This window comes from Rhinichthys klamathensis, unplaced genomic scaffold, assembly GCF_029890125.1.
Source record: "Rhinichthys klamathensis goyatoka isolate OS25496 unplaced genomic scaffold, OSU_Roscu_1.1 h1tg000019l_1, whole genome shotgun sequence".
NCBI lineage: Eukaryota > Metazoa > Chordata > Actinopteri > Cypriniformes > Leuciscidae > Rhinichthys > Rhinichthys klamathensis.
The window spans coordinates 6,028,699-6,099,542 of NW_026606570.1; the positions used below are offsets into that span (position 1 = coordinate 6,028,699).

Consider the following 70,844-nt stretch of genomic DNA (forward strand, 5'->3'; position numbering starts at 1 on the left):
ATCTTTGTGTGTAGTGTCACTCACTTTGCATTGATTTTGATCCAAAAGTCACCAGAATTATGATCTGTTATGGTATTTTACCTTTTCGTTTGTTAATAAATGTGAGATTTGTTAATATTAACAGTTGTTTTGTGACAATTTAATAAGCTCTTATGATGTCATAAATGAACATATTTAACTGCACATGCTTATTGCTGGCCAGCAGGTGGCAACAGCTTATGTGCAGGAAAAAAGGGTCTATACTTTGGTAAATTAAAAACATTAAATGAGACAAAGTGTGTGTCTGTTTGTGTATGATGGCAATTTTTGCAGATAAATCATAATGAAAATTACTGCTGTTTGACTTTGACTCTCTAAAACTGCTGAAATTTTTTGTAATTTTGATCAACTTATATAAGAAGTAATTTACACAGGGGTAATGTTAACTAAAAATCATTACTTGAAATAAAATAAACATCACCCAAATAATATATATATTATTACATTTTTCCATTTAGTTTAAGCTGAAGTACTAAAATAACCAAAACTAAGTAAACTAAAACTAAAAACTAAAATGTAACACAACTATATAAATGTATATAAATGACAAAACAGAAATATAAAAAATATATATAATTCAAAGTATAAACAAAAACTATAATGATACTGAAATAGCACTCATTAATGTAAATTATTTAACAAAAACAAAAACCCACAGCATTTTCTTTGGAGTATAATATTTATTATTTAATATTCTGAGAGGTACACAACTGTTTTTCTATAAGAAAATCAAATGACTTACATTTGATTGTCTTTTGTACTTGAGGTAAGGCAGTATACAATATATGAGGTTTATTGTGTCTTAATGAAACAATATATGAATCAGATACATGTTCAACTATAGTACGTTCAAGTGTCAGGACTCACTCAATGACAAGGGTAAAATGACTTGGGTATGTCAAGTTCTGCTAAATCCATTGTCAATTCAAATCGAATGATACAAAATGAATTATTCGGACACAAACATATCAGAGAACCCAATAAAGCTACTGCTGTAACCAATAAATTAACATAAGCCTAGGTCTAGCAATAGTTAAACTGGATAAAAGTAAACAGTAGAGTGTTGGAGCCAGCAGTGGCTTGAGGGTAAGCACGTTTGGATATACAGTACTAAAATCAGCCATCTTCAGCTGCCAGATAATAAATGTCCAATAAAACCTGACGAATAATAAATACTTTTATGACATGCAATATAATCCTCTGAGCAATAATCAAATAATTTAATGTTTCCTTACGGTATCCCACAAACACAGGACATTGTCATGAAGTAGGTATCATTTTGTAATACTGGCAGTAATGCAGTTTTTGTGGAGCTAGTTTAATATATAACCAAATACTGATTCAAACTCCCCTTGCTGCAATCCTCAAACAAGCACAAGGCAGATGACATGAACAGATGAAAACCTGAGCATTGGAGTCTAGCTAGGAAGCTCGAAGATTACGGCAAGAATGGCAACAGGCCTTGCTGTAATACCAGTGACTGCACAAATTCACCTTCAGAGCCAGCGAGCAGTTGGTGGTGGGACGATCCTGGCAGTTTTCATCTGAGGAAGCATTGAAGCAGTTACAATTCATGTTATTTATGATTTCTTTAAACCTGTAGGATTTTTTTTTTTCATTAGAATATGTAATATTACAGTCATAAGGCAATGTTTCAAAGTGCATATTTTTTTATTAAAGTGCATATTTAAGGACTTAAGGACATTTATCACCTCCATGTCATTCCAAACCTGCATAACATTATAAATATAATGAATTGCAATAATATGGAACAAAAACGGCACATTGATGCCATATAATAGCTATATATATATATGTGTGTGTGTGTGTGTGTATAGTTATATATAACTATATATTATATATATTTCATATATATTAAAATGTTATATATTAATATTCTATTTTATTATATTTCAAAATGTAATTTATTCCTGTAATGTCAAAGCTGTTTTTTCAGCATCATTACTGAATCATTACTCAATGTCTTCAGTGATCCTTCAGAAATCATTCTAATATTCTGATTTGGTGCCTGGTGCTTTGATATTATTATTATCAAAGTTGAAATTGCTGCTTAATATTTTTGTGGAAACTGTGATGCATTTATATATATATATATATATATATATATATATATATTACAGTATATACTGTATATATTTAACTGGAAAAAATAGCAGCATAAAGATTTAGAACAATGTGAGGGTGAGTGAATGTTGAGATTTAGCATGAACTGTTTCTTTAAGGCACACCTGGAGGTTCGGTGGGGCAGGGCTGGAGTGCACAGGTCTGTTTGTTAACAGGTTTGGTCAAAGAGTCACATCCACGAACAAGCTCTCTTCCCTGGTAACACTTCACATCTCTCATTCGCACACCAACACCACAAGTCTTGGTGCACTGAGAAACAGTTGAGTACAAGCAAGAGAAAAGAACAGTGAATTACACTTGAACTTGGGAGCCTTCACTGTAGAAGAGAGACTTGAAGAGAAAATCTGTATTTTAAAACCTAGTAAACGTCTTGGTTAGTACTGTAACCCTGGTTCCCTGAAAAGGGATGCTGCATCAGAATGTTGATGACGCTATGGGACCACTTCAGCATGATTGCTTCTGAAGCACGTGTGGAATCACTCCAATCTCATTGGCGAAACATCATCCCATGACGCATGACGGCGTACCGCGGAAGCTATAACGGATACCCAGACCAAACATCATTAGCTTTTGTTGAGCTGAAGTGAGTCGCTCACAGCCATGCCGGAAGTATGGTAAGGTGACACAGTGTCTCATTCCCTTCTCAGGGAACCAGAGTTACAGTTGTAACTGAGACATTCCCTTTTGAGGGAAATCAATGCTACATCAGAATGTTGACGCTATGGGAACGTTCATACCCACTATACCATAGTGACAAATGCCTGTCCCAGAGGGAATCTTGGTGAGCACAAGCTTAGGGCATAAGCATCTGAGATCCTGGCGTGGAATCCAAATCCAGGCTGTAGAATCTGATAAATGGACCAGCCCAACTGAAAAAATGCTGCGCTGCCGAAGCGATCTGAAGTGCCTACAGCTAGCCGTTTTCAGCAGAGCGCCTTCTTTCGCCGCGTTCTTAACTAGCTAAAAAGTATTTGGTGGACACACGGCCTTAGAGGCAGCCATACGTCTTGTTGAATGGGCTGAGGGGGGGACTTGAGAAATGACATTCTGCTTCTGTTGCTGCCTGAGAGAGGCCTGGGGTTCTGTACTGGCCTGGGGCTGCTCCATAGCAGCACCCTCTAGGACCTGGTTTCGGCGAGAGATAAACCTTTGAAATGTTTCTTTGCCTGTTTCTTTGCCTCTTGAAACCGACAGTGTTTACTGCGTCGTCGAAGAGGCCAGGAGGGGAAAGTGGGGCATCCAACAGGAAGGTCCTTTTCTATATACCAGACAACCACAAATGTCTCTCCGTAGCCACTATAGCTGTCATATGTCGATATGTCGATGGCATGGGCAATTTCCCTGGTGGCCCGGAGAAACAAATCTGTGGCCCAGTGTAACTCTTTCACACCCTCACCTTCATCCAGATCCCTAAGCAGGTCAGCCTGGTATGCAGTATCGCCATTGTGTGCAGACATGCTCCAGCCTTGCAGCCACGTAAGCTTCGCCCAGCAAAGATAATGTCTTTCTACAGGGCTTGGTGGACAATGCCGGGGCCTTAAGGGCATTTTCACACATGGCTAGTTTTGTTTGAAACCGTCTGTTTCGGAACCTAGTGCATTTTCTCCCTTACTTCAGTTCGTTTTGGCATGTATGAACATGGCAATCGTACTCAGATCCGCACCAAAACGATCGCTCTGAGATAGCCTGAACGAGGTGGTCTAGGCCCGATTGAAAACGAACTCTGAATCAGTTGGAGCAACAGACTAACGAACCAAGCGACACCATAATTCATAAAGGGAAATGTGTTATATAAAAAGCAGCAGTGTCTGATTCTGTGATTCATCTTAAATAAAATGTAATATAATTTATGTATATAAATTATGTATATAAATGATCAGTCAGAGAGGGAATCAAGGCTACATTCGTCTAAGTTTTTGTGGGTGTCACGACAACTACAGATAAAGCCACAATAAGCTTGCGGAGCGAACTTGTCGATCCATCTTGATGGATGATGCAGAGGAACAGGGGAACTCTGGCCAATAAGAGGACAATTTTACTCACATGTGACTTGCATAAACACATTTTGGTACGCTTTGAAATGTTGACGTGAAAACAAACCGAACCAAGAAGAAAATGCAACATTGTAACAAATGAATTCCCTGTTGCAGAACAAAGCAAACGATCTACATGTAGGAAAACACCCTAAGAGACGATACAGACTCAGGGAAGAGATAGCTTACAAGTGTTTCTTTAGATAGACAGAGACATACTGACACAGAGAGTTTACTGAAGCACAGAAGCTGTCAACGTTTCACAAATGAGATTGGAGTGATTCCACAGGTGCTTCAGACACTATCACGCACAAGCGCTCCCATAGCCCCAATATTCTAACGCAGCACTGAGTTCTCTCGAAAGGTAACTCACTTAGCTTACTGCAAATACCTACATGGCCAGCTGTTCTACTTTCTAGCAATCAGATACTAGTTGTATTTTTTAGTATTTCAATCTACCATCATAAATTAAATACATTTTTTAATGTTCACCTCAGACCATGGTGTTGTGTACCACTTGAAGCATGGCCTTTCAAAGCAGGTGTCCTCATCTACTGGTTGCTTACTGCTGTCACATTCCTCATCACCATGGATCTGGACCTTTCCACCCATGATGCCGACACACAGCACCGTCCTTCTCTTCACACCGCGTCCGCATGTTGTGTTGCACTGGAAGGCAGAAGACAATGATTACTGAAGAAATATTAACAAATCGTTATTTTCCACAACATATGCATAATCCTCACCCTCTCCCAGTCTTGAGCCAGCCAATGTGGAGGGCATTCATTGTCTCCACAGGGGTAAATGGCCAGAGGTTTGTTTTCAGGTGAGCACTGAGACTCAGGTACCACTCGTCCCTCTGGTGTTTTGCAGTACACATGACGCACAGTTTTTCCATGCCCACAGATGCCTGAACACTAAGTAGAAATGGAAAATGAAAATTTTTTAAATTAGAAAAATTACATGTCTTGCAATCACACCTAATCAAATCACATTTAAAGGGATAGTTCACCCAAAAATGACATTTCTGTCATCATTTACTCACCCTTATTTCATTACAGTCAATTTTATTATTTGGAGAAAAATATCGTATATTATATATAAAAAATATATGTTTTCTTCTTTTTTTGCCATTACAATGGAAGTACAATTGGCTCCAATGTTGTTTGCTTTCCAGCATTCTTCAAATTATCTTCCTTTGGAGTTCCGCATGGGGGGGAAATGGGTTTGGAATGACATGAGGGTGACTAAATGATGACAGAATTTTCATTTTTGGGTGAACTATCCTATTAAGTTATATGGAGCAGGATTTTGGACCAATAAGATTCTACTGTATAATGATGCAGATGGTGTCAGCTTCATTCGCATCACTCTTCATTTGCATAACTAACAAAACATAGTTGGGTAAAATTCTATAGCAGTGAAAGTCAAGGTTACTGATGTAACCCCCGATCCCTGGAGGAAGGAATGTTGGACTGACGTAATGGGTCTCGCCTGGGAGTCAATCAGGCAATCCCAATCACCTCCAAGTGGTAACTAAACGAGCCAATGGACATTGGCCAGTGTGATTTGCATGCCGATTCACACCCACCTGGACATACGTGTGTAAACATGACTGGCATTACTTACATCATTCATTTTTTGCTGAGGAGCCGAGACAGGATCAGGGCCATTCAGCGGTGGTTCAGGGCTGTGGCAGGGATGAAGTAACTTCTCCGTTCCCTCCTTCTGGGAACGGGGGTTACATCAGTAACCTAGACGTTCCCATTCAGTCAGTCACGTTCAACGTTACATCGGACTGACATCATAGAAAGCGCCACAGCCACTGAACTGTGTTACGAGTGTTGGAGACGCAGATGCTTGCAAGCTGCCCCGTGCCCTTTTAGCAACTGCCCTCACAATGTCATAACCTACCTAGCGCCCCAAGTAATCCCGAGGAGTAGTCCTCCATACCAAACGGACAATAGACATATGAATTTACCTAAGGGGAATCACAGCATATGGGCATCTAGCCCAGAACAAGGGCTGACCGGCCGGGCACACAAGTACTGGGCCTGGCGTCAGAAGCCTCCGCCATGTCTGACTGCCGAAGGATGCTGGAGGAACTCGATATAGGGATTGCCGAGTGGGGAATTCACCTGAAGAACAAGTAGGCACTCGTATCCCCCTGTTAGAGGGGAATGGCGCTGTAAGCGAACCAGCCTTCCCACACACTACCAGCTTGTACCCAACACACTGAAAGAAAGCAGCTCCACTCTGAGATTATAAAAACTGGCAAATGTGTTAGGTGTTGCCCAGCTCGCAGCTCTGCAGTAGTCTGCCAGAGAGGCGGCGTGCACCAACGCCCAAGAGGAGGCAACACCCCAAGTGGAGTGAGGGCTCACTCCGAAAGGGCACAGCTCACCTTGGGACTGATACGCCAAGGTGATGGCATCCACTATCCAGTGGGCCAACCTCTGTTTGGAGACATCCTTTCACTTTTTTTGGCCTTCAAACAGACAAAGAGCTGCTCTGAGCTTCTGAAGCTCTGTGTGTGGTCCACGTAAACACGCAATATCCGAACAGGACACAGCAACACGAGGGCTGGGTCTGCCTCCTCTGGGGTGCCAGTGTAGTCAAGGTCCATCCCGTTGCACACGGTGCCCCAACCCGTTCTGGAGGCATCTTTTGTAACAACAACATGCCTGGACACTTGTTGTAGGGGCACTCCGTTTGGCGACAGCTCAGCCACACGGAGTGTGCCGTGACACCATGCCCCTGTTCACTTCAAGGGTTTAGCTGTCTGGATGGGCTGCATCGCCTTCCTGCAGGAGGCTCCGGGTGGACGGAATGCCTCCAGTCTTCCCGGAGCCGGTGCAGCAGCAAGGGGATGCCCTCGGCGATGAGCAGGCTGGGGGCCAGCCCGCGGTGGCTTGGTGGCAGTGTCATGCCGGGGCAGGATGTGCTTTATGGCCTCAGTCTGCTTCTAGACTGCCGAGAACTGCTGGGCAAAGTCCTTGACAGTGTCGCCGAAGGGGCCGGCCTGGGAGATGGGGGCGTCAAGAAAGCAAACTTTATTGGCCAGGTCCAACCAGAGATGGCATTCCTAGACCATCAGAGTGGACATCGTCTGGTTGAGGTGCGTCACTTTCGGCGCCCGGAGGGCGAGGTCAGTCGCCGTACGCAGTTCCTGCAACAACCCCAGCCCAGGGCTGCTGTCGTCTTACATGCCTTGGACGGGAGGCGAGGACGATTCCACCAGGTTTAACTAGGTTCCGCCAGGTTCCGCTATTTAACCCTTGGCGAGAATGGAGGAGGCAGAAGAGCAGCTTTGCGCAGTAAAAGGTGCAGTCAAAATTCTGAACCCCCTCATGCACCTCCGGGAAGAAAGGCACTGGAGTGGCCGCGGCGGTTCGGGGAAAGCATGGCCGTCAACTCCTCATCCTCTCCAGAGAACAAAAGCCCACTCCCAGATGCAGCGATCGACATTCGATTCTCATCCAGAGCGCCGAATGAGACACAAGGTGCCTCACGCCAACATTTGGGAACTCGAAGCACATGGTATGCTAGAGGAGTGGGAGGTTTGTGGGGGCTGGCCGGACGGAAAAGCTCCCACTGTTCTCCCAAAGTGCTAACCAGACCCGCAGCTCTACTATGAGAAGCGGCGGGGGGCTGGGTAGCAGCAGAGGGGACTCGTGCCTCCCTATTGAAGGAGAGTCGCGACCGCAATGCCAACATAGACATGCTCTTGCAATGAGATCATGCACCATCCATGAACACTCTCTTTCATGCCTGGGCAAACAGCATGCTGAGTCAGTGATTGTGGCCGTCAGATGAAGTCAGTAAACGACCACATCCAGAAACACATGGACAGAAAGACATCTTGAAAAAGATGCTGACCGCCCGGGCTTGCTTTGCACTTCGCTGGACTTCTCTCTCGTACACAGCAAGCTGGATACTAGACACCGCTAGATGTTCCTTCACACCGGCAGAGAGATCCCACAAAGAAAATAAATTAAAATGGCTGTTTCCTGAGGTAAGATCTCCTATTAGCAATTAGAATTGCTGATTGCTCTTTTTCTGTTTTCAGAAATATACTCTTTTTCTTGAAGTTAGACTGGAATGAGCGATCGCTGTACAACCGCTCGGCTCCAAAGCAAAATATGAATGAAGTGAGTAATGCCAGTCATGTTTATACTCGTATGTCCGGTTGGTTGTGACTCTGCATGCAAATCTCACTGGCCAATGTTCAATGGCTTGTTTAGTTACCACTTGAAGGTGATTGGGCTCCCAGGTGAGACGCCATGACGTCAGTCCGATGTAACGTCGAAAGTGACTGACTGAAAGAGAACAGCAACTACAACAAATCATTTTTTTTCGTTCTCATTTACCCCCCAATAGCTAAAGAAAAAGAACACAATAGCTATGACTTTCCAAAAGAGTAAAAAAAGTATATTGAGAGATGGTCAGAAGAGAGAAAGATTTGTTGTCCCTCCCTTGGCCGATGTATTAGAAACACTCCCGCAGCAGTGTTAATCAGTTTTTTGTTATTTGATGCCAAGGTAATAAAACACAAAGTAGCCTATAGTGTTATAAATGTACCTACATTTTTTAAATGAAAATTTTAAAATGTTCACTAGATTTATAATGTTAAAGTGTTAGTTCACCCAAAAATGAAAATTCTGTCAGTAATTACTCACCCTCATGTTGTTCCAACCCCGTAAGACCTTCGTTCATCTTCGGAACACGAATTAAGATATTTTTGATGAAATCTGAGAGCTGGATCACTCCTCCATACTAGTCCATAGGCTTCTTCATGGATTGAACTTGCCGGCCTCGAAAAGTTATTAAAGACATCGTTAAAATAGTCCAAGTGACTACAGTGGCTCAATCTTAAGTTTATCAAGCGACGAGAATACTTTTTGTGCGCACAAAAACCCTAAAATAACGACTTTATTTCAACTATTCATTTCCTTCTCTGTGGGCCTCGAGTCAGTTCACTAGTGTAATAGCGTAAGCTTCTGTTGTTGTACGTCACACGCATCACGCACATGACCAGCGTCGCCCAATAGTGAGCCTACGTGTGACGTAGCTCTACGGAATCACACTACGTTAACTGACTAGAGGCCCAAAGAGAAGGAAATGAATAGTTGAAATAAAGTCGTTATTTTTGTTTGTTTTTGCGCACAAAAAGTATTCTCGTCGCTTGATTGAGCCACTGTAGTCACTTGGACTATTTTAACGATGTCTTTAATAACTTTTCGAAGCCGGCAAGTTCAATCCCTGAAGAAGCCTATGGACTAGTATGGAGGAGTGATCCAGCTCTCAGATTTCATCAAAAATATCTTAATTCGTGTTCCGAAGATGAACGAAGGTCTTACGGGGTTGGAACAACATGAGGGTGAGTAAATACTGACAGAATTTTCATTTTTGGGTGAACTAACCCTTTAATAACTGTGGAGACGTCTCATCACAATCTGATTCATCATTGTTCTTTATTAAAACTGTCTCGAGTATGTTCAGTTAGTTTAATTTTCATGGACTTTTAGTTTGTCTTCAGTCACATTTTCTTCACACACAGTTTTGTTCTAGTTTCCCACTAGTCATTTGTCACCATGGACATTCACTGACGATCACACCTGTCTGTAATGAGTTCATCACCATGTCTATTTAAGTTCCACCTCAATTATCAGTCTTTGTCCGGTATTGTTCGTGAGTTACAGTACAAGCTGTTTCGTTTGTGTTCGCTCCCTTCTGGATTATCTGTGTGCTGTGTTTAATAGACCTCATTGTTTTTTAGAATTACCTTCATCTTCATGGACTAAACGTTACAAAAACACAGTGTTAAATATTTTTGAACAGTCAAGCATAATGTGTGTGCATTTTAAAATCTTCACAGTGTCTCACCGGTCCCCACTCAGACACTGTCCACTGGCGCTCACATGGAGGGCCGGTGCAGTTTTTGGTAGATGCTGGGAGAGTTGTCTCATCACATGCGTGAATCTCATCTGAGCATCTGACCTCTCGAGTAACCAGACTCTTGCGACCACATTTAGCTGGGCACTGCACAACAAACAAAACAAGGTTCTCTTTGGTATGCTACTTTGATAACATTGACATTGTCCAACCATTTCAGTTTTAAGTTTGCTTTTCATATAAATTGATATTGTTTAAATTATTTTTTTAGTAATTTTTTACTGGCCAAGACAAAAATACTGATTTAGAATATATTTATTTACTTACTTACAGTGTATGGCAGTTATAATGGAGGATTAAGTAAAAGAGCTCTTAACCTACCTCAGACCACTCAGCTACTTCCCACTGAGGGCCACAAGTAGGGCTTTTACAGGCCCGGCGCTCTGGGGGGCGCTCTAGCTGTGCCTCTGTACAGAGGTCACTGTACACTGAGCTGTCTAGGCCGGGAGCTAGCATCTTCCAGCAACGCACAAGGCGAAACTGGAAACCTTCTCCACAGGTCCGAGAACACTCACTCCAGCTGCTTGCCTCCCATCTAGACATGAAGTGCACAGCAAGAGTTTTGTGTCAAGAAACACTTTTCATGTGACATAATCAAATTGGAATTGGAATTGGAATGACATAAGGGTGAGTAAATTATAGAATTTTCATTTTTGGAAATTTTTCATTTTTTGTTTTGTTTTCATTCCTATTCTTGTCTTTGCTACAGAGCCGCGCACATGACATGCGAGGGAAAACACAAGATATTGTGACCACAAATTAAAAATTTGTTCTTCCCTCTTTTTAGGTAAATGGGTGTCACTTTGTACTAATTTGTTCCCTCATTTTAGTTAAATTATGGCCACGATTTACTAAATTAAACACTAAATTAAGGACAAATTAATACATTTGTAGTAAAGATTTACCTAAAAACGAATTAATCAAATATGGCCACAATTTAACTAAAACAAGGGAACAAATTAATGAAACGTGGCCATGGATTAACAAATTCTTAGAGGGCTTTTCCACCCAAAAATTTAAATTCTGTCATCATTCACACACCCTCATGTTGTTCCAAACCCATAAGACTTTGGTTGATCTTTGAAATACAAATTAAGATATTTTTAATGAAACCTGAGAGGTTTCTGTCCCTTCTTTGAAAGTCCAGGTCACCAAAACTTACCAGATTACATATAAAGGCATCATAAAATGAATCAAAACATATAATCCATTACACATAAAAACACATACATAGAGACCATCACATATGGCAAACATGGGTGCATCACTCTGGAACAAATCTAATTGATTCTTGGGCATCACACATGCAAGTTTGAGCTTCCGTGTTTACCATATGTGATGCACTCTAATATGTATGTGTCGATCATTGCTTAGATGTAAACTAAAGCCTAAATTAAATCTGTTCATCAAATAAAGCGATTGAATCTCTTCACAAAACTTGAATTAAACAGCTTGATTCATATGGATTCATTTTACGACGCCTTTATTTACTGTACCTTCAATGGACAGAAACCTCTCAGGTTTCATTAAATCTTAATTTGTATTTCGTAGATTAACCAAAGGCTTATGGGTTTGGAATGCCACAAGGGTTAGTGAATGATGACAGAATTTTGAGTAATTTTGAAGGGATAGTTTAACTATCCCTTTCATCTGTGGCCAAAATATATATCCAATGTTTTTTATGCATGTCATGTGTGGTGCTCCGTACTTTTCCCCTGCATTTCTGTGACAATTGCAGCACGCGCACCTGGGCTGGCATTCTCTGCCAATGCAGAAATCATGAACTGGCTCTGGTCGAGTCAAAGCATCACAATAAACATCATCCACCTCAATGCCATCATACCGCACACACATGGCAAGTGATTTCGACACACCTATTCGAGATAGGACATTGCATAAAACAAACCTCCCAACATTAACAAACATGGTTATCAACAAAACTTATATGTGGATGTTTGTGGCCACCGAGACTAAGTTATAATGCCTTAATTACCTATCGAGCATGTCATACTGCAGGGCTCCTGTGAGGACAACTTCCACCGGTACATGTCAGCAGCGCTCATTTTGTTCTTCTGAAGGAGCCTTTGGTTATTTCTGCGGTAAAGAAAACAGCATCTCAGACTAGGCCACGGTTCAGACACCTGCACTGTATATTAGGCAGAGCACTCACGTTTGTTGATGCCGAGACACTCGGCACTCTAGTCATAAAACCACTAACATTTTTACCATTCCTGGTCACACTCATTACCTTAATGTCGAGGATGGAAAACAGCGCATTCTCTCAACTAGACAGGAGCCAATAAAATTTGTTCCTCGTGATAAATTCCTGGTAAATTTATCTGATGCGACAAGCGTAGTCTGTACCCGAGTGATCTATGGCAATTTTTTCCACAAATAACAAAACATCTTGAATTATGTTCCTCAGAAAGTCTATCATCCTTACATTCGGCCTTCTTTTCTTCTCTCCACCTGGAATCTTTCTCTTCTCCTTCGGATACGAATAAGGGCATTTCATGAGATGTTCTTTATGATCTCTGGCAGAGGCGCTGGTAAAGCAGTGTTTGGACACGGCGGAGGGAACCCAGCATGAATTATAAATATGATTGAATGCAATCCCGCCAGCCTCTGCTTGGCCGTCTCCCCTCGGCACTCTTTGAATGTCTCCAAGAACGTTAACAAAAAAACCAAGCCAGAGCTTGAGTCTGCCGCACATTCCATTCTCCCTTGAGGAGGGCTGTCCCACACATGCGCGTCCAGCACAGCTTTGGCATGCCACTGTGGAGGGCTAGGACTTTACATTTAAAAAGCCCAAAAGAGGCAACTGATAAAGATACCTGCTTCTTCATTGTATGGAAGACCTTGACATGATCTTGAGATTGCTAAAATCATGCTCGACCAGCGACTAATGAGCTGATTAAAGATTGTGATTTAGCTTTTGTCAGCTTTGCACAATGTAGAGTTTGAACAGTAAATTTGAACAGTAGCAGGTTGGCTTTTCTGACTTTAAACCTCATGAAGTCAGAATTGGAGTTTTGATGACTCATCCTGCACTACACAGACTTTTGTCAAATGCCAATCAAATGCCTTGTAGAATGAGAATGTCCCATCCCATTAACACAACTGACTAGCAAGTATCAAATCATCCTTCATGTCTGTAATGTAACGAAACTATTGGCTATTAAAATAAATAAATATTAGAATAATTATTAGAATTATTAAAATATTATTTAAAAAAAAATATGATAAAAGTATACTACTTTTCAAATGTTATTATAAATGTAATTATTTGAAAGAAATGTATACCAAATAATTCATATCAAAGTAAAGACATTTATAATGAACAAAAGATTTCTATGTCAAATAAATGCTTTTTCTAAACTTTATATTATGAAAAAATACACCACGGTTTTCAGAAAATATTAAGCAAAACAACTGTTTTCAGCTTTGATAATAATAAATGTTTCTTGAGTACCAAATCAGCATATTAGAATGATTCCTGAAGGATCATGTGACACGGAAGACTGAAGTAATGGCTGCTGAAAATTCATCTTTGCCATTACAGGAATACATTACATTTTAAATTGTAAAATATTTCACAAAATTACTGTGTTTACTGTATTATTGACCAAATAAATGCAACCTTGATGACCATAAGGCACTTTCAAAAACATGAAAAAAATCTTATCAACCATAGTGTACATTATTATATTTACCTGGTGCGATTGCTGCGATTGCGTAAAATGGTAGTAAGAGTTCTGTTTGGGAGTAGGAAGTCCCCCGTGTCATTTCGCCGGTGCCCAAGGGTGAACTCAAGCAGTGAGCCATTAAGACCCGCTTGCTCAAGACTGCTGTAGTCTAACTCCAGTGGGCCTGCTTCAGAGGACAAGCCATCTCTGTGAGTAAGAAGCTGATTGGTTGAGATATTTGCAAGAACACCATCTGAGCCAACTCGTTCTCCCAGCAGCACTCTCCAGATGAGGTTTTCAGAGTTTGCCATGTCCTCAGCAGGTCTGCTGACTGGTGCAACACCAGGGGGTCCTACTCCACTGGGCCAGCTGCAGTTACCCTCTTTTAAAACAAGAAGAACGATAGATTCATTATGGAATAGATGGATTCGTTTGAAAAAAAGCTAAATTAATTATGCTTTTGGGCACAACCTGTTATGGTACTGTACGACTAAAAAAAAATGATCCAAAAAACTTGGTCAGTACCAACCCAAAACACAAGTCTGGGTTTTAAATGTATCACTGCATATCAATGCGTTCAAAAACAACTCATTTGAGAGGATCATTGCCAATTTCAACAGATTTAGTTTAGGTTTTATAGTTGTGAATGCTCTATATAAAAATGAAATTCAAAGAGTAGTGTGGTATCAAAGACTATAATGCAAGACAGGGGCACAACCTTCATCAGGACACCCCACCTCATTTAAAATGATCAATGTCAGACCAACAGCAAACACAAATGTCTGTAATTCTCATTTTAGCCAAGGAAAATGTCAGGCCTCTGAATTTTTCATCCTCTCTTGCTAATCTTTGTTGCGGGTTATGCATTATAAAGTACTCCATAGGGCCGGCAGAAAGAGGGCTTTTAACTCACTGATGATTGCCTAGTGAACCATGTACTTTCTCTGTCTAGTCTATCCTCCACTTACTTCAGATATAGTGAAAGCATCACTCCTATGTATAAATCTCAGAGGTGAGGCTGATGGGTCATTTTAAAGATCACAGTAGTCTTTATTTGGGGTCCATTATTTAATTTGTGTTACAGGTAGATTATGACGGGGGAAGATGCCCCCTCAGGAAACAGGTTACGTTAGTCTAGCTCGCATCAGCTGACTCTCAGCTGATCCACATCTACCTATAGGAATATGACACCTATCACTGTGTAAATATATAAGCTCCTTCAGTATTATCAGTAGCAATCGCGTTTCTCAGGAGCTAATTACCGTCCTCCACCCCCAGCTCCTCCTCTCGCCCAGTCAGGATTTGGCATTCTGATTCCCCTTGAATCAGAAAAAATTCTCGAATTACTTTAAAATCTTGAATTAATGATATCTGCTTACATTCATGTTGGTTCTGTTCTGTTTACCCTAAGGGGGGTTATTGCTGCTCTCCCTGCTCTTATCCATCCTAGGCTGCATGTATGCACAGGGAGTTCTCGCCCAGAACGGAACCATACCGCCAATCCAAACTGTATGCTAATTGTCAATCGTATTTGACGATAGTGGTCCTGACAGAAATGCACTTACTGCTAAGTTGTGCTTATTTAGAGTATTTAGTGAATTTAGACATGAGCTCAGGATGATGATACATAACGTTTCAGGTTACAACTGTAACCTGAAACATTATAGATTGTGCAATAGATTGTGCAACATTGGTTGGAACCTTAGGCACGTAGGGTGCAGAAAGGCTTTAACCACACCGGGAGCAAACTCTAAACTCTAAGTTTCTAAGCTGCCAGATAGTCTACTAACTAAGAGAACTAGCCTCTCGAGACTGGTCTCTGGTAAATTTCGAGTAGTCAGCTCAGCGCCCTGAAGCAGAGGACTGGCAGGGAACAACCGGCTTCTCTAGCAGAGAGGGAGCGGGTCTCTCAATGGCGCAACGTCTCCGAGCGGACACTGAGAAGTGAACTCGCTGGAAACCGCTGCACCCCGAAGCACCTGAGGTACTTCCTGAAGCACATGATGGGCGGGAGCAGTCCCAGTTCAACATTAAGGGCAGATAATGGCTTCCTCCACGATCTTGACACCTCAGTGTCAAAAATCGCAGGCCCCGATGTGGAGGTTGCACTTTGCTAAGCAGAAAGTGCTAATCAAGTTTGCTTGTAGGATGAGCGTCCTGCCTCTCTGCCAGCCAGTTGATGTTTAACTTGGCCACAGCAGGAGTGACAACCTCCAGCAGCTCCTCATATGCAGAAGAGTGAGGTGGTGAGTCCTCAAACTCTCCTGCCTCAATGATAACACTTTTTCTAAGCATTTTTTCTAATTCATTAAAATCATCGAAAGTGACAGTAAAACATTTATAATGTTAAAAAAGATTTCTGTTTCAAATAAATGCTGTTTTTTAAACTTTCTATTCATCAAAACATCCATACAAAAATGTATCATGGTTTCAACAAAAATATTAAGCAGCGCAACATTTTTCAACATCAATAATAATAATAAACATATTAGCAATAGACTAAGAATTTAGATTGGATGATTCTATTCAATTAGCTAATAGGTCATGATGCATAATGAAGATAATACAATTATAAAATATTCTTAAATATAGAAATATATAAAATATAATTATAAAATAAAAACACCATATAACAGTAACAACATGTCACTTTAACTTTTCACTTCAAAATGAAAGTTGTTGTCTTTTTCTAAATAAATTAAAATGTCTACAAATCCCTCATTAACTAACAGACATAAAAACATTTAATACAATCTCAAATTCGATTCCTCATTAAGGTACTCTTTGCCAGAAATGTATAGACAGCGTAAATTAATATATTTACCTGTATACTGGATTGGTGTGTTAGGATCCTGCTCACAGTCAATGTTAGCTGTCTTGTACACTTCATTGGTTTCCTGGCCAGGCTTTTGTCCTTCCACAGCCCTGGGCCCAGTGGTCTGTACCTGGTTCCCCTCCATCTCAGGAACTGCCTTATCATACATGCTTTCATTGTGATGTAAAACACTCCCAATTTCTACAGAAACCAGACTGGATCCTCCTTGTGGGCCTCTGTAAATGGGGGGCTGGGAGACAGAAGCCATAGAGTCCCTCATCACTGTGTACTCATAGGTAATGTAAGGATTTTGGCCATTTTGGTTCCAGACCTTTAAGTGAACAGACAGAGACATGTCCAACAAATAAGAGACCATTAAGACAAATATGTTATAATATCCCATTTTAAACTTGCAGGAAACAATATATAAATATGGACTAAAGGCTGTTCTGTTGCACAGAATCATGCTTTGTTTGGCAAGTAAAGGGCACTGGGGTTGAAAATGTCCATAATTGTCCAAAGACATTTCAGAATTTCCCTTTTTGCAATACTGCATCATCCCACATTCATCCCATGAACCCAGATTAAAGTGAAATTGTCATTCCTCCAGGGACAATGTATCAGAATATTACCATTTATGCAGAGTGAACCATTAGACCTTTGGCCTGCACAAAGTCGAAGCCATTGTTAGCCAGCCAGTGAGATTACCCATGAGCCCTTGGCGGCGAAGGGAGGACCACGGCTACAGTACCAGAACATTGATGGGCTGATCGATGGGCCCTTTAACCACGATGTACTCGATCCCCGTCTCATACACATCTGTAGGCCGCCGGTATTTGAAAATGGTCCCTGCTGCATGGAAGTTCTGTGGGGTGTCCACTTTATATGCACCATTGAAGAAAAAGTTCCCTGCTTGGTCAGTCACAGCTGGAAAATAACAAGGGTGAACTATAGTGATGGGAGGATTGGATAATTTAATTGACCTTCTCATTAAATCATGTTCAGCAAAATGAATGAATCTTTCTTCAAGTATTTTTTTTTTCAGTTGAGTGGAGTTAAAATGTTATATATTCAATAGGCAAATTAGAACACATAGGCCTACACCTATGCCATCTTAAAGTATTCTGAATTAAGAAATCATTATAATGCAGCCAAAGATAAATAATGGAAAAGTAAAATGATTTGTTTACCTCCAGAGTCTTTCATTTATATGCATTTGTTTATGTATTAACTTGTATGCATATAAAATCTATCCAGCGCTGCAAAAAAAGTTTAATAACTGTGGAAGCACGATGGGCATGTTTTGCTTGATGCTAATTCAACACCACAAACGCAAAAAAATTCATATATATATATATATATATATATATATATATATATATATATATATATATATATATATATATATATATATATATATATATATATATATATATATATCTCCTTAAACTTGTATTTCCTTGTAAGTTCAGAAAGGGCGATTCTGAATGAATTACTAGGGCAATTAGATTTGTGCCTATATGCCATCATGGAAAAACCCGGGCTTTCACTTGATATTGTAGATGAAGTATGAAGTACTTGTCATACTTTGAAAGTTTAGTGCACAGTTGAGCACTCAAGCCATTCAAAGGGCCTGTCCCAAGACCAAACGTATTTCCAGTATTTGGCCAAAGTGTTCCAGTGGGTGTGAAGACCGCAAGTGTGTGTAGAACTTTTGATTACCCCATGGGACACACTTACAGTGCTTAGCTTAAGTGAATACACCCATGCTAAAGTTTACTAAAAAGAGGGATAAAAAATCATCTTTTGGAAATTGATCTTAATGCCTTACTGTAATAAAAAAAAAAAGAGGAATAATCCAACCTTTAAGGACACCAATTTTCTTTGTGAATGAATAATGTATTGTAAAAAAAAAAATGTTCTTCTTTAAAATACAGGGGGCATAAGTCAGGACACCCCTATGTTAAATTCCCATAGAGGCAGGCAGATTTTTATTTTTAAAGGCCAGTTATTTCATGGATCCAGGATACTATGCATCCTCATAAGTTCCCTTGACCTTTGGAATTAAAATAGCCCCACATCATCACATACCCTTCACCATACCTAGGTATGGTGATTCCTATCACACCGAGATTGGCATGGTTTCCAATCACACCGAGATTGGCATGGTTTTATTTCAGTTAGCCTAATAGCTGGTTTGATTTGAGAGATGATCTTATGGAAAGCAACCCATGCCAATCTCTAGGTATGGTGAAGGGTATGTGATGATGTGGGGCTACTTTAATTCCAGAGGCCAAGGGAACTTTATCTGGATGCATAGTATCCTGGATCCATGAAATAACTGGCCTTTAAAAATAAAAATCTGCCTGCCTCTAATGGGAATTTAACATAGGGGTGTCCTGACTTATGCCTCCTGTATTTTAAGGAAGAACATGTATTTATTTACGATACATTATTCATTCACAAAGTAAAATTGGTGTCCTTAAAAGTTGGATTTGTTTTTAATTAAGGCATTAAGATCAATTTCCAAAATATTTTTTTATTCCTCTTTTTGTAAAATGTGTTGTAAAAAATGCAAGTAAAGTATTTATAGAGCTTTATTTACACATTTAAATTTTCTATACTTTGCACTTTAAAATAAACCTCAAAAAGTCTCTTCAATAGTTCCTATGTACCAGACAACATAGGGAAAACAATTCACATGCTATACCACTCTGAATGATTTACAGTACAGGATATCTGCTCACCCAGGATATCTGCAGACTTCTTCCTCTCTATAATTTGGATGTCCCATGATCCTTCTGGGATTTGAGTTATCAAAGAATAACCTTCAAAGAAAGAGTTCACTTAATTAGGATTCTAGTTCCTTGATGAGTTTATTCAGAACCATTTAATATGAATGCCATTCTACAAATGTCACGGGTTACGCATGTAACCATGGTTCCCTGAAAGGAAACGAGACACTTCATCGTATGACAACACGTTGGGGAATGCCTTCGGCGTGCAAGCGTCTGAAGTACGTGTGCAACTAGTCCAATCTTGATTGGTGTTACCTCAGCCCATGATGTGTGACGGCGTACAAGGAAGCTATAAAGGGAAGCAGGCAATAAAGCAAAGGTAGCTTTTGATAAGATGAAGCAAGCCGCTGACAGGCATGCAGGAAGTATGGTAAAGGGATGCAGTGTCTCGTTCCCCTCTCAGGGAACCATGGTTACATGCGTAACCCGAGATGTTCCCTTTCGAGGGAACTCAAGCTGCATCGTATGACGACACTTTGGGGAACAAAATACCCACTTGCCATGCTGACAAATGCCTGTATTTGTATGAAGATGTTCAAGCATGACTCAGTACATAAGCACTTGCGACCCTGGAGTGACCGGGAGGTCCAAACTGAGGAACCTTATGAAAGTGCCATACCCCTTGTGGAATGAGCTCTAGCTTGAAGAGGTGAATGCAGACCGCGCACCTCTTTAAGTCATAGAAATTGTTTCCACAATCCACCTGCTTATAGATTGTTTGGTCGCCGAGCAGCCCTACCCAGGGGGCTGAAGCATACCAGTAACTGGTCAGTTCGTTCTCTTTGAGAAGTTTTCTGAACATAGACCTCTAGCGCCCTAACCAGAGCCTGCAAATCACCTACTGATTGCCAGTGAGAATGCCATGTTGATCCCCCTCAGGGGCCAGACCCAAAGGCCTCAGGCCGCAAATTCTTTCTAGAACTCCCGGGAACAGAGCGATTCGGGGGATTGCGTACACACGAAGCCTCTGTCACGTCTGTACCATGGTGTCCAGTCCCAAAGGAGCAGGATGAGAGAGGGAGAACCACAGTGGGCAAAGAGTCATCTCTTGCGACACAAACAGGTCTACATGACCGAACTCTCTCCATATTCACTCTACCGACTCGGGATGGAGTCTCCATTTCCCGGGCCTCAGCCCCTGACTCGACAGGACGTCTGCTCCCACATTCAGGTGCTCAGGGATAAAAAAAGTGTTCTCAGGGAGAGTAACTTCCCCTGAGATCACAGGAGAGATGATGTTCTCTACACAGACCCTGAACTGAGCAGCCTTCCATGACGTGCCCCACCCTTTGCGGGACGCATCTGTTGATACGATCTTGCAATGTCCAGATGCTCCCAACACTGGGACTTGGGACAGGAACCAAGGCCTTTTTCCACATGATTAAGGAACCAAGGCACCTGCCTGTGCTGTGAAAGAATAGATATGGGGAGTAAGCGTCCTTTAGATCTATCATAAAAAAAAAAAACTTCATTTGACTTACGAAAAGAGGAATTGTCAACATCTTGAATCTGAATCTCCTCAGAGAATAGATCAAGTGACATTGGTCTATGATGGAATGCAACCCCATCCTTCTTTGGCACTAAAAAATAATGGCTGTAGACCCCGGTGTTTCTCTCTGGGGGAGGAATAAATTCTAAGGCCTTTTCGCCAGAAGAGATTATACCTCCTGTTCCATAACCTGAGCCTGTTCGGAACCTACTATGGTAGGTAGCACCCACTGAAATATATTTGGAAGTCCTTGTCAGGCTTCGAGGAAATCTACTAGAGCAATCAGCCTCTCGAGGCTGACCTCTGGAATGTTTTGAGTAGTGCATTCGGTATCCTGAAGTGAATTCACAGCAGGATTTAACCAAATCGATATTCTACAGACATCCTTATGGAGGGCAAACCCCTCATAACCGCAACCACAATGGGAGGGTAACAAGGTTTTGGTTCGATGGAAACTGCTGTGCCCTGAAGCACTATATGTGCCGGGGTTAATGAATCTAAATTAATCTTAATGAAGCTAATTTCCTGAAGGATCCGAGGAGGAATGGATGTATCTCGCCTTGCCCACCAGTGAAAATGTTACATGGCAAGACTTGGTGGGCAATGCAGGGGTTTTCAGGGACAACACAATCTCAGGGGAGAGATATGCAGTTAATGTCTCTTCAACCTTAGCCATCATCCCATAGCCATTCTCCTTGAGCCCCATGATCACTGAATAATTATAAACTATGGGGAGACGTGAGGAGAACGGCTTCTTCCAGGACCTCGACACCTCAGTGTGGAGATCTGGAAAGAGTGTCAAACCACGACGTGGAGGTTGTGATTTTGCAGGAAGCGCTCATCTAGCTTGTCTTTTCTTGAATGCTTCCCGCTTCTCGGCTGGCCAGTTGATACTAAGCTTCGCCATGCACTAGTTCAAACCTCCACAAGCTCCTCATACTGCGGGGAAAGGGCTGGCGAGTCACCCAAATCGCCCGCATCAATGCTTAGGACTGGATAGTCCCATCAATATCCACTCGCCCAGGGCAGAAGAAGCCGCAGAGCGGGCTTCCGGACCCCGAAAATGAGCACTGAAGCTAGGGGTTGAGAGCTGAGAAAGGGCTGAAGTCGTCTCAAGGTCCTCCCCTAGCTCCATTTGTGATACCCACGAGTGAAGCAGCCATGAGACCCGTTCCCGGGGAGCGTAAGCCTGTGCACTTTCTTTCTTTTCAAACATGACCAGGCAAGGGAAACTGTTCCTCAATGGAAATTGTTCACAGTATACAGATCCAGCCCCATCGAGAGCTGACCGTGCATGCTCCACTCCCAAGCACCTCACACATTCAGATCGTTTGTACGTCAAAGGCGTTCCCCAAAGTGTTGTCATACAACACAGCGTGAGTTCCCTCAAAAGGGAACACTGAGCTGATATTACCTAGACTAGAAACCCCACGACGAAAGTTCCCAGTAACACGACTGCAGCTGCTCCCATCTCCCTGACATACACCACACTTATCCAGGGCGTTGGGGGAGAAGAGAACACCATCACATCCAATGGGCTGCAAAGTTACACATCAGCTTATAAGTTAAGATCACATGCATGAGAAAAGTAATACAAGGATATATCCTTATATTAGTGTATAGCCATCTACAGTTTAACTTACTTCACATCTCCCATCTACACACACACCCCTGTAATTGCTGTATTTGCAAGATGTTCCATCCCGTGCAGGTACCATCAGCTGTCTTTGACCATCAGAGGTTGTGCAGTGCAGGTCACATGGATTACTGGAAATGTGAACGTAGTCATCTACAGGAATATAAACAGGGTTCATTGTTTCAACATAAATGATACCTTCACAGCACAGCTTCGTTAATTAAAACAGGTAATACCGGGATAGAGAGGTTTCCAGTGGTAATTCTTTCCACTATAAACCTGAGAGTTGAATGACCAGCACTGCTCTTCTCTGAAGCTCCTTCCTGTAGAAGGACATTCCTGTAATTCACAGAAATACAATCAGTTGAATACAACTGAATACTGCTTTTTGGTTGCACATTAGGTAAACTTAAAACTGACTAAAAAGAGCAAACTATGCATTTACAGTAAGCCTCGGGTGGAAGTGGAACATGAGGCTCGCTGTCAAGTTAGGCATCTGGGATGCATTTCTTTTGGTCTATCTAAATGCACTGTGTATATGTGTGTGAGGAAAGGAAAGACAGATCCTGTGAGCTGACCTTTGCATTGCAGAGATGATACTTTTTTGCATTGCCTGTGCACGTCATGTTGTCTTTACCAGTTGTTGTTTTCTTTCTTTGAAAGAAAGATATATTGTTTTAGTTTAGTATAATAGTACACTCTCAAATTTTCTCTTTTTTACTGGTGCCTAGTAAAAGAATTCAATGATTTATGTTTAAGGATTTGAAACAAAACTAAAACCATTTTTTTTCCAGAACATAATACAAAAGCATTGAATTTTTAACAGGCTAACTTATGGAAACCCATTTCTCCCACATAAGAAAATAAATCATGCTTTGGTAAATCTTAATCTTAGTCATAAATATGAGACAAAAAAATTAAGACAAAAAAGTCAATTGTGACAAATAATTTAATTGAATACAGTTTATTTTAATGTCATAATTATGGCTTAGTACATTTGACGTTTAATGTCACAATTAATTTTTTTTACTTATTATCTCATAATTTGTATATCATCCTTTAAAATGTTTAATTATGACTCTCTGCTTTTATGTCATAATTTTGACTCTATCTCATAATAACGACGTCATAATTTTGACTTATGCCATAATTATGACTTTGTATCTCATAGTTTCGACTTTTTATGTCTAACTTTTTATGCTTTACCAAAGCATGGCTTTCTTTTTTTTTTATGCGTCATAAAAATGGTCTTCTATTCCAGCTAGCTACCATAACTAGCTAACTAGTTGCTGTATTTCAAAGGTGGGGGAGTGTCAGGGAAACCCTGTGGAAATGTTCTTCACATAAGATTTATCTTGCTGTTAAATCTTACCAGCATTATTTAATGTAAGTAAAGCAGTAACTAAATGTTTTTATAATAGATGTCTACGTATTATAAAATGTGATAAGCTGACCTTTGTTTTAGACAGTGTCTCTCCTGGGACATGACACCTCCTCCACAGGTACGTGTGCAGGCGGTCCATTTTGTCCATTCTCCCCACCAGTATGTGATCACCTCCAGCCCGTCCTCTAGACTATTAGAGGCAACACCCTCTTCCTTTGGAAAATAAAGAGTTCATTTATTAAAGTGAGCATTGGAGACCAACATCTGTGCTTAGAGAAGGCTATAACGTTTCTTATATTTGTAATCTTCGAAATAGAGTATTACAAGTAGCACTAAAAACATAGTGAGGTAAAAACATGAAAAAAACTATTTTTCAATGGGGTGAGATAGGTGTGTGTGTGTGTGTGTGTGTGTGTGTGTGTGTGTGTGTGTGTGTGTGTGTATATATATATCTATATATATAACAAAAATATGAAAATATTTTTCTGTAGTTTGGTGCTCTGATGTAAACTTGGGTTTTGATTTATCATCATAGTATAAAATTAATAACTTGTCAACATACAAACCTGTCCTCTGCTTGAGAGATTTCCCAGAGACAGAGCCAGCGTTACAAGACCAAGCAGCACCAGACTGCTCTCCACATACTGGGCCCTTAACCAGATCCCCATCCTGTAGGACATGAATATTTGGGTAAAAAAGAAACTGAATAGCCTCTCAAAGGATAGGTTTAAATTCTCTACAGATATAAGCACAAAAGGAGATTGTTTTTCGTTCAAAATTACTATATGTTCTGAGGATATATTTGAATTGATGACAGTGAGAGTATCATTTAGGGCCCTAGGTGTTACGGGTGGTGTATGGCTGGAAGCACGAGGAGACCAGGAAAACAGGTTCTCTTACGAGAGTATCTCTCGTACTGCGTAATAGCTTACGCTAGGGGAAAAACTCTTTTCCGCGAGATATTGAAGCCAAAAATTATCCTTAATTTTTTATTAATGTAAAACGCTTTGCAGCAGCAAGCAGACATAGGCGAAACAGCTCGCGCGCCTATTGGTTGCTCTGCAGCAAATGCAGCAGCCTATCGAGAGAGACTCTGCGTGACGTAATGACCAATGGGGGCAATTCGCGCCCATATCGTCACGTCCCGCCAGGAGGGGCGTGGTCTCACCCTATATATATATGCTCGTTAGGCTGATACAAGCTGATTTTTACCTCTTCAGCGAAGCACACGCATCGCTGGATCCGGAGTGAGAAGCCGCGCCGTCGATGCAAGCCTTTCAGCGGGACGAGCTCTGGAGTCGCTGGCCTCGCCGCCTTCAACTGCCGTACCTGCTGCGCTTTCCGGCGTTCTATATCCTTTCATACTCTGTGTGTATTTACTCTGTTGAGAGTGTTTGCTCGCTTACTTGACGCGACTCACACTTCTCTCACAAAAAGAGCTGCCTCTTTTTAAAGATGCCTTCCTGTGGCTCGTGCCGCGCCCCGCTCAGCGATGGAGACCGGCACGTCATCTGTGTTTCCTGCCTGGGTGAGGATCACGCGGCTCTCGCGCTCGCTGACGGCGGATGCCCTCATTGCGAGTTTTTGCCCATGGTGACTCTGAGGACTCGCCTGGCATCATTCTCCGAGCCTTCACCACAGCCCGCCGTGGTGCCGCGCCGCAAGTAGCGCCGCGCCCAGCGCGCTCCCGAGCTTTCTCCAGCCCGCCAAAGCTCGCCGGTTCGCCCGCCAGCTTCGCCGGCTTCGCTCGAGTCGCTCACTGACGGACAACGGCCGCCGCCTGCCGCCGCGTCCATCCACGAGTTTGACGAACCCACCGAGGCGTGTTCTCTTCTGGCATCCGATAGTGAGGATTGGGCGAGCTCCGTGGATCTCCCCTCCGCTAGCGTTTCCCGCCAGACCACTGGTAAGAGAGCCGGCATTGAGACTGAGCTGATGCGTCTGCTCTCTCAGGCCTTGGAAAGCATCGGCCTCGATTGGGAGGCGCCCGCGCAACCGCCGCGCAACAGGCGAGCTCTGTGGACCTCCGCCTTCTGTCCGCGAGTCGTCAAGGTAACGGGCCAGCATCAAGACCGCGAGCCCTAAAAACCGCGGCTAGCTTTCTTTGCGTTATAAGAAATCTACCCCGCCCCCCATGGGCGTGCCTCACCGGCAAATGAGAAATGAGTGTGTTTTAGTCCCCGCCGAGGCCGGATTAATCTCCATTTCTCAAACATTTCTCAGCTCCTAGTTTGAGCGGCTGAAAATGTCATTATTGCAGCAATGAGCCTGTTGTATAACACGCACACCTGCATACAAACGCCGACACACACAAAACTGTGATGACACTCTCCTATCTGCTTGGGCTAGTGTAGTTCTCCCTGTGGCCCAGTGGCGGAACCTAAAGCTTTCACGCGAGAGACCCGTGTTCGATCCCGGCTCTCGCAGCAGATAAAAATTTAGTCTCGCCGCGGCCAGACTTCCACCGAAACTTTTCGCTCGTTCAGTTCCAGAAAATGCGACTGTTCCAGTGTATTTTGCAGTAAACAAGCTGGTACCACGGCCCGCTTGCCTGCACATAAAGGCCGTTTCCATGGCGACCCAGAAAAATCATTGTATTTCTGGTTTTCCGGCCACAGCCGATGGTGTTATAAGTGTAATAAAATGCTCACAGCCCAGTGTTCATTTCTACACACAAACACAGCCCGCCACGGTACAGGTACTCGGTACTCGCACAATTGTGCATTAAATGTAGTGAATGTGCCCACAACCCAGTGCCCACAAACACTACCACGGTTTCTGTAAAACGAAACCAACACAAGTCTTCCTAGCCTCCAAGGAAATCGACGGTGTTTCAGTCTCGCCGTGGCCAGACTTCCACTGAAATTTTCGCTCGTTCAGTTCCAGAAAATGTGACTGTTCCAGTGTATTTTGCAGTAAGCAAGCCAATACCATGCCCGCTTGCCTGCACACTAATGCTGTTCCCACGGCGACCCAGATAAATCACATAAATGGTGTATTTTCTGGTATTCCGGCCACAGCCGATGGTGTTATGAGTGTATTGAAAATGCCTACAACCCAGGGCTCATTTCTACACACAAACACAGCCCGCAAAAATGCAGGGCTCGCACAAACAATCCGGCCACGGCCGATGGTGTTATGAGTGTTGTAAGAATGCCCACCCAGTGCCCATTCCCACACCCAGACACAGCCCGCCACGGTGCAGGGCTAGCACAAATAAAATCGACTCAGGTCGATTGTGCAAACAATGTAGTAAACGCGCCCATGTCACCATGCCCGCTCACACTACATGCTGCGTGTCCCTTGGTTTCTGTAAAAACGAAACCAACACACATTCAGTCGGCCATGAACGACAGTGTTTTCAGTGTAATAAATGTGCCCGCAGCCCCGCGCCCACATTTTCTCACAGACACGCCGATTCCTACGGGATCTCCCCCGCTCGCTTTTTCTGCACAATCTGCCATAAAAAAGCTGAGCGCGGTCAGGCCGCCCGCTGTGATCAGCGCGCCCCCCGCCTCGAACGCTGTAAACACGGTGTTGTGTTCCCAGTATGCCCGGGCTCTCGAGCTGCCGTTTTGCCGCGACCAGAGCCCGGATTTCATTCTGCCCCTAGCTATTCACGCAGATGCGTGGTCAAAGCTTCCCGGGGTATCAGAATGGGTGCTGAACACTATAAAGAGAGGCTATTCGCTACAATTCGCTCGACGCCCGCGCCGTTATACGGCGCGTGTCGAAACTACGGTGAAAAGCGAGGTGTCTCATCTACTTCGTGCCGAGATAGCGAAACTACTGAGCAAAGGGGCTATAGAACCTTTATCTCAGAGCGAAGGGGGCCTATACAGCAGATATTTTCTGGTGCCGAAAAAGGATGGGGGTCTCAGACCCATTTTAGATCTACGACAGCTGAACAGAGTGCTTGTCAAACGCCAGTTCAGGATGCTTACGACCAGGAAAATCCTCGCGCAATTGCGCCACGGGGACTGGTTTATGTCGATAGATCTGAAAGACGCCTATTTCCAAATACAAATAGCGTCCCATCACAGGCGATTCTTGAGATTCGCCTTCGGGGGCCAGGCATATCAATACACAGTCCTGCCGTTCAGCCTGTCCCTAGCACCTCGTACATTTACGAAGTGCATGGACGCGGCGCTCGCACCCCTGAGACTTCAGGGCATGCGAGTCCTGAACTACTTGGACGATTGGCTGATTCTAGCTCGATCACGATCGGAGCTCATAGAACACAGGGCCGCATTACTCGAGCACCTCGAGGAGCTGGGCCTCACAGTCAATTGGGCGAAGAGCTCACTGTCTCCCAGTCAGAAAATTTCCTTTCTGGGAACCGTGTTGGACTCGCTGTCCATGACAGCACGCCTGTCACCAGAGCGCGTGCTAAATATTCAGCGCGGCGTGAAATCCTTCCGCCACGGCGCGATAGTTCCGCTCAAAAGGTTTCAGAAAATGCTGGGGCTGATGGCCTCAGCAGCCTCTGTACTCCAGTTGGGCTTGCTCCGCATGCGCCCACTGCAGATGTGGCTGAAAGCGCGGGTTCCACCCAGGGCATGGACAGCGGGTCTGTTTCGCCCCAGGGTCGACCTTCAGTGTGTTTCAGCTCTGGAACCTTGGAAAATAACCGACTGGTATCAGTCAGGTGTGAGTCTGGGGACCGCTTCGAGTGTGAAGGTGGTGTCTACGGACGCCTCCACCTCGGGGTGGGGAGCGCTGCTCGAGGGCAGACCGCTAGCTGGCCTGTGGTCAGAACGGGAAAAGCTCCTTCACATAAACTGCTTGGAGATGATAGCAGTCGACAAAGCGCTACGGCGTTTTTGTCCCCAGGTAACAGGCCACCACGTCTTGGTCCGGTCGGACAACATGTCAGTGGTGGCATACATAAATCGCCAGGGCGGCGTCAGGTCACGAAACCTTCACAGGATGACGGAACGCCTCCTGGTCTGGGCTCAGCACAACCTGCTCTCACTGAGAGCAGCGCACGTGCCTGGTCACCTGAATGTGGGACCAGACAGACTGTCCAGGAACAATGTTCCAGCAGGAGAATGGTCGCTGCACCCGCAGACGGTCCAGCTGCTGTGGAAAACGTTCGGCAGAGCACAGGTGGACCTATTCGCGTCCCACGAAAACGCTCATTGCCCGGAGTTTTTCTCGAAAAGCAAGGACGCGCTGGCTCATGTTTGGCCCCGCTGCCCCCTATATGCTTTTCCTCCTGTCTCGCTCCTGCCTCAGGTGTTGGAAAGAATCAGGGAGAACAGATGCCCAGTGCTGCTCGTAGCTCCGCTCTGGACAAACCAGACGTGGTTCCCTGCCCTGATGCAGCTGACCAGCACTGCCCCATGGCCTGTACCGTTGAGGAGAGACCTCCTCTCTCAGGCGGAGGGCTCGATTTGGCACCCTCGCCCGGAGTTGTGGTCCCTGCACGCATGGGCCATCAACGGGTACCCGCTAGCCTCCCAGAAGGAGTGTTAAACACGATCGCGCAGGCTAGAGCTCCGTCTACCAGGCGGCTCTACTCCTCGAAATGGTCTGTTTTCTCTGCATGGTGTCAAGCCTAGAGCTTTTCACCTGTGGAATGCGGGGTTTCGGAAGTGCTTTCCTTCCTTCAAGAGCTACTGGATAAGGGCAGGACCCCATCCACGCTCAAAGTATATTTGGCGGCCATAGCAACGTTTGCAAAACCGGTGTCAGGCCAGTCGCTGGGGAAAAACGACTTAGTTGTGCGTTTCCTTAGGGGAGCTCGGAGGCGGAACCCTCCCAGGCCCCCTTCAGTCCCGACGTGGGACCTTTCCACGGTCCTGGAGGCCATGAAAGGCGCCCCGTTCGAGCCAATCCAGCTGGTGGACATGAAACACCTGTCGTTCAAAACAGTGTTTCTCATGGCTCTCGCTTCAGTGAAGCGCATAGGGGACATACAGGCGCTTTCAGTAAGCGCGTCGTGTATGGAGTTTGGGCCTAATGACTCGAAGGTCATTCTCAAACCAAAGCACGGGTATGTCCCGAAATCCCTCAATACACCGTTCAGGGCCCAGGTAATTTCCCTGTCCGCCCTTCCGGTTCTCAGTGAGGAGGAGGATGCGAGTCTCCTTTGCCCCGTCAGGGCATTGAGAGCTTATGTGTCACGCTCGTCTGTTTTCAGACAGACGGAGCAGCTTTTTGTTTTGTTTGGCGGGCGTTCCAAGGGACTCGCCGCCTCAAAACAGAGCCTATCCAGATGGATAGTGGATGCCATTGCGCTCGCTTACTCTGCGAAGGGCCTACAGTGCCCCTTGGGTGTCAGGGCGCACTCCACGAGAGGCGTGGCCTCTTCGTGGGCATGGTCAAGCGTGGTTTCCCTGCAAGATATCTGTACGGCCGCGGGCTGGGCCTCGCCGTCTACATTTATAAAATACTATAACCTGGAGGTACCCGCCTTACAAGCTAAGCTTTTGGCGGTCTAAAATTCAGTGCTATCTGCCCCGCTGTGCGGCCCAGATGCTGAGTTTACTGCAGCCCCATGAGTGTTGACACACGTATGGCCACCCAGATCAGGCTGAAAGCTTTCACCCTGGCTGCGCGTTTTATTGTCATATAATAGCCCCGCTGGGTGCTTTTTTATAGGGAATGACGCTTCCAGCCTCTCTTCCTCCACTCTATGTGAGTTTATGGTGATTATGCACTACATGAGCCCTGGGCTTCGGCCCCCGGGACTTTGGTGTTGGATCCCTGTACGCACGGCGTGCTGCATTGTGTTCCCCTAGCGTAAGCTATTACGCAGTACGAGAGATACTCTCGTAAGAGAACGTACTCGGTTACTAACGTAACCTCGGTTCTCTCTAGAGAGGGAACGAGTACTGCGTATCTTGCCGTGCTTGGAATACGCTCTGGTTCGCTTCAGCGATAAAAACCAGCTTGTATCAGCCTAACGAGCATATTTATAGGGTGAGACCACGCCCCTTCTGGCGGGACGTGACGATATGGGCGCGAATTGCCCCCATTGGTCATTACGTCACGCAGAGTCTCTCTCGATAGGCTGCTGCATTTGCTGCAGAGCAACCAATAGGCGCGCGAGCTGTTTCGCCTATGTCTGCTTGCTGCTGCAAAGCGTTTTACATTAATAAAAAATTAAGGATAATTTTTGGCTTCAATATCTCGCGGAAAAGAGTTTTTCCCCTAGCGTAAGCTATTACGCAGTACTCGTTCCCTCTCTAGAGAGAACCGAGGTTACGTTAGTAACCGAGTACGATTTAATGAACAAAATCTCAGGAGCATAAACACACACTACTATATAAACGCACCATATACAAACGAGAACCGACAAGGAGTGAAGGAGAACACAGGGTTTACATACACAGAGAACAGATAGGGGAACAAGACACAGCTGGGGCAAATGAACTAGACACAGGTGAAGGAACTGAGAACTAACGAGGAGCAGGAAAACTGAGACACAGGAATAAACCAAATACACAGTGACGGTGGGAACTCAGGACACACATGTAACATAACGCCCCCTCCAAAAACGCGCGACCTCGCGCCGTATAACTTCAATAGGGGTGGGCGGAGCAGGCTGGTCAGGGGGCCATGGCGGAGTAGGAGACCACCCCTCGGGCGGTCCTGGAGGAGAATCCCCTTCGGGCGGCCATGGCGGAGAATCCCCTTCGGGCGGCCATGCCGGAGACGCACCTTCGGGCGGCCTATATCCCCCCCCCCCCCCCCAATTTTTGGGGGGGATTGCCAGGCTCAGAGACGTGCATAAGGACAGGCTCGGAAGGGCTGGACGGGACCAGCGGAGGAGGCTCTGTAGGGCTGGACGGGACCAGCGGAGAAGGCTCTGTAGGGCTGGACGGGACCAGCGGAGAAGGCTCTGCAGGGCTGACGTGGGGCGCTGGCTCGGCAGGCGTGACTTGCTCAGGCTCTGGCGGGCAGGCGACGGGCTCAGCCTCTGGCGGGCAGGCGACGGGCTCCGGCTCTGGCGGGCAGGCGACGGGCTCCGGCTCGGCAGGCGTGACGTGAATCTCCGGCTCGGCAGGCGTGACGTGAAGCTCCGGCTGGACGTGGCCTGCCCGTGACGTGAAGCTCCGGCTCGGCAGGCGTGACGTGAAGCTCCGGCTGGACGTGGCCGACGCGAAGCCCTGGCCGGACGTGGCTGACGTGAAGCTCTGGCTGGACGGGGCTGACGTGAAGCTCTGGCTGGACGGGGCTGACGTGAAGCTCTGGCTGGACGGGGCTGGACGTAACCAGCGGTGCGGGCTCGGCTGGGCGGAACCAGCGGTGCGGGCTCGGCTGGGCTCGGCTGGGCTGGACAGAACCAGCGGCGAAGAGGGCTTAGAATGGACGGTCTCTGGCTGGACGGTCTCCGGCTGGACGGTCCCTGGCTGGACGGTCTCCGGCCGGACGGTCTCCGGCTGGACGGTCCCTGGCTGGACGGTCTCCGGCCGGACGGTCTCCGGCTGGACGGTCTCCGGCTGGACCATAGCTGTCAACATTGAACATTGAATACAAGGGAGATTTCCCGGAATCCATCCCCAAAATAAGGGATTTTTTTTACACTATTCTTACCCACAAACTTAAAAAATAAAGCACTAATCATTAAAAGTCTAAAGAGTTTATAACTACATATGAGTGAGAGAGAGATAAAGAGACCGTGTGTGTGTGCGTGTGTGTGTATGAGAGAAAGAGACAGTGTGTCATTTTTTAAACATTTTTTATCAGAGAATGTACTAATATCAGCTTACGAGGGAAACGGTGGTGCTTCAGGGGCTGCTGGAGATGATTAGGGAGAGGTCTGTGCTCCTTTACCGATCAAAGCGTGCGCTGACACGGAGTAAAGCCTTGTTTATACTCGACGCGTCAGCTTTTTTGTAACAGCGCGCGCGGCGCCGCATCCGATGATGAACGACTTCAAGCCGAATCTGCCCGAGCTTGTACGTCTCACACAATCAGAGCGTAAAAATATGGGATATTTTACGGGAAAATACTAAAACAGGAAGACAGCGGGAAAAGAGCTAAAATACGTGAGAAACCCGGAAAAAACGGGAGGGTTGACAGCTATGGGATGGACGGTCTCTGGCTGGACGGTCTCTGGCTCGGTGGGGCCCACTGTGAGCGGCGATCCACAGGCCACCAGCACCCACTCTATGTAGGCAGCGAAGTTCCCTCGAGGCCCATCTCCGGGCAGGCATGCTTTGGTCTCAGTGTTTAGGCCTTCCCGGAAGAACACACAGAGGCTGGTGTCATCATAATGAACTAGAGGTACCAAGTCCAAATACCTCTGTGTGTGGGCCTCGAGGGACTGATCCTCCTGGGACAGGAGAAGGATTTGGACTGCTGCATCCATCGATGTTTAGGTCGGTTCTTCTGTTACGGGTGGTGTATAGCTGGAAGCACGAGGAGACGAGGATAGCAGGAAAACAGGATTTAATGAACAAAATCTCAGGAGCATAAACAGACACTACTATATAAACGCACCATATACAAACGAGAACCGACAAGGAGTGAAGGAGAACACAGGGTTTACATACACAGAGAACAGATAGGGGAACAAGACACAGCTGGGGCAAATGAACTAGACACAGGTGAAGGAACTGAGAACTAACGAGGAGCAGGAAAACTGAGACACAGGAATAAACCAAATACACAGTGACGGGGGGAAACTCAGGGCACACATGTAACACTAGGCAGATAGATAAGACATGACAAAAGCTATGTGTGTGTGTGTGGTCCAGGTATTCCCTATGCCGTGGGTAGCCTACCAAATGACAGGTACACAATGATAGTAAAACTTGTTGTGGGGACAATAATTGAAATTAATTTCTATCTTTGTTCTATTAATTGTATTTGTCCTGTTGTTTGTAATTTGCTTCTTTGTTCTTGTTTTTAAAATGAAAAAAAAAAATAACAAAAATAACTATGTTGTGATAAATGTTTTTATCGTGAAATAAGATTTTTGACATTTTTCCCGCCCCTATTTGGGTGAATCAAAGATGCTACAAATAGCTTTTTTTTTCACTCAAAATCCACTTGGCTTAAAAATATTAGGAAACATGTTTGCATGGGCATGACGTTTTATGTGACCGGGACACATGAAAGACAATGAAAGGATGAATGCAATTCTCTGGCTTGTATTTAAGTCCAGTGATGCAAGAACATATACACTTCATTTAAGAAGACCATAAAAGTGAGCAAAAATCGCCAATCACACAAACTTCTCCAGTTCTCCTCCATCTCATGACTTCTCATCAGACCTGCACCTCCAATTAGGTAGGCTCCTTAAAGTAAGCAAACAGATCATCTCACTCTGTTTGCAGTCTGGCTTTTCCTGGCACTAAATATTGGTGACAGGTGTCTTAAACTACCCTCTGGAGCACCTGGAGTTCATTATCCACCCCAGACACAGCTGGAGCCCCGCCAGCTCGCCAAACACTCGTCTCCCACAGACCACGCGACGAGGCTGCGACCGCCGAGACAGACCTTCCTCTTCTGAGTTTCCCAGGCCACGAAAGAGAGTAAACACAGGCTAACCCCCTCCCCCGGGGCCTCCGCTCAAGGGAAGAGGGGTGTTTTTCTTTCCCTGGCAGCAGACAGACAGTAGGGCCATTCCCCATTTGGAGGGAGGGGGGAAGCCCTGTCTGTGAGCTGGAAGCAGACTCATCCTTCTCTGGAAGAGCTTCTGGTCACAGGGACCAGACGCAAGGATTCCTCAGTTCTCTGCAGCCTTCTCACGTCCACCGTCTTCAAGTGGAAAATCAATATTGCGGCTTTCTATCAAACGGGTGATGGGTACAAACTCACAGCATGTCAACCATGTAAGTGCTGAGAGACCAGCAGCAAGTGTTGTGACACATTTATGCAGATGAAACTGAACTATTGAGAGCAGATAATCAATAAACATTCACATTTACATATATGCATTTGGCAGATTTTATTTAAAGGGATTTTACCTGAATTTATGGAATAATGAATTTTGAACATGAACATGAAAATTTTGTTTTCTTTTGGACATTTGATTTCTTTACAAGCTATTTTCTGTGAATGTGAGAAGGATCTATAAATTACTAGAAGAATAACAGTTTACTACAGTTATTTGTGCTACATAACAATGTGTTTATGATTATAGTTATAAATTCAATTAATATGGTAATAAATACACACAAAAAACTCGCTTTCTCTTGTTTCATAAAAACGCATCTGGTGTCATCTTTCATCTCAGTTATCAACTGTAGTGAAAGTGACATTGGAAGACGTCAGTATTTATATTACTGTAATATTGTTAGTGTTCATCTTGTTGCTAGTCAAAAACAAAAACAAACAAAAATTTTTTGTACATTGTAAACTATTTTTTTTCTCAGCTGAGAATTTACATGAAAATAATTAATCGATATTTCATGTTCACATATTTATTTAGTTCGCAAGTAGCTTAGTAATGTACGGTCAGCTGGTCATTATCGCAAATTAGTAAAAAGTTTAAACAGAATACGTAGCCTACTTTTGAATACTTATGGAGCCCTACACTAACATTCTGGAAAAAAATTAAATTAAGAGTTTGTTCTTTTGTTTTAGTTAAATCATGGCAACCTTGTACTAATTACTTCACTCGTTTTATTTTAGTTAGATCATGGGAAATAGTTCTTAATTCATGGCCATGATATCTCTGTACTTTTTAGGGCTTCATCTTTCTCATTCTTTTGCTTTGGATGCTGTCCACCCTTAAGCTGCTCACTGATTTCTTGTGGTTCCCCTCATCCATTCATCATCCATGGTGATTTATTTAAGCGAGTAGCTATTTTCAAGTCTAATATCAAATTCATTTCCCTCTTGCTTTACACATTATCAAAACCACACATTAATTTTCTAGGGATTTTTCAAATGGACATTTCAAAACATGATGGACTTATCAGAGCTAAATATTTTAACTTAAGTAGACTTTTCAATAACGAACAAGAGCAAAAGCAACATTTTCATATTCATTGCAGAATTAATAATGCAAGGAATTTGTTTTCATTTTCTACTTTGGACTTAAAGTAAGCTTTAGCTGTTATCTGCAGCTGGACAAAAAAAATTGAGTGCCACATTACTATCACATTATATAGGCTATATTACTATCACATTTCTTTTCACATTACTTTCGCTTTATTTCACTGTCATCCAGCTCTTTGCATCAGCAGAGCAGTCAAACACTGTTTGTTTGGGTTTGTAAAACAAGTGTCTAGTCTGCTTGGCTTCCCATGCTCTTTTCCCAAAACACCCAGCACTATTCAGTGAAATGGACACACAACACACACACACACACACACACACACACACACACACACACACACACACACACACACACACACACACACACACACAGTAGAGTAGTCAGGCACACAGTAAATATTTGCCCTTACCTGCAGTCCAGTGTCAGTGTTGGAGCTAAGTGCTGCTTGGACAGTGTAGGTGGTGCTGGTGGTGGTGGTTTCTAATGGTGTGTTCTGAGGATGTGCTTTGTAAAGAGGGTAAGGTGTGCTCCTGTATCCCTCCTCTCCTCCGTCCTCTCCTCCTCCCTCCCCCTTTCTTCCCTTCAGTCCCAGCAGGAAGAGAGTGGCAGAGTTTGGGAACGCCTACGTAAAAACACTTTCCCGGCTGGTGCCAAGCTCATGGGCTGCCTTCTGCTGTGTGGTGGAGCGGAGCCACACTGCCATAGACTCAGCCAAACTGCTGTCTACTGGTCTCCGCTTGCAGACAGACAGGGAGGAAGTTGTCGTTTCCCACAGAGAAGCACCCCCCCACACACACACACGCACACACAGACTCCCCGTACCCCTCCTCATCACATCAGTCCATTCATCCTCCCCACACACACTTTGTCTATTCCAGATCATCCTCTCATGTCTCCTGCTGTACAGTAAGTTTTACTTACATCCCACCACTGCCGAGACACCCATCACTTCCACAGGGCATAGTGTAAAAACACTTAATGGGTATCCTGATAATTATCCTAATGGGTACAATGACAAAAAATGGAGATTAGTGGATCTGAAAAGATAATGAAATGGGAAATGGTGACTGAGCAAACTTATGGAAAAAGAGCGCTCAACAAAATAAAAAAAACTGTATTTTTGTCTATTGTTTTGGAAAATAAACATTTCATTGTTGATGTTCATTGTAATACCATGTTCTGTCATGGCATTACATCTGTCAACTCTAGATGGCGTAGGCTGGGTCCTTAATGCAACCTGCTCACAATTAAATTGTTAACTACACAGCACAAGCTGATTGGTTCCTGTTGCATCTGCAGCCAATCAGCTTGCTGCTCAACATTTAAATAGTTGGTCAGTGTTTGCTGTAGCAGTTTACAGCGCTTTTAATGTTCCTCTGTCTGAAACCCTCCACCTTCCCCAGCTCCACCTGATAGATCTATTATGGGTAATTTCATATATGCTATATGTGTTGGGTTTACATGTTTTATGGGGACTTTCGATAGATAAAATAATTTTCATACTGTAAAAATTTTATATTATCCCCCCTAACTCTAAACCCACCCCAAAACACAACTCTCACTGAAATCTAGATTTAAAAAAGTATGGTATTGTACTATGTGAAGGGATACCTGAGGCATATTTTATGTGGTTTATACTTAAAATGACACAAAAAAAATTACATTTTATTAAATACATTTATCTTGCTTTATGTATGATTATCTTACTGGAAAACAAAACAAAAATACTGATTAACTGATTTTTTTGCAGTGTAATAAAAGACTGGAAGGAAGAGAGAGAGAGATGGATGGAGAAAAAGACTTGGGCAGCACAAGCAGATAGTTGAGACCACCATGCCTGTGTGTGACGTGTACATTTATAGACCACATGTTCTCTTGGTTGCCTGTCTGTCTGCTCTGTACATTAGGGACGGTTCGCTACACTTATAGCTCAATCAAACACTCCTCTCAACCACAGATTTGTATGGTGATAGACATACTTCAGGAGATTTGCACAGTCTGGAAGTCTGGAGGAATGGTTGCTTTTTAAAAGCCTAAAATTACAAGGCAGAAAACACAGGGAAAGTTTGTGTGTGTGACACAGAGAAGGAGAGAGATCCTTCAATATTTCCAAGGCGAATGGCTGTGTAGGAAAAATGCTCTTGATGAATTTCAGTTGTTAGAAACACAAAAGAAAAAAATAGAAGTTTTCCTTCACTCTAAACTGTGGATGGAAACCCAGGTATATTTTGTGGAAATAAAAAAAGAAGTTAGGAATGAATAGACAACAACAATGCTCTCTAACTAGCGGTCTAATGTACCACACATGAATGCATTCACTACAATCATAGTCCAAACAAATGTTCTTCTCACACGACAGGCATGTTATTAGAGCCTAATTCGGCAGGGTCTGTTTTGGAACAATGAATCAGCTCTGCTATGCTAACTGATTGAAAGCTAAGCAGATATGGGGAAATAAGCAGACATGCATTTTAAAGTGCAAGTGGTCACTATTTTCTAACAGTTTGTTGATGCTATAAACAAAACATATTTCGGTACAGTCAACATGAATATCTTAATGCGTGCTCCAGTCCGTTTTTTCATTCATCATGGTTATTCCAAAGGGGAAAAAAGTTTGTCTTTGTCATCAAATTTAAAGAAACTTGAAAATATGCTCTTCCTCTGAAACCGCGCCATCGTCACTTAGGCCACACAGAATATTTGGTTAATGTTAACCAAAAGCCAAATACACTCAACTGTTTAGGCATTGTTTTCGGTCTGGCTAGATTCTGGTAGGCCTATGTCATTTTAAAGAGGTGCTTGATTATGATTTCACTTTTCTAACTTAGTTAGTGTGTAATGTTGCTGTTTGAGCACAAACAACATCTGCAAAGTTACGATGCTCAAAGTTCAAAGCAAAGGAAGATATTTGCTTTTAAAGAAATCATTTTTTAAGGAATACAACAAACAGCTGTTAGGGACTACACAACATTCCTCCCGGGTTAGTGACATCACTAACCCTAAAATTTACATAAACCCCGTCCCCGCAGTCCACGAAGAGAAAAGGAATTGTTGAAGTACAGAACATTTGTGAGTCTCTCTCAAGCTGTCGCATCCGTCTTTTCACATGCAATACAGTACGTAACACAAATGCAATAGCATGTCACTCTGTAGGCATCTTTCAACAGTTCCCACACGAGCGATTTATAGATTGTAGATTTATAGATTATAGATTTATAGACATGACAGAATATGCTAATTGAAGATAGTTAACTCCACATCAGCAACATAAATTCATCAACTAACCATTCAGAAACGTCCTGTTCAATTCTACATGTTGTCACTTCTTGAGTCTCTCCATCATTGTCCGACTCCAGTTTAAACATAAAAGGCAGAACAGTTTCTGATATTTTAGTGCTTGTCTGCGTGAGGTAATCGGAGCTGCTAACACACAAGCTCTTGAAGCTCTGTGCCGGGAGCAGCAGCTCATTTGCATTTAAAGGGACACACACAAAACAATGCGTTTTTACTGACCCTCAAAAAGGGACAATTTTAATGCTGTAAAAAATTATCTGTGGGGTATTTTGAGCTAAAACTTCACATACACACTCTGGGGACAACAGATACTTTTATACAATTATACTTATTGTAAAACGGGGCATACCACCCCTTTAAACATGTTTTAGACAAACCCTTTTACAAACAGAATGTTTATAGTTGAGGAGCTAAATTACATATACATTTTCAGATTTTCTGAAAATAATCATAGGCTAATTTCAAAATTTGATTCATTTTTTTCCCATTAAAATGAAATGATGTTAAAATCACCTGAATTAGGGACTTATGTTTTATATGGATAATGTTGCCGAAACAACTGTTGAGACATCATTAAAAGAAATGCTTCCTTTATTGAATCTTCTGATAGTGAGTGATGATCTTTTTTTCTCAGGCCCTCATTTCAAAGATAACATACAGACTTTTAAGTCAACAAAGTTTAATCCATCCAAAAATACGCATGCCATGGACCAGAGGTTCTCAGCTCGGGATTCATATGAGAGCGCAGAAGATTTCAAAAACTGTGTCAATGTAACAATCCAGCTTAGGGGTTTGTGTCAGAATTTCACTAAACTCACTAAAATATTATGGAACCTAAAAAATGCACACTAAAAAAAAGTTGAGAATACCTGCCTTTGACAAATTTTATGAATACCCTTACAAAAAAATAAGTATACTTCAAGTTAATTTTATTAAGTATACTTAAGTAATGTTCAAGTATATTTTAGGTATACTTAATGTAGTATACTAATATCAATGTACCAGAAGTATACTTTTAAGTTTAAGTGTAACAGTAAACTTTGAGTGCACAACTAGTTTACAACTGTTTTCCGTTTGTACTGCAACAAGTGAACTAACATGGTTTACCAGTTAAGTACTTGTAATTGTTTAGTTTATGAAAGTACACTTTGAAGTAAACTACTAGTTTAGTATAGTTTATACTGCAAGTACACTTGTGCGTTTTCTTTAAGTGAACAACATCATATTTATTTATTGCACTTTAAAGATATCCTATTTAGGTATTCATTTTTACTTGTGATATACCTTTACCTGTACTCTTAAGTAGATTTGGTATTCCTGTACACTACCAGTGGACTAAACAAAAATGCTCAATCTCAAAATAAGAAACATCAATATTTACAAAAAATGTAAGTTTATAAGACAGTATGTAAAACTATGTGAAAGAAAAGTATTTAATAAGCTACTCAATCAAAAGAGTAAACACAAGCCAAGTATACTTTGAATACTTAATCATACCTCGATCTAAAGATGCAAGTAGGCTATAGGCCAAATACTTTTCTGTCAGTATAAGTCAAGTATAGGCCCAGTTAAGTGTAATTTTAAGTATACTTCTGAGAAGTACATCAAAAGTAGACTAAAAGTATACTTTCTTGTTTTAAGTTCAAAAGAAGTATACTAAAGCACACTTGAATTAACAAATTTTTTGTAAGAGTATTAAATTTCAAATCATTTGACTTTGCAAGGCCAAATTCAGCAGCAGTGCTACACAAAAATGTGTCCACAGCGAGATGGACAAGTGAAAGCAATGATGTTGCACTTTTTAGCATGTGACCCCAAATGTGACTCCTCATTCCAGGACAGTGACTGGTCAAGAAAGTGGACTCTTCTGTAAGTATCTGAGGTTTGCAATCTCTCTGGTGTCTTGGAGAATCACGTTACAGAGTAACTTAGAGAATGTCGGGCGTGAGGAGCACTCAGCACACTGCACCCTTTGTGCTCCTCTCGCAGGTGCAACAGCTGAGAGAAGAACAGCTGTGACTGACCAGCCACAAAGTTCATAGCAAGACTCTCCCTCGTGCTCAAAATAACAAAATAAGGACTTTCCTAACTGTTGTGGACTGTGTGAAGTCTTATTTAGAAAGTCGTTAAAGCCACATCAAAAAAGCCACAGGATACAGAATGGTAAGGTTAAATCGTCCCGTGGTGTTGCAAGAACACAAGCATTTACAGCTCATCTTGCTGCCATTTAATGTGCTAAATTTCAATAACACTATGTTTAAATTAGAGAAACGTCACTAAGTCACATCTGTTTCCTATTGATTCAGAGTGAACAAGTCTTTTCTGCCATTTACGCTGAATTAAATGGATGCTGATGCAGATCATCTGATGCTTGGAGGAGTTTTTGACTTTTTGCAATGTCAATATAGACATTTTAGATACTAAAATGTTTCAGCAGCATAAATTCATAGATTTCAAAGATATAAAAGACATATTTTGACCACGTGAAATGTGACCAGTACAAAGTAAGAACTTGTTCTTGGGTTCCCTTTATTCATTTAATAGGCTCTTGGTCTATCAGTACATCTGGTATGGGTCTACACAAGACTCACAGGTCTCTAACACAAACATCTTAAGCCTACACCTTACCAGAACCAGTCACATTTTTTTTACCCTCAGAACCACATTCACGTCAAACACAGATTTGCAATGACGCATCCAGGTGCTTTCGCGAGGCCAATGTCAATAACCCAAAAGAGACAGCTGTTTCTATAGCCACTGCTGAGGATCGATTCACCCATGAGAAGCTCAATGTCTGAGACTCAACACATTGCCGTCCAGACTGACCAGAGAAAAATACATTTCAAAGAATTCTCTGTACGCCCAATGGCGCACCAGCCATATTTTTTAATGCGTGGAAAAACTTTAACTCAGCATTGACTCTGTGATTCCATAGATTGTGAAGTTCACCACAAATAGCTTCACTTTTGTCCCGCTGCTGTTGTTCCACAAACCCAAACATGTGTGACAGAAGCGTGCCATGTGATTGCAGGCCTCTCCCAGTCCTCACGCAGACAGCTGCTGTTCGGATGACAGTGCGCATACATACCCCTCTGAGCCATTTAAACTTTAAAGATCCTCCAGAGGAGGTTGTGAGCATGTGAGAGATCCTTCTTCACTCTCTCGGTCGCTTCTCCAAAAGATCTGGTGGTTTGAAACAAACAGACAAGTTGCTGACAAATCCTTTTATTTGGGTCACAATGGGAGCGTTTATCGCCAAGATGTTGCTGCCCACCATCAGCAGTTTGGTGTTCCTGCCTGCCGCCAGTGTGGCCGCCAAGAGGGGCTTTCACATGGAGGCCATGGTCTATTTCTTCACAATGTTCTTCATAGCGGTAAGAGAATGGGTGCTTTTATTGATTTGTAATGAAAAACAGCATTTTCTTTATTCATTTGAAAGATGTGTGAAGAAATGTACTAAGAGATTACAGTATCTTTACAGCTTGTGTATCTGTCATTAGTAATGATGTACTTGTGCTTAAAGGGATAGTTCACCCAAAAGTGAAATTTGTCATAATTTACTCACCCTCAAGTTGTTCCAAACTTGTATGAATTTCTTTCTTCCACTGAACACAAAAGAAGATATTTTGAAGAATACGGGTAACCAAACAGTTTATGGGCCCTTTTGAAAAATACTATGGAAGTCAATCTGCCCCATATTCCGACATTCTTCAATTATTTTGAGTTAGAAAGTCATACAGGTTTGGAACAACTTGAGGGCGAGTAAATTATGACAGAACTTAATTTTTTTGGGTGAACAAACTCTTTAAGGGGCCCTCCACACAGAACACGGTCTTACATTTGAAAACGCCAAAAGCAGCGCAAAAAAAAACGGTAGAAAAGAATGTGTTTTTAAAGTAGACACACTGTCTTAATGTGGTGCTTGTGTGTGAAGCGACACAATGGTGAATCTAACTTTACAGAGAAAAACAACATTACAAATGCAAAAACCGTACATTGAAATGACAGGTATGATATTTTCATCTCAATTAAAGCTAATTTTAGGTATATTATTTATTTTACCTTGACATGTCATCTTAACAAGATGCAGAAAAAGTTGTGAGAAGTGGTGCAATGGTCAAAGATGGATCTAGCTTTAGGTAGAAAAACAACTGAAAAGGATCGTATTGGAATGTAATGACACTTTCTTTGTGACATGGCCCTGAATTCCCAATGCATTACAAAAACAACCAATAATGTAAAGTTTACAAAACTCAAGCTACTTCAGTTGGCCTAATCTGAACCACAACTGATAGTACAACTAGAGGCATATCTGACTACGGCCATAAAAAAGGGGCTTGTTAATACATTTTTCCAGACAAGAACACGGAAAGTTTCATCTAATCTATTCTAGAGCCTTTTAAATTTACATTTATGTTCTCAGCAGATACCTCTCTATCAAGGTGACTTAGCAGTCATGTGTTTTCTCCATCTGTTCTCAGATTTACCATGCGTGTGATGGTCCAGGCTTGTCCATTCTCTGTTTCATGAAGTACGAGATTCTGGAGTACTTCAGCGTGTACGGCACAGCTATCTCCATGTGGGTCACACTACTAGGTGAGCAAATAATAATAGCATCTCCATATCCTAGGTGAGCAAATCTCAATAATGTTCTGCAAAGGTATAAATCTTTTTATAATAAAATACACGTGCACTCCCACGGGTCAAACAGTCAAACAAAGTGATTTAAAATATTATTTTTTCGTGAGAAGTGTGACGAGTGTTTATATCTTGCATTCCGGTGTGTCATGTAAAGAATATGTGTCCATTTGCTCTCATCCAGCACTGGGAGATTTCGATGAACCCAAGCGCTCTTCGCTCACCATGTTTGGTGTGTTGACCGCGGCTGTGAGGATCTACCAGGACCGATGGGGCTACGGCATCTACTCCGGCCCCATTGGAACAGCTGTCTTTATGATAACAGTCAAATGGGTGAGTTTGAGACACATCAGATGCAGTGCTTTTAAGGCTACGTTTACATTAATCCACATGCATTTGATAATGGCATTTTCGTTACAAAACGCTCTCCGTCCAAACTAGCATTTTCCAAACATTTCTCGTTCACACTGAAACTTCGGAAAACGCTTAATTCTTCTTTCTAAAACGTATTAAAAGCCCACTAAGATGATACAGAGAGGCCAGACATTATACAGTTCTCATGCTGTCTTCTGGCTCGATTATTTTATTAGCAAAATATCCCACCAATTACTGTCCAGGTCACACTTTCCATTCGGTTTAAAACACTTTAACGTTTTACCACAAGACAGCAATTGCGAGTTTTCTGTCATCATTGCAGGAATGTAATATGAAGAGTACAAAGAACAAACATTTATCTTTAGTAGCACTGTGCAAGTGAATAGAACATAGCTGGCACATGCCGGTATAAACATAGATATCTATAGACCAAATCTAGCCCCGCCCCCTTTCAGCGTTGCGCTCGTTGTGTTCTGTCTTCCGGTTTGAATTTCCACAGCATGAAGGTAAGATCGTATGGACTTATGAATGAAGTGCTCATTTTAAAAATCTTCCTGGTCTACTGACATATCTGTTATGACATCCGCTTCAAACATTACACTCCTAACTTTCGTTAACTCTACAATAAGTAAATCCACTTCAACAGCGAATTACTCTTCGACGGCGATGTCATAGAAATATACAGAGCTACCACAAAAACGAAAGTTCAAAGACAAAATTCTAAAGATGGCTGCACGGTTGTTTCTCTGGTGCATAAGGTCTATAGGTGCAATATGCGTCACATGACTAAACCAACGCTATCTCACGACCAATTCGTACGAATTCGTACAAGTGAGTAAAAGGTGACTATTTGTCTAAACCCCAGTGATGGGTAGGTTTAGGGGCGGGGTCAGGGGTAGGTCATTTGTACGAATTCATACAAATTGGGCAACTCGTAAAATATGTACGATTTAGCAAAAATCGCACAAATTCGTACGAGTGAGGTCGTATGAATTCGTACAAATTAGCCACCTCGTAAAATTCATACGAATTGCCGTGAGATCGGGTTGGACTAAACATGCGTCATCGGTTTCGAATTCTTCTGATTTCACAGTCCACACTACAATGCGAAAACAGTGTTTTCAAAAAGAGGAAAGAAATGCCATCTCGATTTGGACGGAAGCCCAAAACATAGAGAAACATATTTTATTTCAAATGCATCAGATTAATCTAGTCATAAGAGCGGAGCTCAAATAAGCTTGATGAGGAATTGTATTTTGCTCATATTGACAACATGGAAACTCAAGATTTTATTATCAACCGCAAATGCTTTCGCAAGGTTTTACAATATTGTTTTTTCATTGTTCCAGTTACAGAAAATGAAGGAAAAGAAAGGCCTTTATCCAGACAAAAGTGTTTACACTCAACAAGTGGGGCCAGGGTTCTGCTTCGGTGCTCTTGCTTTGATGCTTCGCTTCTATTTTGAGGTAAAAATATGATGCAGCTCTTAAACAGCTACTGCAACTGGAGGAACACATTACACAATTTGTTAGAAAAGCATGTCTGCGTAACTGCGGTAATGACTTGCTCATTTACTTCTGCAGGACTGGGAATATGCTTATGTCCACAGTTTCTACCATGTGTCACTGGCTGTGTCCTTCATTCTGCTGCTGCCCAAGAAGAACCGCTACGCCGGGACGGGACGCAATGCAGCCAAACTTAACTGCTACACCCTCTGCTGCTGTGTATGATGCATCTTTTTATCAGAGCGAAGCTGTAGAGGTGCTTTCCTTACACTGAAAGCCTCTTTAAGATGACAAACAGTCTCATAGTGAGCATTTAAAGGGATTGTTCACTCAAAAATAAGAATTCGTTCATCATTAATTCTCCCTCACATTGTTCCAAATCTGTATAACTTGAATGTGAATGTGAACTCGATCCTTCGAGAAACAGACCATGTAAGTCGTCATTCACCAAAAGTCAAAAAGAGTTCATGTCATCATTAGTACTGATCTTCTTTTACTACAATTTTCTCTGTTTTTTTAGCTTGACTATCGCCACCTTTCCACCTATTGTTTCACTATAGATCACAGACGGCAGAACTCATCCTGTTTGCTTTTTAAGAATTTGAATTATGAAACTCTACAGTCATTTTTAATTGTACTGAAGGGGTACAATAAGGGTTAGGTTTAGGGTAGGTTTTGTTGCTATAATTACCATACAATAGGTATGTTTTTGATTCTATAATTTATTGGTATGTTTTTTTAATAGCTTTTATTTAATACTGCATAAAATTCAAAAGCAATATAATTTAGCCTTACAAACAATTCCTAAAGCATAAAATAAATGTACTTGAAAAGATAATTTCAGTCATTGGCATTCACACTTTTTTCTTTGCGGGAGGCGTAATTTGAAGGGAAGTTGTTTGTGCTGCGGAACGTAGACAGACTCTTTTCTAAAATTCTGTCTGTTCGTCACAAAAAAAGGTTTTCGTATCACTTCAGACGACTTGGAATATAGTGTTTGTTGTATGGACCATTTTTATGATACTTCTATGGTCCTTTTGAGTCCCATTATTGCTTAAAAGCCTCAGTCCTCGTTCATTGCAATTTGAGCAACTGTACCATGTACATGCTTTCTTCACAGAAGAAAGTAAGTCATACAGGTTTGGAACAACATGAGGGAGATTAAATGATGACAGAATTGTCATTTTTGGATGAACTATACCTTGAATTTCCCAGAGATTGTCCCTCATGTTAATCACACTCCTTTTCTCAATGGCAGACATCACAACCTCAGATGAAGGAAAAAGCAAGGACTATCTGGACTACTCCTCAAAAACCCTGGATGCGGACATGTGGTCCTGGCCTGCCGCTAGACAAATCCCAGCCACGCACCATGTAATGCAAGAAACTGTGTCTGTTAACAGCACCCTGAAAGTGAGGAAAGTTATACGACCTCCCAGCAGGCCAAGCATGCCTTGGACAACTTATTCGTAGGGATAGCATGATGCCCTGATAGTCAAAATCACTGAAAAGGTACTGAAATGTATGTTTAAAGACTCATTGCAAGATAAAGACTGTGACAGTGAAGACTTTCCCCATGACAAGGAGAGTTCATCCGAAAAGAAAAGACCAAGACCAAAACTGGATTTGACTCCTCAAATACAGCTGGAAAGTTTATGAGTCACAAAAAACAGCAGACACATTATCTATCCAAAATGAATAAACTTTCTTTCAAAGGTTCCTCAGTAGGGACCACTTGTCTATGTCCATTTAAGAGACTGTAAAAGAGGCCATTAAATTCTTTATATTCATCTATTTGTGCCAGACAGGTCAGACATCATCTGGGTACAACTAAACCCTAAACTAAACCTACAGTATAAAGAAGCAAACAAACGGTTTGATATATATAGCGGTGGATGGAGGGAGATACATTCTTTAAGCAAATCAGGAGGTTTGTAGAAATTGTTTCTATGTAAATATATTTATTCATTAAATTCATTTCATTTTATGTATCTATTATTGTTTTTAATTTTTGAATAAAATCGTTTTTTTATGATTTATTACAGTATTTATTCTGTTTGTGTACTTTCAAGGAAAATGAACTGTTATATTACAACGGTGAGGAAAGAAAAATCTTGTGGCTTTCTTAAAACTTCATTGAATTTCAGACTTCAGTCCATTTAAGTCAGTCCATCTGCACGCTCCTAACACTCTCCAAAAATTACAAACACACGCGGCATGTTTTAGACAAAACAGTCTCCCAGCAAACGTGAATGAAATTTTGGTCTGCAAAGACTTCGTTGACTGGAGGCCAGGCCACCAGCTCCTGTGCCCAGAGAAAGGTGTTTTTGTCTGGGGGGGAAGCTGGCAACTCGTGACTCTCCTGGCTGTCTGTCCTAATCTGCCAAAAAGAGTAACCTTACACTTTTATTACACCAGTGTGAAGCACTTATGGGCTTCTTTATGACCACTGTCTGTTTAAAACCACTTTGTTCGTGGTCTCGGCCCCCCCACCCCACACCCCACCCCACACACACTGTCTGAGGAAACTCCACCAAGCCCCACCACCGCAAGGTTCATTCGAAAGCAAACGTATCTAGATTGCTGGTTGGCAGCATGAAATTCACAGTCTGCCACAGCCCTCTTCCACTTTTTTTGTTTTTGAGGTAATGGATTTAAACCAAGAAGATCAACTATCCATTCCTTCTATCTCAGACATATTTTTTTATGTTTACTGTCGAGCTTAATGTGCTTCTTAAAAATGTATAAACTTACTGTACTTATTTCTACTTAGTAGAACTAATGAAAAGCTTAAGCTAATGCTGTTAATTCCTGAATGAGCCACTGGTAATACAGCGTTTTTAGTCATTTTCGCGGATCAATGTGAATGGGGACCATTTTGATAATTGTGTCATCTCTATGCGGAAAACTCAAAGTAAAAGCTTTTCCGTTTTAAGCATGCATATAATTGCCGTGTAAACTTACCTTAAACCCTCTGTTCAGTTCGGCTCTTTGTCTGGTGTCTTCATGTTACTTCTGTGTAGTTCTCGTGTGCCGGAGTGTTTTGTTTTATTTTGCTTTTAAATAAGACTGCTGCAAATATATCTTCGACTTGCTCCGAAGCCTCCGATGAGGACCCAAACCGTGACACACGTGTTCCACACATATACGTAGAAATGTGCATAGTCTACACAGTATGCAGTACATAATGCATAATGAAGAAATAGTAGTATATGCTATTCCAAACACACCCATAGTGATGTACTGTAATCCTATTCACAAATATCCTGACCCTGCCATGAAGGATACATCTTAAACTTCTATCATTTTGACAATTTTAAAACTGCAGTAAGGGTTGAACCATAGAAATTTGTATTAAAAATAATTGATGACAATAATGTGATAAGTGAGTGTTACTTCATCTTATCTACAAAGATAAGCTGCAAGTCTAGTAAAGATTATAAATCACCGCACAGCTGAGACAATGCCCTTTTCACAGCATACCAGAGACTGGACTAAAAGGTCCATTACAGAAATTAAAGTCTTTGTTTCATGTAGGTTATGTTCTTTTTGCTGAAGGACAATAAATGTCAGAAAATTATGTCTGATTGTTCCATTATTACCATGCCAAAAAATCTCAGGCTGTCTTCTCTAGGGGCAGAAAACATGTGTTTCACTATTAGCAAGGGAGTGTAAGTGTCTGTGATAAAAGTCTGGGATCAGCTGCCAGTGGTGTTTTTATACTGTTCTCTCTCTCTCTCTCTCTCTCTCGCTTTCTTCTCTCACTCACTTTCTCAGCTGTTTCCCCAGCTGCTGAGGACCTCTGAGCAGCAACAGCTGCTCCGAACAAAACAACTTCCACTGAATTATAGCAAAGAATTGACTAAATCAAAATAATCTCTAATCTAAAAGGAAATATCATAAATGATTCATATCGTTCCAACCTGTATGCGTTTCTTTCTTTGTGGAACACAAAAGAAGACATTTTGAAAAAAAAACGATTTTTTTGTCCATATAGTGAAAGTCAATGGGGTCCAATGATGTTTGGACTCAAATGTTCTCCAAAACATCTTTGTTTGTCTCTCCACAGAAGAAACAGTTAGGAATTTGGAAAGTTAGGAATGACATGATGGTGAGAAAATGAGAATCACGGGATCGTGTTTGAGTGAAGCATCCCTTTAAGTTTTCACTTCAGTAAACCCAAATTATGATGGGAGTAACAGATTACCCAGTCACCAGAATAATTCATTCCAATGAGTCTTCAACAATTGAGCCCAAAGCCCCCAAATTTCCTCCACAAATATGCCTGTTGCTGAGCGCTAGACTCCTCACGCACAGGGTGGATAGGGGCCAGACGGGGCCCGTCATAGTCCAGGGGCTGCCTCTGCTGCAGGGCTCTTTTCACAGCTTGATTCAGCTGACACCATAAACAGAAGAGATTAATGTCACAAGTTAACAGATTTAGCCTTTCTGAGAAAACACATATTTAACTGAGAATGATATAATAAAAATGAAAGAAATAGTTTTCAACCATTTCTAATTGTGATAATATTATTTAAAAAAATTATGTGATACTAAATTAGCACATTGGCCTCTACAGGTATAGACTAAATTATAAAACAGTCATTTCAAATATTAATTGTTCACATTAGTAATTTTTCATTTTAATGGTAATGTCTGTATAGTGTTGGTGATAATGTGCCACTGGATCACTGTATTGATCAGCATTTACAATGCTACCAACAAGTAAATGTAATCACATTTGATGTGTAGATCTGCCACAGCTGTACCTGTTTTCTCTTGACTAGTTTGCTGTGCACCTCTGGAGTGACGCATGGACCATCCTCAGCTTGTAGCTTCTGTGAGGATGTTTGTGATTGGCTGTCGTCTTTGGCAAGGGCCATCCTGCCAATTCTAGCAGAAGAAATGGTGCTCTTAAAACTAAAAGTTGATTCCTAGCATTAAACCTACATTCACACAAATGACCATAACATCTGAGGGTATAAGAACCCAGGCATCTCTACTGTATAATCAAACTAAACCTCAGCAAGTTCAGTATGCATGCCTACAAACCTTGACACCTTGGATGCTGCCATTTTGAACGCTTGAATCTTTTCCACCAGCAGGGTTTTGACTGACTGTGCAGTAGCACAGGACATAATATCAGTCAAGGAGCATCCTGGGAGCAGACTCAACAGCAAAGGCACCACCTACACCGAGATTTAGGAATAATTAACTCAATTTAAAGATTTTCTTTTTAAATCTAAGGTTTTTTGCACACTTGCTATTTTTCATATTTTTATTATGTTCAAGCCCAGTTAGAAAAAAATAAGATAAAATATATCACACAAAATATTTAATCGGTAACAAAAACAAAAAAAAACAGCCTATAACTGTATTTTTAAAGTCACCATGAGATCAAAAAATGGACAATTCTATTAGGCTTTAATACAATGACAAATAAAGCCAAAATAATTAATTTTGGAAACAACATGTTTTATAATACACTGCTTTTTGGTATAAATGAGCATGGTATAAATAGGTCTGTATACATGAAAATTTATACTGTAGCCACTTTTATATTTTAGGAAGGGAGTCCTTCAGGAAGGGGATTATAGGTCCTTGACATCGTCAACATTTTACCCATATTTGATTGCCCTGCTGAAACTTCCAGCATAAAGTATGTTTTGCATGCATGGGATGCTGGTTGCTGGTTTGCTGGTCACCAGTGCTGGTGGACCAGCTACAGCCGCTCAGTTTTGCTTGAGAACAGCATGACTATTCTGTTCCACCAGCTAAACCAGCACTATACCGGCTGAATTGATGCTGGTTTATGCTGTATTTTTAAGCAGGGGACATCCACCATAGTTTGGGAATGTGACAAAGAGACTTGCCTGGTCATTGGTGGGCTCTAAGATAAGAACACTGATGGCATCCTTCCTGGCCTCTTCCATTTTGGCCACTTTGTTATAAGCTTTGGCCCGATTCTCATAGTAATGAACTTCACCAGGGTTGTACCTTATTGCAACAGAAAACTTGTCTGCTGCTTCCTGGTACTTCCTGGAACAAATCACATTTCTAAAATGATCTCAAAAGGCATAAAATAAAGAAATATGTTTTCAATTTCACATTTAACACTATAGTTTAAACCTACTTGTCGTCATAGCTGTGCAGACCCATTGTGTTGTGAATAACGGCAAGTCGTAGCCAGATAACCGTGTTGTCAGGGTCCATCTCCTCTGCTTGCTGATAGTCAGCCAGTGCAAAGCTCCACTCACAAAGCTTAAAAAAACAATCTGGTCGGGGAAAAGGAGATAGATTTTCTCTGGATAATGCAAATTCTATTACTTTAAGCAAAGTGAAACAAGCAAACCATTCAAGAGTTTTCATTTCAATAACCTCCCCTCTGAATACTTTTCTGCGATTTTTCTAAGCCACTCTCAGCCCAACACCCGTTACCCTCTTTAACTGTGGGTCCACACCTCCTCTGTTGATGAACAGCTCACTTGCGTCTCTCTGTTTCTCTATGGCCTTGTTCAGCAGCTTAATGGCTTCGCTTTGCAGACCCCGGGAGAAGCACTGAATTGCAAAATCATTGTATGTGAGCGCCAGTTGTGTCTGAGCGTCTTCCTCTAAATCCTCGGAGTTGTCTTGCATAGGTTCCTGAGGAGGTTCTTCTTCAACCCCATAGAATTCAGCAGCAAGAACTAAATCCTCAATGGCAGCAGTGAAGTCTCTCAGGCGCCGATAAAGAATCCCCCTTTGAGCAGGCAGAAAAAATGTGCATTATTTTCGTATAATCTACATTATATGTCTACTTTACTATTTGATTTGATTAAAAGCATTTACAAAGCATCTACTAACAAGATGGTTCTAATGCTTATCACAGCTGAAAAGATTGGTAAGATCTTAAAGATTAAATTTTAAGAAGCAATAGCTTAAATAGCTCAAATATTCATAATAGATTTGCGTCATTTGATTACAATTCTTGCAAAATATGGAGAATCGTAATAACATATGATCAGTGTCTCTACATTTGTTACTGTTAATGTATGTATTTTGCTTAGAAACGCAAAATCAAAAAAATAATAATAATTGTAAAAGAAAATGTATTTAAAAACTTAGTTAGTTTTTGTAAAAGTTAGATTTTTGTTTGCATAAGGAAAACACAGAGGATCTTCTGATTCGATTTGTTAAGTTTATCTGTACTCTACACTAAACTCTAATTTAGTGTGCATTTACAAACACTAATTTAAATAGAATAATCTCATTAAAGTAAATTAATAACCACTGGTTTAAGTGTCAGCTATTTGGAATAAATATCATTTGTATTTTATGTCCTAATATCGGAAATAGCCAATTCTTTAGCAGGCTGTAAATATGCAGCTCTTCTAAGCCTTACCTAAAGAGGTAGTACTGTGCTTTACTGGGGTTATACTTCAGAGCGCTGTTTATTTTCCTCAGTGCATCTGAAAGCTCTCCCTTCAATGCCTTATCAACAGCTGCCTGATGGGCATTCTTCGCTGCTTCTTTTAGCCTCTTCAACAGTGCATGTGCAACGGGACAGCAGGGTTTCAGCCTGAGTGCTGACCTCAAGTCATGATAGCACAAAGTCATCTGAGGAGACATAAAGCCCTATTACCTGTTTATTACAGTCACTTGAAGGGAAATGTTTTTCTGTAGGCTGTGAATGATGGTCTGACCTGATTGAGCTGGTGGTGAAGGCGAGCTCTCAGAATGAGGAGGTCAGCTGACTGGCTGTCCGTCTCTAGCCAGTTACTGACCGGCCGAAGACAGTCAGAGTAACGGCCCAGAGCAGTCAGACAAGCCAAGCTATGAATATATATACAAAAAGGCAAACATAACGGAAAATTATGATCTCATGGTATCCACGGTGGCCCAAAACAGCGTTCGGGCACTTTTGAAGACTTGCGTCACACTTAAAAATGTCTGAATTGCATTGCATTAGATCCAAAATATCAAATCAAATGTCAAAACTAAATGACTAACTGCACTTTTTCTAAAGACATCTAACCCTTTCGTACTGTTGAGGGTATTTTTGACACTGTTTAGACTTTAACCTGACTTTTCAGCCTTTTTCAGCTTTAGAAAATGACATGCTAAATAAAATTGTTAAATGTTACAGGTGGAAATTAGTAATAGGTTGGTCAATTGTTTGGTGTCCAAATACCCTCTGTCTTCATTTAGGCCTAGTGAAAAGAAATTTCTTTTTGCACAATGTTTTCCATGAAACGTCTATTTGAGGTCTCCTGAGGTCTCCTGAGCTATATTTTTAACTATATTTCTTTACAATAAACGCTACTTTGATATTTAGTTAGACAATGCAAAGACATTTACATATTTTAAATGTGACTTCAATTTACAAATATATTTCATTTAATCTTTTAATCAATAATATATCAGTAATGTTTAATTATGTTACCCTATAATTATGCATGTGCCTTATGCACATACACATGATGGAAATTTAGAGAAATACTCAATGTGAATAGCTGAATCTTAGGTGACAGTAAGGTGAAGAAAGAGCTTGTAGCGCCACCTGGTGGTATTTTATGCTATTGCTTGTTAGCATGGGGTTATTTTAGCTAGTTCAGATGCATGCAGACTTCTGCCCTGTCCAAATACCCACACTTGCAGTCTTTGCACTTGACCACTTGTCTACTTACATGATGCAGCCTATTTCCTATATTTGGCCCAAGTGTTCAAGTAGGCGTGAAGACCGCAAGTGTGTATAGAACTTTTGATTACCCGATGTGTTTACAGAGGGGTTTTTTTTTCAATACTTTGCATGTTAAAATAAACTTCTAAATGTCTGCTCAGTAGTACAACTACGTAACTAACAGAATTTTTCCCCACTCATCTTTGCATCAATAAAATGTGCAACACTTTGTTTTACTACCAAAGTATATGTACTATCGGTAACACTTTACAATAAGGTTCATTAGTTAGCATTAGTTAATGTATTAACTAACATGAACTAACAATGAGCAATACATTTGTTACTGTATTTGTTTATCTTTGTTAATTTTAGTTAATAAAAATACAGCTGTTCATTGTTTGTTCATGTTACTGTAGTTCACAGTGCATTAACTAATACAAACTTTAATGTTGAAATTAATATTAACTAAGATTAATAAATGCTGAAGAAGTATTGTTCATTCTTAGTGTTATCTAAGTTCGTTAACTAATGTTGACTAATGAACCCTATTGTAAAATGTTACCGTAATATCTCATTTAATTTTTACTTAATTTTTTATTTAACTTACAGTGGAATGTTTTCCTGGACATCTCGCGATTGCAAGTGAGTTCCCGAGCATAATGCATGATGGGATACGCTTAGCCTCGAATAACGCACCGAAGCGGTATTCGAGATAGTGTGGGTTTAGTGTGCATCAAGGGCACTGAGCTTTGGCACTTTTAAGACATGGGACAGTCAAATGTGGGTATTTGGAAAGGGCATTCAAGTCTCTTTGAAGGGCACTTCAAAAATCTACACTGACCTTCTCATGTGATAAGGCCGGAAGCAGGGTTTAAGTTCTGCAGCTTTCGTGAAAGAATCCAGAGCCTCCAGAAACTTCCCCAAATCAAAAAGACACTGGCCCTGCAATGACAGTTAAAACATACAGACATAACAATGTTTGTGGCAAAGAACCGTTGTGATGGTGGCTTTAAATTTCTGCACATTTTTTGCATGGAAAATGCATTTCAAATATGCATACAAATATTGATAACATTGAAAATTTCAATGAAGTAATAAAAAATTAATGGATAGGCCTAAATTTCAAAACACAAACAGAAAAAGTGATCCATAGATTGTAATATTCATAGCTCCTAATCTGATTTCTATTATATGTGAATAAATGAATTCTTGTACCTGTAGGTAGTATATGAAGGCGAGTCGTTGAGGGTAGGCCTCAGTTTGTGGTTGGAGACTGCAGGCGTGTTTGTAATCTAGTGCTGCGGACTGGAAGTCACACAGCTGAAGATATGCTTCTGCTCGCTGGACATAAAACTCAGTCTGCAGGTATTAGAAAAAAAAATGTGATAAATGTTCAGGGCCAAATAATTATGAAGTACTGTATACAAGCCACACTACAGTCTGCCTGGCCTCTACCTGCTGTGACTGGAGCAGGATGGCCTTTGAGAAACAGGACACAGCCTTGTCAAACTGAGACTGTGACATGGCACCAACACCTGCTTCATAACTAGAAATGTATTGTAGGCATGTAGTATGGTTCTCAGTAAGATTATATGGGTTTTTTTATAAACATATGTTTACTTACTGTTTGTCAGCCTTTTCTTTTATTATGAGCTCCCCAAATATATGTTTCTTTTTCATTTCTGGGGTCTGAAAAAATGTCACAATATTACTGTTTTACTATCAAATAAATGCAGCCTTGGTGAGCATAAGAGACATTACCCAGACAGCAATATAGTGTCTGCCCAGATCCGGCCAGTACCAGATGATGTCCAACACTATATTGCTGTCTGGGTAAAAACCTTAATTATTCCAAACTTTTGACCATCAGTGTGTGTGTGTGTGTGTGTGTGTGTGTGTGTGTGTGTGTGTGTGTGTGTGTGTGTGTGTGTGTGTGTGTGTGTGTGTGTGTGTGTGTGTGTGTGTGTGTGTGTGTGTGTGTGTGTGTGTGTGTGTGTGTTTTCATTTGCATACTATAGATTCACTGGTGTTTTTCTTGGATGAATCAGACATGATCAGGAATGATTCTTCCTTCTGAAAAAACAACAACATAAACATGTTCATCTCATGCAGCCTGAGAATGTACAAGTACAAGTAACGTTATGTACTCTCAGACACAGCAAAAGAATGTTGTACACACAATTTAAACTACAAACCTCAGCACATCAGTCAGCAGGTGGATATATTGACAACACGTAAACTTAAAAGTTGTTCATAAAATCACTTAAAGAAAATAAAAATCCTACAGAGGCCTCACGTTTGTTTCCCACAACCAAAGAAAATCGACAAACAATGCAGTGCCTCACTAAAAGCACTCACTAAAAAAACATTAAGTAACTATGGGAACAGCTGAATGGCAAAAAAAAGAGAGACGGCCGCATGTAGAATTTTTTTTCTTCTAAGCAATATCTTAAAAAATGCCATTTAGTGCAAAGTGACAAATGAATAGATATAAAAATTATGACGTATAGTCAACGTGTACTTTGTGTATAATTACATTTTGTACAGTCTGTGGAAAGGACCAGCAAGGCAAGGCAAAAGAAAAGTTAGGACTCTTATTTTGAAATCAATGGCCGTATTATTATTGTCACATGCATCAGCTGACAACAATGACGCTGGTTTGCTGAATATGCAGTGAGTGGACCCGGGATGCCAAAACATCACTGGCTGGACTTGTTCGTTTTTTGTTAGTTGTTATGTATGACATAAAAACACAATTTGTCCGTGGCTATCATCTATGAACTGCTTGATTACTTGATTATCATTTAAGAGGAGACACGATGGATCATGAGACCAGACCACTGTTGGTCAATGATGAGCAAACAGAAGAGGGCAGATCCGAGCAGGACTCATACCTGGAGTAAGTGTCACTTTATTGTCTTAAGGGGTTTTCTTCTTACAAAAAAAAAAAAAAAGTTCTGGGAAGATCTCATGTACAATAATGGTTGTCAAGGTGGTTCAAAGAACATCATGGTTTAGCTATCCTCAAATTACTACTACTGTTTTGTTGTTGTTGTTTTTTTACAGAGAATTGGCACTTAAAACTGTTATTTACTCAGTAATCTGTTCAAAATGAATGAGGAAATATTCAAATATTGTCATACCAGAAAAACTGCAATGACTTTCCATAAAGGGTTCCCAACTGGAAAACATGTTCAACAAGAATTATGAAACTTGTTATGAAACAATATGTATTGTTTCTTCTCTCATTTTAACGTTTCGCTCAACAGTAAAGTTAAGAATGGGAAGTTGTACATGGCCACATTCGCAGCAGTTCTAGGACCCCTGAGTTTTGGGTTTGTGCTGGGCTACAGCTCTCCTGCCATACCTGAACTCTGCAGAATTCAAGACCCGAGACTGCAGCTCAGCAAAGATGAGGCTTCCTGGTTTGGGGTATGTGAATGCTTTTGGTCCGGTTTTACTTCTAAATGTGACTCTTTTTTTTTTCTTTTTCTTTTTACCACAATTTGGCAGTACAATAAAGGAAATGCTTGTCATTTTCAGTTCCCAGAACTTACGTTATCATTGTAGTGTCAGAGCTGGAGGGTATTTAAAAGAGAACCAATACTCTAAATGTAGTTGTAAGTGCATTGACATTTGAGTTTTAAAAATACTGACACTGGTTCAGATATTTCAACATTAGCCTATACTTTTCTGTCTCATAGGCTGTGGTGACCGTTGGTGCAGCTCTTGGGGGTCTTCTGGGAGGATGGATTGTGGAGAAGATTGGACGAAAATTGAGCCTTATGTTCTGTGCAATTCCATTCATCTTTGGGTTTACCATTATTATTGCTGCTCAGAACCACTGGATGTTATATGTGGGCAGAGTTCTCACTGGTCTGGCCAGTGGAGTGACTTCTCTTGTTGTACCTGTAAGAATTCCCTTTTTATTGCCATGTGCAGACTGCAGAGTATAATGATAATAATCATAATAAAACTATTGACTAAATTATTATTATTATATTATTATTATAGACCGTAACAGAAGTAAAGTAAAAATCCCATTCATTTACTCCAGGAGAATTTATTTTTTAGCGATAACTGACTGTGTTGAAGCCATCAGTCCACATTTATTTCAATTCTTTTTTTAAATAATCATGTTTAACAGTGGAGTGAGTGTGTATACTATATAATATATATATATATATATATATATATATATATATATATATATATATATCAAACTCATTGATATTTAGATCAATAGCACATTATCCACTTGTCTTGTTTTTTCTCTCTATTTCTGCAGCTATACATCTCTGAAATGGCTCATGAGCGTGTTCGGGGAACTTTGGGATCCTGCGTGCAACTTATGGTTGTGATAGGCATTATGGGAGCCTATATAACAGGTATTGGCTTTCATTTTAATCTTGTGACTGCATTATGACACTTGAGTGCCTTTGATAGTAAAAGAGCTGTTCTGCTCCAGTTAGCTGTGTGAGATGACTGTTAATGTTTAATCAGAATGATTGTTAATGACATCAGCGAGATGTTGCACATATAATGTCTCTTTTCCAATGTAGCCCTGCACTATAATACTTTGTTCTTTGAAATCAGCTCAGATGCGTGTGAATGCCATCCTAATTTTTGCTCTCGAGAATCCTTGTGGAATGACTCTAGTGACTTTCAGTATTGCATTAGTGGGATAGGTCAGGAGTTAGCACAGGAATGTCCCTCTTCGAAATGCACAGAGCCTGCATTGTACATGGCTCTGTCTGAGCTGTGTTTACATGAATAGTGTGAGAACTTGACCCATACTGTGTGATCAGTTGTAGTTGAGGAAATGATGACAGAATTGTAATTTTTGGGTGAAGTACGCTTTAAGTAATGCAAAAATTAATTTTATCAGGTTTGTTCTTGGACTGGCGATGGTTAGCAATCACATCCTCTATCCCTCCCACACTAATGCTGGTGTGTATGTGCTTCATGCCGGAAACGCCACGGTTCCTGCTCTCCCAAGGGAAAAGAAGAGAGGCAGAGGAGGCCCTGCGCTTCCTCAGGGGTCCTGATGCCCCTGTAGAGTGGGAGTGTGCTAGGATAGAAGAGGCCTACAAAAATGAAGTTAGACATAACAAATTTTTCATTTCACATCTCAAACTTTGTTGAGCTGCTTTTCAAATTGAAAAATGAACATGAATTGGCATTTTACTTTTATAGTGTGAATTATTTTTGAGTGAACTGTAAACTCAATGACAAAAAATGTTGGCCAACTTAAAGGGCCTGTTTACACCTGGTCATTTCATGCATTTTAACTGATCGGATAGCTATCTGATTTTTTAAAACGGTTCCATTCACACTTGGCCACAAATGTATCCCCAAAACGAATATAAATCCAATCTTCAATTCCCGCACTATGTGCAAATTTAACGAAGTTCATGTCATAGAAAGCAACAGGTATGCGCTGCATTTTATCAGCATTGTCATCATCCACGTGATACCATGTTTAACGGTACAAGACATTAGGAAAATATGAGATACGGATGTGCCGTCATCACACTACATTGCTAAAAAATCATTTAGTAGCCTATCCTTGCTCTTTTAATAAATAAATCAAATATAAGCATAAAATACATTTCAGAAAAAGTTTTTCTCAATCTTTTCCACTGGCCAAATTGTATTTTTAATTGCTTTATATTTTTTATGGAAACAGATAGGCCTTATTGTGCATTATTGATCATTATTTGCGTGAAAATATTTTCTCAGAGTTCTGCTATTATCATGCGCAAAGCAATCCTCGCTGTAGTTAAAATATTAAAACAGCATGCCACAGGAAAAGTTTTTAAAAGCATCGCATCGACTACAAATATTTCTATTTATTAGAATATAAAAAATGTTGTAACTTCTCTGTAATGATTTCATGTAATTTAAGTGCTTAACTCCATTAATGAGAATGGCATATTTAATCTAAATGTGTATATCAGCTGTAAAACATAGTTTAAATCATTCCTTTATTCATTTAAACTGTTATTGTGAACATGCACTGTATTTATGATTAGGATTTAAAGTGGTTTTCCTTCATCTGCCGTCCGCCCTCAGTTCACCATCGGTGTTGCCAAACTGCTCCGTCTCCAAAATGTTTGTACGCATGGGACAGAGTTTGCGTGCAGGTGTGCAAATGTTTTTTTTTTTTTATAAATCACAACTTGTGCGTCGGAAGTGGCTAACGCCTCTTTGGGGGCCTGTTTTGTGGGGCCCTTGTTCTTTTCACGATCGGATAGCTAGACCGAAGTGTAAACAGGCCCAAGGGTTGGTTCACCCAAAAATGTAAATTCTGTCATAATTTACTCACCCTCATGTTTTAATTTAAATAAAGACATGAGGGTATCCCAATTTAATTTAGGCTTTAATTCAAATATATAAATGTATCAAAATGCATTGATCTAAGGCACATACATAGAGCAGAAGATCACATCAAATATGGTAAACATAAGCTCAACTGTGCTTGCTTGATGTACAATCTCATTGGTTCCTGTGGAAGGCCAATGATTATATGTGGGGAAAAAAAAGCCTAAATTAAATCTGTTCATGTTAAAAAGCAATCATGTCTCTTCAGAAGACTTGGATTAAACTGCTCCATTAATATGGATTTCTTTTATGATGTTTTTATGAACTTTGACAAACTATACCTTTAATTGTATCTAACAGGAACTGATTGAATCATTAAATATGGGTGTAACCAACCAGAATTTAAGTTTAATTTTATCTTTGATGACTTTAAGTTTATCTCACCTTACCATAGCTTTTTTTTTTTTTTTAATAAAGAAATATAATTTTTTGCACGGGTGTTAATGAGTCACTAAGATTGACATTTAATTGATTACAGGAGCAAAGCTTCAGTCTGGCGGATCTGAAGGACCCTGGCATCTATAAGCCTTTAGGCGTAGGCATTATGATGATGCTCTTCCAGCAATTTACTGGCATTAATGCCATCATGTTTTACGCAGAGACGATCTTCGAGCAAGCCCATTTCAAAGTGAGTGTTTGATGAAACTCATTTATGAAGAGCCTTCATGCTACTGTAAACGCACACTGTAATGTTATTGTCTGCCACAGAGCAGCGATGTGGCCACTGTTATTGTTGCAGCCACACAGGTGTTCTTCACTGCAGTTGCTGCTGTTATCATGGACAAGGCTGGGCGGAAAGTTCTTCTCATCTTGTCTGGTAGAAGCATCTTTCATGGAATACATTTGCACCACTGTTTTTGAAACGAGAAAATGAATGATCTTCTATTTTGGTTCCCCCACAAGGTGTCACCATGTGTGTTAGTGAAGCAGTGTTTGGAGTGTATTTCAAGCTGACTGTGATGAAGCACAATAACTCCTCACTGACGAGTTTACTAGGTCCTCTGGCGGAGCAGTCCCCGACAGACCTGACCTGGCTGGCTGTGGGAAGCATGGGCCTTTTCATTACCGGTTAGTAGAAATATATTTCACTGAAACTTACCATAGAACAAGAATCATTCAGCAGCTGTATTAAGATTTGCTAAAACACTGCAAGATGAAATGTTCAGATTATTCTAGCCTAAAACTACATACATAGAGGGGAAGTCGACTGCAGTTTGTTGGTTTGTATGTGTGCCAGGGGTGTAACAATTCACTTGTTTTCTCAAAGCATCGATTACAATTATGGATTTTTGAATCATGAATCATTTGTTTCTGTCCAGAAAAGTCAAATTAATCGTAATATAGACACCAGATAAAGGGCACTTCAAATACCTGGACAATGCACCTACTTAACCGAAAACACTTCATGGACTTGTTACAACCCTTCTTTGGCTCTCACCTGTCTAGGGATTTTTAGAAGGGGAACATAAGACCAATTCAGACATACGTCTCTATTGAACACTGTATGAGTTGAGAATCACGAGACACAACCAAAAATAGAAGAAGAAGTAATTTAATAAGGATAAAGTAATTTATATTACATGTGAACAAGGCAAAAAAGGAAGAAAGGGAAAACAGGATGTGTGCCAAACAAACGAAAATAACATAAGCAAAACGAATCTAACTAAACCATTTCAATCTAAACCTAAACTAAAACAAAAGATCAAAGAAAAAGTCTTCAACGTCCGAGACGTCGTAAATAAACTATACTGACTAATGAAAACAAAAATACAGGGGGTGGCACAAATCCCTAACCTAATGAATATAGACACAAAAAAATGTATGTCACGTGACAATCTTACCTACCGGTATAGAGGGTATGCGCATGACGTCACCGTCGGCCGGAGTGAATGCGGTCACGCCCACAAGTGGCAAAAAGACTGAGCGGCAGCATTTGTTTTCAGCGTGAATGCCGTGAAAAACACACAAAACACATCTAAAACGGGAAAGAGCTTTGCGATTGACTGTACAACTAGATTTGACCAGAAATCTGAGGTACTGTATATTTTTACAGACTGCAAAAAGCTACAGAACAGACTATATTCTGCATAATTGGATGTTTTTAAATAAACACTGACAAAAAACTATACAAGTTTTAGGGCTGGACGATATGATGATATACAGTATAACATTAATATAAGTGATCACTCGGATTTAGACCTATCTATATTGTATTTATATAAAACGTTTACAGGCAAATTTTCTTAATTTATTTCCCAGGCGTTGAAATCAGGCACATATAAATGTCAGGAAACACGATTCCTGGCTGCATGTCAATATCCATGGATCACTGGATCTTTGATAAGTTGTAAGGAACACTATATCGAGTCCAACTTTTAGTTTAAACTGATAATAGTTTGTTTTACTCGCGTTAACGCAGTTTCCCCTATTAACTCCAGTCACGCAGCAGCTCTTCTGCCACTCAGTCCCGCTGAGGGGGGCGTGTTCCGGCGGGGAAGTGACGTTAATGCATTCCCTCTATTCCCTTCCTCCTTCCCGCTTAACCCAGCTTTGCAAAGCTGTTTAACAGACTCAGAGCTCACGAATGAGAAGTTTCAGGGAGCACTCGGAACAAAAGGCAAGCGTAACATGACAGACAAAACAAACATTTAACAGAACTAAATCAACCGAAGAGAAAACAAAACGTCTCAAAGCAAAACCAAAAATCTCTCTCCCTTCCTGGTGTTAGCATGCATCTTAACTAGGGCTTCTCCAGGTGTCAAGCATCAGGATGATGAGGATCCCGCCTCACAAGGCAAACCCACTCAACTCGTTACGAGTGATTGACAGGTAATACAGCCAATCAGCGACAGCCTGTGAAAGTGAAAGTAAGAGAGACAAAAGAGACCAAAAAGAGAAACACAAACCCCCAAGAAAGCACTATAAACGTCCCCAAGGACGTAACAGACTTCATGTTGGACAATTCATGGACTCAACTGTCACAGTTTTCCTTAAGTAGCCAATAGGGAGGGATTATCAAACTATGTTGCTGGATGACAAAATAACCTTATATAATTCATACACTAGATCAGGGGTTCTCAACTCTGGCCCTTGAGAGCCACTTTTAGCTCAAACCTTGATTAAACTCACTGCCTATAACTTTCTAGTAATCCTGAGGACCTTGATTAGCTTGTTTGGTTGTGTTAGATTAGGGTTGAAGAAAAAATATGGTATAGTTCAGTGGTTCCCAACCCTGGTACTGGAGTAAAAACCAGGGAGCATCGATGCTCACTATGCTCCCTTAGCAGAAATAATGTTACATATCTGAAGCGCATAAAACATAAAACGCACGAGCCAGCTCAATAAATATAATGACACGGGATGGAAGATTTGAAAAGACAAACTTTTTTTTATTACTATTATATGTCAGCATAAACACAAATCACTAGACGGGTAGTGAACACATCTAGTTAATAGTCGGCTGAAATGTTGTAATGATATGAAACAGAACAATGTGTTTAAACGGCATAAAAAATAATATCAAAAAGATATAGGTTCTGCCTGTTGTTGATTATTACCAGCGGTGACCTTCTACAACATGTAATGTCGCCGTAAATTGAGTACGGTAGTCTAAATGGGTAGTGAGCCAGGGTCCTTACTAGTGCACGGATTCGTGTACCAGATATACTGTTTCACGAGCTCTGGAGCTGATTGAGACGCAGCCCAGGACCAGGGTTTGAAACCACTGGTATAGTGCATAATTTGGGACATAACTAGAGTGGCATTGTTCGTGCCCTCACAGATACATGCTGCACTCTTTATCACCTTTCATTGGATCACGCTCTCTCTCCATTCTATCCATTGACACTTTTTCTGAGCAGCTTTTTGAGAACCTCATGTTTGAATCTCCTCAAGACGGTCACTGACTATCACATGAGCAGATGAAAGCTCTATAGTCTCGAGTCAAACAAGCTCAAACTATTGATAAAGCTGCCAACTCATGTCATGGCCACTTCTACTTCAATCAAACATTTTCATTGTGTGAAAAACTCATGTTTTATAAGACAAAACACTGCCATTTTACTGGTATATTTACTTATTTTGAAGAGCAAAAGTCATTTAAGGGGTATTAGGACATTGAGACAAGACCTTGAGGAAACCTTCCCCTGGTTTCACAGACGAGGTGAATATGGTCATGCAGAAAAAGGCATTAATATGTGCTTTATAAGTACTAATAAACAGCCCACCCAAATCCTAATAATATGCATGCTAATAAGCAACTAGTTAATAGTGAGAACTGGACTCTAAACTAAAGTGTTACCCATTTAATTTACTTTCAAGTTGCTTGGTGCAATAAACAATCTTAAGTAGTTTTTCTAAGACATATTTACATAATCTTATGAATGCACTTAAAAACCTGAATCAAATTCATACAGTGATATCTAGTTTTCTTGCTGCTACTACATGCCTCAAAGAAAAAATATTTCTCAAAAAAATGATGTAGCTATACTTGCGTTTTTGTCCAATTCATATTTTTGGTGAAATAAGACGATGCGTAAGATAAGTGAACTGACTATTAGTCAGACTATCATAAACGCATGTGTTTACCAGGTTTTGCTCTTGGTTGGGGTCCTACTCCTTGGCTGGTGATGTCCGAGATCTTTCCCACACGAGTGAGGGGAATGGGCAGTGCTCTGTGTGTGCTTACCAACTGGACCTGTGCCTTCATTGTCACCAAGACCTTCCAGAACCTCATGGTGAGCTGACGGTTATGTATTTTCCCCAGGAACGTTCTTGGTTTAATGAACAGGTCTAATACATGATCTCTTTCAGGATGCCATAACTAGTGCAGGGACATTCTGGATGTTCTCAGGACTGTGCGCTCTCAATGTCATATTCACTGCTCTCTTTGTCCCTGAGACCAAGGGCAAAACGTTGGAGGAGATTCAAGCCCGTTTTAAAGGGACTCATCAGCGCTAGACATCTTTTCTCCTCAGTGCCAACTCCAAAATATCGAAGAAACAAACTAGTTGCATTGGCATATTAGAGGCATCTCATTACGTTTTCAAATAATGTAAATGTTTACAGATCAAAAATGTGATTTGTCATTGAATTGGTGTGATTAGTTGCTGATGTGATATGTTTCAGACAATGTTCAAGAATTTTTAACATGACTTATTTTTATACTGTTGCCACACCCTTAAACATCATGACTTTACAATGTGTCTAATTGTGAACTTATTTGCTGGTCACATGACGGTTGTTTTTTGACAAAGGTCTCAATAGAATTTTGCATGAACAACACACAGTTTATATAAGCTTTATTTCCATTGGTTTTCATTGCAATTCCTCTGCATCAAAATAGTAGCTTGGGGGTTACATTTTGAAATTAGTATGTGCATGGCACACATTCTAATTTAAAATGTAACCCAAGTTACTATCTGATCTGATTTGATCCATCTCAAAAATATTTCTGAAATGTTGAATTTAACTTGAAACTCATTTTTATATTCTGTAGATATATTGTTATAAAAGTAAGAATTAAATAATAAATGGTTGCACTGGGGTGACTACATAAATTTTTGTCTGCCCTCACTTGCTCTTTTCTGGTGTATAGCAAAGAAATTGAACCAATTGCGATAAAACTAACTAATACTAATTAATTCAATGCACATGGTTACTGAACAACTCTGTCGTTTGCTTCATTCATGGGGTGAGCAAAATTAAACACAACTCTCAAAAGTGAAGTTGTATTGCTTTGGATTATGGTACTGAGTGTGCACAGTGTGACTCGCTGTTTTGTAATAATGACAAGGATGAACAATTAAATGCCAAATGATGATGTGCCAAGTATGATTTTTTTTTATTGAAAAATGAATTTTGTAAAATGATATTTTAAATATACTGATAAATGCAGATAAAATGCACAACCTCAGCATTCTAAGCATTTGTCAATTGCCTTTTTTCCCCCTAATGAATTACTTTTATTAAAATGAATGCCGTCTGGTACTAGATAGTGATTTTAAAGTGTTAGTTCACCCCAAAATGAAAATTCTGTCAGTAATTACTCACCCTCATGTTGTTCCAACCCCGTAAGACTTTCGTTCATCTTCGGAACACAAATTAAGATATTTTTTATTAAATCTGAGAGCTGTCTCACTCCTATAGGCTTCTAAGGGATCGAAACTGGCCGGCCCAGAAAAGTTAAAGACATCGTTCAAATAGTCCAAGTGACTAGTGGCTCTATCTTTAAGTTTATCAAGCGACGAGAATACTTTTTGTGCGTAAAAAAAAAAAAAAAAAAAAGACTTTATTCAACTATTCATTTCTTTCTCTGTGGGCCGTGAGATTTCACGTAGTGTAACTGCGCAATGCTTCTGTGTTGTACGTCGCACGTAGGCTCACTATTGGCCAACGCTGGTCATGTGTGTGATGCGTGTGACGTACAACCTAGAAGCGTTGCGCAGTTTCACTACGTGAAATCTCGAGGCCCACAGAGAAGGAAATGAATAGTTGAATAAAGTTGTTATTTTTGTTTGTTTTTTGCGCACAAAAAGTATTCTCGTCGCTTGATAAACTTAAAGTCAATTTTTTTTTTTTTTTTTTTTATTTATGCAGTTCCAGTTATTTGTGGTTACTATTTGACATTTCATGTATAGTGATGTTGTTCATCAATGATCCATCATAGCTTGTGTGGTCTCATGATGTTTTATCAACAAACTTCGGGAGGAGCACGTACAGGTAATCTACCCAATCAGCAGGAGAGGAGGCCTACATATAAAACCGACTTACCTCTGTCCCACGACAGTTTTCCAGCATCCCTCCACCACCCCAACTCCTCACTCTCGATTCTCCCTATCCCAACCAGGGATGGGGGAGTACTCTGAGTTCAGGACAAATTCCGAGCTCGGAGCCCTCCCCTCGGACACCACGCCAAATACGCAATCTCTTTACTCTATCTGGCCATGTAAGTGTGAACTCGTGAAATTAATAGAGTCTTCCAGCTGTTGTTTGAAGTATCCAGTGCTTGTATTTTTTAAAGTATGTGCATAAAGTTATTATGCACTGTCTGAGAAGCAGAGGTATTCAGGAGTATTCAGAGATCTCTGTTTAATTCTGCATCAGTGTACACTGTAATGAAGAGATTGGTGTCGTAACGTTTGTGTTGGGCCCGTGTAAGTCAAAGTCCAGGGTCATCTTACACCCACAGTCTGTCCCCGTAGAACAACATTTAAACCAGAGTTGTCCAAAGATTGTTTTTTTTTTTAAAAAGCATTATGTGTTTCTATTATGTCTATAGTTATGCACCAGAGGAATGTCTGACAAATATGTTTTGTAATCCTACGGTATTCTGTTCTGTCATTTTTCAGTGATTTCATGTCAGATTCTCTAACATACAAAAATTGTTGCTGTTTTAAAAGTCTGCACTGCTGGTCTCCAGTTAACTGGAGGATGACGGTACACATGCACTGTGTGTATAGGGGCTGGGCTCCTGTCCTTCACAAACATTGCCTTGCTGTTGGCAAATATAAACCCAGGAGTTTCCCCACCGCTCCTGTGATATGTCATTAGTTTTGCATTTCCATACAGAGGTGTTTGAACTTTCAGCATGAATCTGGCATTAGCACTTTTGCTTTGTATGTTTTTAGGGACGCATGGTTTCAACAAACAGCATCCTGTTGAACCTCAGCCCAACTTTGATCTGGAGAAAGTGAGTATGATTTTATCATTTTTGGGGGTGTTTGAGCATTGAATGCATGCTTTTCAATTTTTAATGTGCACAGCATTATATTTGTTTCAAACAGTGAAGAGGTTGACCTGCAGTGGGATATAAGTTTACCTAACATCAGCTTACACTGTCAGAAAAACATGTGCAAGAATTGTACCTTTAGGGTTACAACAGCTTGTCTCTGGGGCAGTACCCATAAAAGGGCAACTTTGTACCTTATTTACCACAAAAAGGTGCATTTTAGTATAGAGTAGCAATACCCTTAAGGTACAAAGTTGTCCTTTTAATGGTACTGCAGTGACAAAATGTTGTGTCCCTAAAGGTTTTTGCTATTTTTTTATTGAGAGTATTCAGATACACGAATGAAAATGAGTGGTTTCGAAGTATATTGAACGTGATGTAAAAAATATTCATAACTCCTGTATTAGTTGTGATGTGAGTTTACAGAAAGAAACTTAAACTTAACATTGAATACTGCATTGTGTCAGCTTCTCTTTGTGCCACATTACATTTTGTTTGAAAATCCGCAGACATTTAGTTAGTTCTAGAAATAGGAAATAATATGACAAGGCAAATTCGGTAACACCTTACAATAAGGTCTCATTACCAAAACCATCACATCTTTCAAGAAGCAGCTGAAGACCATTAAACCAATGCACTTATTTGAATCTATTAGTAAATGTTGAAATTAACATTATGTAATTAATAATGTTAACAAATGGAACCATATTATGTAAAGCTAATTCTTTTTCAGGCACTGTATTTTCTTTAATAATAGTAATTATACAGGCTATATAACCATCAGCCTGTACTACAGAACCCTTGGAAAACTTAGTGAACTGCAAACCCTTTTTTACTTCCTTTTACTGTCAGTTTGCAGGTGAATGGTACCGTATTGGACTTGCAGATGAATCCGCGCTGTTTGCAATGTTCAAAAACCAGCTGAAGGTTTCTAAAGGTCTTCTGGTACCAAATGGCAATGGTGGAAATGTGAACCTAACCATGTGGACCATGAGGTGCATCATTTTGGACAAGATATTGTTTCATATTTACATTATCCCACCATCTCGAATAACAAAGGGACAACATTGTAAAACATGTAATATTTGAGCTCTGCGCTAACAATCTGTATATTTTTGAACTAACAGGCCATATGGATGCTCCGTCAATGTTTATTCATACGAGAAGACAGATGTTCCTGGAGAGTTCACTTACTTTAGCAAAAGTAAGCTCTCATTTCCTTTCTCTAACATCTTTGTGCTTACATCACATGTTTCTTATCACATGGCGTCATTGTTCACAGAACTGACATCAGCAACTCTCAAAAACTTTCAAATATATTTAAACCTTCATCAGATCTACCAGAAAAAAAATAACAAGATATTTCTTAATAATTATTATATACAGCATTTTGAGAATATAGTGCAAAACTGAATAAAATTATACTAAATTGTAAAAATGCGATTGTTACTTTAAAATAATATTTCTACCTTTTTTTAACCCATAAAAAAAATGTGTCTGTATAAATTAATGTATTTAGATTCAGTGATATTAAATGATATTTTACTTACAATTTTTAAGATACCATTTTTTTCAGTAGGCCTATAGGTTTTAGCTGCACTCTATGACTTTATAAACTTGTATATAGTAGTCAACATTTGAAGTGGATCAAAACCTTTCATCAAAGTTATACATTCATTTTTTAAAAATGCCTGTTCTTGTCTTAGGACAACTTTGAAGAACTTTCTTGATCCACTTCAAATGTTGACTGCTGTACTTCAATTTTACTATACACATCTTTATAAAATTTACACAAACATAAACAGATCACAAACAATCCCTTAATTTAAAATTGACATGATGTGTCTGACCTTTTGTTAAGGGCACAGGACAACAAAAGACATCACGATAGTGGAGACCAATTACACAGATTATAGTTTGGTCCTTAAATACAAGAACATGAACAAAGAGTACACTCAAGTAGCTCTTTATGGTAAGTCTGAACTGATGATGTAAAAGAAGTATCATATGCTGTCTTGGACATATTGTTGAGGCATGCTAATTTGTCAGAAACATTGCTCCTAGGACGGTCATCCATACTAAGACCAGATCTAATTGAGAGATTTAGATCTTTTGCTTTATCTCTGGGCTTTTCTGAGGAGGCCATTATCGCCCCAACAGATGTTGGTAAGTTTGCATGTGATATAACGTAAAATCATAAACTGTTTATGTCAGACTGCCACACAGCAGAAAAGAAAAAAAAACAGGAATAAGCTACTGGGGCTAATGTTTAATGTTTATGTGACCTTAAATAGGGCCTCTAAAGTTTGCTAAATCAA

The 70,844-nt window shown here is 41.0% G+C and overlaps 5 protein-coding genes across 7 annotated transcripts in view; 3 read left to right on the forward strand and 2 right to left on the reverse strand.

The window, feature by feature from the left end:
* Positions 1-705: 705 nt before the first annotated feature.
* adamtsl2 (ADAMTS-like 2) lies at positions 706-36,710 on the reverse strand. The gene is made up of 19 exons (XM_056237259.1): positions 36,352-36,710; positions 24,547-24,649; positions 24,051-24,193; positions 23,175-23,250; positions 22,833-22,935; positions 22,604-22,749; positions 22,375-22,498; positions 19,421-19,501; positions 17,425-17,600; positions 16,683-17,004; positions 13,886-14,240; positions 12,166-12,266; positions 11,920-12,046; positions 10,494-10,707; positions 10,104-10,259; positions 4,964-5,134; positions 4,710-4,886; positions 2,289-2,433; positions 706-1,583 (listed from the first exon to the last, which is right to left on the reverse strand). The coding sequence occupies exons 2-19, from the start codon at positions 24,646-24,648 to the stop codon at positions 1,462-1,464; spliced, it is 2,841 nt and encodes a 946-aa protein (XP_056093234.1). The 5' UTR covers position 24,649; positions 36,352-36,710; the 3' UTR covers positions 706-1,461.
* A 5,646-nt stretch (positions 36,711-42,356) lies between these two features.
* mymk (myomaker, myoblast fusion factor) lies at positions 42,357-47,790 on the forward strand. Of its 2 annotated transcripts, none has more exons than XM_056237201.1 (6): positions 42,357-42,610; positions 43,718-43,832; positions 44,059-44,207; positions 45,599-45,715; positions 45,833-46,010; positions 47,013-47,101. In XM_056237201.1, the coding sequence occupies exons 1-5, from the start codon at positions 42,476-42,478 to the stop codon at positions 45,977-45,979; spliced, it is 663 nt and encodes a 220-aa protein (XP_056093176.1). In that variant the 5' UTR covers positions 42,357-42,475; the 3' UTR covers positions 45,980-46,010; positions 47,013-47,101. The 2 variants fall into 2 exon arrangements, with proteins under 2 accessions (XP_056093176.1, XP_056093170.1); XM_056237195.1 differs by having other exon boundaries at positions 42,360-42,610; positions 45,833-45,973; positions 47,013-47,790.
* A 2,061-nt stretch (positions 47,791-49,851) lies between these two features.
* LOC130072178 (tetratricopeptide repeat protein 16) lies at positions 49,852-56,501 on the reverse strand. The gene is made up of 13 exons (XM_056237147.1): positions 56,427-56,501; positions 56,038-56,102; positions 55,869-55,959; positions 55,629-55,772; positions 55,255-55,355; positions 53,437-53,566; positions 53,136-53,350; positions 52,216-52,493; positions 51,888-52,029; positions 51,628-51,793; positions 50,807-50,943; positions 50,524-50,647; positions 49,852-50,150 (listed from the first exon to the last, which is right to left on the reverse strand). The coding sequence occupies exons 1-13, from the start codon at positions 56,463-56,465 to the stop codon at positions 49,995-49,997; spliced, it is 1,788 nt and encodes a 595-aa protein (XP_056093122.1). The 5' UTR covers positions 56,466-56,501; the 3' UTR covers positions 49,852-49,994.
* Positions 56,502-57,034: 533 nt separating this feature from the next.
* slc2a8 (solute carrier family 2 member 8) lies at positions 57,035-65,870 on the forward strand. Its single transcript, XM_056237163.1, has 10 exons — positions 57,035-57,312; positions 57,683-57,845; positions 58,118-58,324; positions 58,702-58,801; positions 59,302-59,513; positions 61,276-61,425; positions 61,506-61,614; positions 61,701-61,865; positions 65,388-65,533; positions 65,610-65,870. Exons 1-10 carry the CDS (start codon positions 57,233-57,235, stop codon positions 65,754-65,756), a joined length of 1,479 nt encoding a protein of 492 aa, XP_056093138.1. The 5' UTR covers positions 57,035-57,232; the 3' UTR covers positions 65,757-65,870.
* A 2,357-nt stretch (positions 65,871-68,227) lies between these two features.
* Positions 68,228-70,844, forward strand: part of lcn15 (lipocalin 15) — a 3,977-nt gene continuing 1,360 nt past the window's right edge. For both annotated transcript variants that reach the window (XM_056237211.1, XM_056237218.1), the window contains exons 1-5: positions 68,228-68,487; positions 69,379-69,521; positions 69,654-69,730; positions 70,388-70,498; positions 70,591-70,692. In XM_056237211.1, coding sequence (XP_056093186.1) covers positions 68,386-68,487; positions 69,379-69,521; positions 69,654-69,730; positions 70,388-70,498; positions 70,591-70,692 — 535 coding nt within the window. In that variant the 5' untranslated portion in view covers positions 68,228-68,385. The remainder of the gene's footprint in view (positions 68,488-69,378; positions 69,522-69,653; positions 69,731-70,387; positions 70,499-70,590; positions 70,693-70,844) is intronic.

Excerpts from the sequence above, each read along its gene's own strand:
- adamtsl2 (XM_056237259.1), bottom strand. The coding sequence starts at position 24,648 with ATGGGGATCTGGTTAAGGGCCCAGTATGTGGAGAGCAGTCTGGTGCTG. Across the intron at positions 24,194-24,546 it reads ATCTCTCAAGCAGAGGACAG|GAAGAGGGTGTTGCCTCTAA; the intron begins GTTTGTATGTTG and ends TATTTTCCAAAG. Across the intron at positions 2,434-4,709 it reads ACACAACACCATGGTCTGAG|TGCACCAAGACTTGTGGTGT; the intron begins GTGAACATTAAA and ends ACTGTTTCTCAG.
- mymk (XM_056237195.1), top strand. The coding sequence starts at position 42,476 with ATGGGAGCGTTTATCGCCAAGATGTTGCTGCCCACCATCAGCAGTTTG. Across the intron at positions 43,833-44,058 it reads CATGTGGGTCACACTACTAG|CACTGGGAGATTTCGATGAA; the intron begins GTGAGCAAATAA and ends GCTCTCATCCAG. Across the intron at positions 45,974-47,012 it reads GCTACACCCTCTGCTGCTGT|ACATCACAACCTCAGATGAA; the intron begins GTATGATGCATC and ends TCTCAATGGCAG.
- LOC130072178 (XM_056237147.1), bottom strand. The coding sequence starts at position 56,465 with ATGTCTGATTCATCCAAGAAAAACACCAGTGAATCTATA. Across the intron at positions 55,773-55,868 it reads TCCTGCTCCAGTCACAGCAG|ACTGAGTTTTATGTCCAGCG; the intron begins GTAGAGGCCAGG and ends TAATACCTGCAG. Across the intron at positions 51,794-51,887 it reads CTGCACAGCTATGACGACAA|GAAGTACCAGGAAGCAGCAG; the intron begins GTAGGTTTAAAC and ends GATTTGTTCCAG.
- slc2a8 (XM_056237163.1), top strand. The coding sequence starts at position 57,233 with ATGGATCATGAGACCAGACCACTGTTGGTCAATGATGAGCAAACAGAA. Across the intron at positions 57,846-58,117 it reads ATGAGGCTTCCTGGTTTGGG|GCTGTGGTGACCGTTGGTGC; the intron begins GTATGTGAATGC and ends TCTGTCTCATAG. Across the intron at positions 58,802-59,301 it reads TATGGGAGCCTATATAACAG|GTTTGTTCTTGGACTGGCGA; the intron begins GTATTGGCTTTC and ends TAATTTTATCAG.